General features: G+C 44.7%; 3 protein-coding genes across 6 annotated transcripts in view; all 3 read right to left on the reverse strand.

Annotated features, from left to right (window-relative positions):
• Positions 1 to 2,499, reverse strand: part of ccdc3b (coiled-coil domain containing 3b) — an 11,854-nt gene extending 9,355 nt beyond the window's left edge. For all 3 annotated transcript variants that reach the window (XR_011992507.1, XR_011992506.1, XM_023791043.2), the window contains exon 1: positions 1,742 to 2,499. Coding sequence is in view for 1 of the 3 variants with exons in the window: in XM_023791043.2 (XP_023646811.1) it covers positions 1,742 to 2,097 (356 nt within the window). In the remaining 2 variants the exon portion in view is untranslated. The remainder of the gene's footprint in view (positions 1 to 1,741) is intronic.
• A 25,712-nt stretch (positions 2,500 to 28,211) lies between these two features.
• On the reverse strand, positions 28,212 to 53,499 carry si:ch211-236d3.4 (protein FAM107B). Of its 2 annotated transcripts, XM_023794054.2 has the most exons (5): positions 53,322 to 53,499; positions 42,351 to 42,408; positions 36,670 to 36,880; positions 30,775 to 30,931; positions 28,212 to 30,619 (listed from the first exon to the last, which is right to left on the reverse strand). In XM_023794054.2, the coding sequence occupies exons 1-5, from the start codon at positions 53,343 to 53,345 to the stop codon at positions 30,503 to 30,505; spliced, it is 567 nt and encodes a 188-aa protein (XP_023649822.1). In that variant the 5' UTR covers positions 53,346 to 53,499; the 3' UTR covers positions 28,212 to 30,502. The 2 variants fall into 2 exon arrangements, with proteins under 2 accessions (XP_023649822.1, XP_023649824.1); XM_023794056.2 differs by lacking the exons at positions 42,351 to 42,408; positions 53,322 to 53,499 and adding an exon at positions 41,094 to 41,303.
• A 2,666-nt stretch (positions 53,500 to 56,165) lies between these two features.
• LOC111834533 (FAM3 metabolism regulating signaling molecule D) lies at positions 56,166 to 65,090 on the reverse strand. Its single transcript, XM_023793935.1, has 9 exons — positions 64,940 to 65,090; positions 63,929 to 63,961; positions 63,719 to 63,832; positions 62,605 to 62,725; positions 61,712 to 61,770; positions 61,348 to 61,398; positions 60,835 to 60,919; positions 57,329 to 57,455; positions 56,166 to 56,508 (listed from the first exon to the last, which is right to left on the reverse strand). The coding sequence occupies exons 2-9, from the start codon at positions 63,939 to 63,941 to the stop codon at positions 56,419 to 56,421; spliced, it is 660 nt and encodes a 219-aa protein (XP_023649703.1). The 5' UTR covers positions 63,942 to 63,961; positions 64,940 to 65,090; the 3' UTR covers positions 56,166 to 56,418.
• Positions 65,091 to 72,089: the final 6,999 nt, after the last annotated feature.

Genomic DNA, 72,089 nt, shown 5'->3' on the forward strand with positions numbered 1-72,089 from the left:
CTCTGCATGCAGGAGCTCATTAGTGATTCAATCACAGATGCTGCCTGTTACGACCATCCAAGCTCAATGGACTGGACTTTCTTACTGATGGAGCGATTGGCACACTGATCTAACAGCGAACTCCTACCCTGAAGTTTTCCCTTTGTCAAGCTAAATTGCTTTTTGTTGTATGTTTGTGTTTGCAAATCATGCATGATTATAAAGACCTAGAGGTGTAAACCTGTCTTTTGAAGCATTCATCAATGCAAGCAGCATCTGCTGCAGAAGAAGATTCTTCATGTTCTACTAACATGTCACACCACTGCATATTAGCCCCCTAGAGGCTGCTGCACAAACTCTTAGTAGCAGTTAGTCTGTCCAGATGTTACTTTAATATTAGCAGTACAAAGGGAATCTAATCTTCTCAAGCCTTTGCTTTAAGAGCTGCTCCAATTTTGTAATAAGCTCAGTAACAGCATATGGTTCAACGGACTGCATAACTTTCCAAAATTACATCTACTTTAAAACTGAGGCAGGATATCACTGTTTATCACCTAAGTACTCCATTTGAAAGCAAGCTTGTTTTAAATTACATTGTAGAAGCATATGCATGTACTTACTACATGTAACATGTAAAATATGGTATTACAGTTTTGGAGCTTCAATGGCGAATTAAGAGTGTGGGGTGTAGAGTAGCTACTGTAAGAGGGACAGGTCGTCGTGTATTCGAAACCTTTTTCACAATGGTGAACTACTGATGCAGATAATTAAGCTACTGCATAAACTCCAAAGCTGAACTAAACGGAACAGGGGCAAGAACAAAGGAAGCCCTTAATATCTGCTAAATAATGTAAACTGACGCCTCTTAAGGTGACTAAAATAAGATTCTACATCTTCAAGACAAAACCGTTTTGGTTACATCTGACCTTTTCTGTACACTTCTGGTTCCAGAAAAAAAGACGGACTTTCTATTTGATTAAATAAGTCCAGCTGACCATACAGGTGAAATAAAAATGATATTTGACACAGACATGCAATCTGTCATCCTCAATCGCCCAGTAACAAACTGCTATTCTGCGCCTCGGATAATTGCTGAGTCTGCAGAAATACACTTTCGCGAGGCAGTGGGGGAAGGAACAGCTGAAACATTACATTCTGGCGCAGTTGCCATGGAACACAAAACCTGAGCACCCTGGAAACATGAGCCATTTACCCCCCGATCCCTTCCACACAGCCCCACTTTGCGCACACATACACACACACACACACACACACACGCACGTACTGTACGTCCCACCTGATGCAGGATGCACATCCATTCACAGCTGGGCTAAACTTGGTCTTATGAACAGCTTAAGAAATCTAATAAATACATATATAAATGAGTGAATGGATTAGTGAATACATAAATAAACATAGAAGAAATTACTAACTGCAAGGAATCACTCAAGTATTTGTCCCTGTCCATAGGGATCGGACTAACAGTATTGTACCAACAACAGAAATCAATATCAATGTTGATGAATGGCCGATGACGTTCATGCCTGGGCTCAAATACTTCAACCACATACAACCACATAATATCTACTGAATGTTGAAGCGTCCTTCAGTGACACCATTAAAAAGTTTAACTTTTAAAAGAGATTCTTTGAAGGAAAGATAAATCAATGCGACAGAATATTAAGAAACCAGACTGGAATATAACGGCAAATTCTATCAATATTAATAAATCTACTGCGCCGTACAGAAAGTTCAGCCACACCTTAAGAAGAAATAGTAGGCATTGTTTTCCGTGACGCTGTATGAATAGCAGGGAAAGTATCCGAGTCCGGTGACATTGAACCTGGATCCAGCGGGGACTTCCAGCATGCTGCCCCATGCTTGGTCGCACAGAAGCTCGATCTCGGCGGAGAAGAATAGCTCCGTGTCGTACTGCCAGGGCAAGTAGTTATAAACGCTGTATGAGTCCCTGTGCATTGCGAGTACCCTGGCGTAGACAATGATCTCCGCGAGTTCTGCGCGGCATGCTTCAGTCTGGGGTCTCCAGTCATGGGGAAGCTGGCACCCTAAAATTCCCCCCGCACAGGTAATCAAAAGTAATGCAAAGGTGCCGCGCATCGCAAGCAAAAAAATAATAATTAAAATAAAAAAGGAAAAAATGTGGGTCTTGAGTGGGACTTAGTGATACCTTCCTGATACTGGGTCAATTGAACAAAATTTTCAAAATCTTAAAGCATTTTAACATCGAAGAATGCGCAAACTTAAGTTTTATAACTAGTCGACACGGTACTCAAAAGTCGCTGTGAGTTCCCTTTGTTCAGTCTGCAGATCAAGTAATGATGGGTTACTGGTCCCACAGTCGTCGACTACAGTATGTGCGTATTTAGTTTGCTGTGTCTGGGTGAGTTTCCACCCGACCCTCATCCCCCTCCTTGCTCCGTTCGGCTTCTCTGCGACGCGAAATGTCAATCGGAGGGTACTGTGATCTTTCTTGTACAGAAAGCGGTCATAACTTTTCACAACTACAGGACTGAAGTTGCGCCGCATTTTATTCTCCGAATTTTGCGTCCTCCTGCTTGCTTTGCATCCATCCATAAAAAGATTAGTCTTGAGTATGAAGTAATAAAATAAATTAATTTTGAAGAGTGTTTTACTTATCGATCAAGCTTGTCCATCTCATACAGAAGGCAAATGTCTGATTGCCATATTGCAGTGTTCAGCATATAGCCGTTAGATTAGAAATCTTGTTTATCGATATATCTAAAAGCTTTAGTTCCTGAAGTAATAAAAGTACTTGCTTGAACTATTTTTACTTCACAGCTACAATCATGGGAAAAAAGAAAGTATACCCTCCTCAGAATGCATGTTTTCATTTAATAACAATTGTGTGGTCTTCATCTGTCTATCCGTCTATTTTCTGTAACCACTTGTCCTATTCAGGGTTGCAGGGAGTCTGGAGTCTATGGGTATAAGGCATTGAACACAGGATGGGGCGTCAACCCATCGCAGGGCACGCTCACACACCATTTACTCACACATATATCAGAAATTTGGTAACTCCAATCAACCACAGCATATTTTAGACTGTAGGGGGAAACCAGAGTACCCAGAGGAAACCCCATGACAACACGTGGAGAACATGCAAACTCCACACACATGGAGGTATGATGGAGACTCAAACACCGGACCCAGGGGTGTGAAGCAACAGTGCTAACCGCTGTGCCATTGTGCTACCATGTGTGGTCTTCACCAACTTAATAAACAAATCAGATTGGTTCGTTCCTGCTCTTGTGTTACTCCCTCCATCTGATCGCTTGTTAGCCTTCTATAAATGTGCTTCTCAGTCCTGTGTTCCCCAGTCCTGTCCTTAATGTTGCCACTCCTGGGTGCCCTTGTGCTCTTCCTTCCCTTTGATCCCTTGTGATCCAGTTGTTTTCCAATCTGTTCCCTTTTTTGTAACAAAACCCGTTTTGTTTGCCCTGACTCCTGCGTCCTTCATCCCGCGTAGTGTAACAGAATGACAAGACTCCCAAACATTCTCTGCAGTTTGCACCTCCACTCTGGTTTCCATGCATCCCTGCACCCAGCTGAGTGAATATGTGGGGTGCCTTGGACCCTGGGACCAAGAGAGTTGCCTGTATTGCGGAGACCAGCCTGCCTTTGGGCGGAAGACTTTTCCCTCCTGTACTCCTATCAGGAGTGGAGGAACAATCGATGGTTTGGAATATTCCCGAGGCTATAGTGCCCAGGCAGTCTGCAGGTGAAGTATTGGCAAAGCTCACCCTGGATTCGGGTCCCCTGGAAGTGTAGAAGGTTCAACACCTGCTGACGGAGGTGAGGTAACTTACTGAGCCCGAAGCTGAAGATCCACCTACTAGCTCCCCACAGCTAGCCGCCGATCCACCCTCTAACTCCTCGAAGCTATCCGCCAGTTCTCGCCGCAGGAGGCAGATACTGAAGCGGTGGACTGAACCTACGCTTGATACCATTCTTGCTGCTGCTGCATCCAGCCCCAGAGAGGCTGCTGCCATGCCCAGCGCAGGAGAGGCTGCTTTTCCTGCGTTCCAGGCTCCCAGCAAAGAGAGGCCCACTTTGACAGTCCTTCAGGTGTCCAAGTTCAGCCATATCTGCCTTCAGGTATCCTGGCTCAGTCCCGTTTGCCTCCAGGCGTCACGGTTTGTCCCACCCACCACCACCTGTCCCGGCATTGCCCTGCCTGCCTCCAGGTGTCCCGGCTTTGCCCTGCCTGCCTCCAGGTGTCCCGGCTTTGCCCTGCCTGCCTCCAGGTGTCCCGGCTTTGCCCTGCCTGCCTCCAGGTGTCCCGGCTTTGCCCTGCCTGCCTCCAGGTGTCCCGGCTTTGCCCTGCTTGCCTCCAGGTATTCCTTCAGATCCAGCCTCCTTCCCTGATGTCTAGTCGGATCCAGCCCCATTGTTCCTTGAAGCCCAGCCGGTGCCCACCTTGCTGATTCCCAAACTTCAGCCAACGCCCACCTTGCTGTTCCCCAACGTTCAGCCAGCTCCAGCCTCGTTGTTCCCTGAATACCAGCTAGTCCCCTGATGTTTAGTCAGCACACACCTCATCTTCTCTTGATGTCCCATCCCTGCCCCCTTCACTGTCCATGAGTCGCCCAACTTCTTGGCTGACGCCTGCCTGGGTTGGGTTGACCCTAATGATGTCTGGTTGGAGAATTTGGAGTGGGACCCTCTGGGCTTTGTCCTATGTCCTGCTCCGTAGGTCCCCACCTCAGTCACACTTGCACATGAGGGTATTACACTTACCCTCTACTGGGAGATTCCAGACTCTCCATCCCTTCTGCTGGCTCTCGTGGACAGTGGATTTTCCAAACTTATGGTCATAATCTTCCCCAAGTCTTTCCTCCTAGGATAGAGTCAACTCCACCAGGGCCAACTGCTTTGTTGCTCTTGACCACAGAACTAGATCAGGCTGGGAGCTTGTGCTGGTGATCTCTTATGGGATTTTTAGTTGCTTAACAAGGTCATCCCTCATTTCCCAGTTGTTTACTGTAGCCAGGATCCCTGTAGCCCCAGCTTTCTTGCCTGCCTTCTCCCCTTCCCTGAGGAAGTGGATGAACTGGGGGCCACTGGCCTGGGGCTTGGTGGGAATTTGCCTTTTCTTCTTCTCCAGACTCTCAGTCAGCTGGGCCAGTACCAGGTCATGGCACCATCTAAACTTGCCATCCACCAAACTTACTCTGCATGATGACAAGATGGACTCCAGGTTAGCTGGTCTTTCAGGCCACACACAGCAGCAGTTCTCTGCCAGTCTTTTACCTGTCATTCAGCTCAGCAGTATACCACCTCCCCACACACAGGACAGCTTTCTGTCTGACAGCTGGAATCGTCTCATCTTCTATTTTAAATTGGCACCAGTCCTGGATTTGGGCTCATGTCAGTAAAAGGCTTCTGGATTTAGCTGGATTTAGCTAGTAGAGATCACAAAACAGCAATAAATTCCTTCATTGCTGTTTTGTGATCTGTACTAGATCTTCTGAAATCTATCTGCCTTCAGGAATTAACCTTGCTGTCAGATCATCCAAAACTGACTTGCCTAGAAGGTTTATTGCTGTTGCATTGGATCACAATGATGGTAAAACTGGTAACAATACCAATAACAATATCTCCAGTCATTGCCAGTTGGTGAAGATGCCAGATGTTAAGTACATCTTGACATGACTGGAGCAGCTGTCTTAATTTCCCAGGGACATGTTATACCTTCAACATGGTTTCACCTAACCTGTGTGGGACTTATGTAGGCATTTGTTAATTCCAGTGACAGGACTGTCTCCCTGTTTCCATTTTGTGTCCTCGGTGATCTTTGAGATAACACCATTGTGTTCGATGCAGTTGACCACTCCAGGGACTCAACATTTATGTACTGAGGTGTCTATATTTTTATCCATGGGCTCCCTGTCTCCAGGAAAACAAGTCTGGGCCCCCTGCACAGGTTATGATATTATTTCTCTTGCATTCTGCAATGATGACAGAGGTCGTCAGTGTTTATTAATATGAACATAATTTGGTTACACTGCCAAAGAATGTAATTTCTTTTAAATATCTCAAACAAGGTTTCACTCCACTATGTCCACCAGCACTCTTTGTTTCTCAGTTTGTGACTCTGCTCTCAAAAGAGGAGGTGAATGTTTATGAGCAAAAAATGATCTAAGTGTAACATCAAAAGCCTGACAACCATTAAACATGCTTAACAACTGAAAAGACCCTCATTTTAAGGTATTAGCCTGCAACAGAATAAAACTATTGCAAATGATGATATTTTTAACAATGTATTAAATGAACCTGATTCCCTGCCTTTCCCCTCCATCAATTACCCTGTGAGACGCCGCTATCAGAATGGTTTCATTTTAGCTGTAGATTCTGGGAGTCTGTGCAAAGTCGCGACCGAAACTCTCACACTGTTTACAACCAAGAAGGAATACTATTGGTTTCTATTAAAAATCTTTTATAAAGTCCTAATTTTAAAACACAATAAAAGTATATTGATATAAATGGTATTGTGTTATCTTGTTTTGAAAATATATCGATATACAATAAAAAAAAATGGATTCAGGCTTCCATGCAGAACTAGCTTTAGCAACGCTGTAATATTTTCCACGCTTCTCAAATAAATTGCGTGGCCTCCCTCAGTCCTCGCTGATGCCCCCTAGTGGGATGCAGCCCCGCAGTTGAGGACCACTACAGTACAGAATGTGCTCAGACGGATGTAACGTGCCAAGGGCAGTGTGCTGGGTGACCATGTGGCCATGTCTGAGGTGGGAGAGGGTGGTAGCTGTTGTTCCTGCTGGTGGCCTGGGGGTATAGACTGTTCCGGAGCCTGGATGCTCTGGTATTAACACTCCTGTACCTCCTGAAAGACGTCATGAGAGTGAAGATTTGGTGGGCAGGGTGGGTGCGAGAGATCACTGATGACACTGCTGGCCCATCTGCGGATTCTCCTGTTACAGATGTCCTGTAGTGAACAGAGATCTGTCCCTGCGATTTTCTGGCTAACCTGATCACACCATATGACCTGGTCTGACACTTCTCTCCTTTAGCCTGTCTCATTGTTGCTGGTGATCAGGCCAATGACTGCTATGTCATCTGTGAACTTGATGATGTTATCTGGTTTGACAGAGACATAGTCATGGGAGTAGGGTGTACAGACTCAGGCTGAGTGCACATCTTGAGGAGTGCATGTGTTCATTAAGAGGGTGCTGGAAGAGTACTTGCTGAAGCAAACAGACTAGGGTCTACCAGTAATGAAGGCTAGTACCCACTTGCACAGTACAGGAGTCCTGCAAAGACTATGCAGCTTGGCGGTGAGTCTAGAGAGGATGACTGTATTGAAGGCAGAACTATGGTCAATGAAAAGCAGTCTGGCATAACTGTCTTTTCTCAAGATGGTTGAGGATCATGTGCACAGCTAGTGACATAGTGTCCACTGTGTATCTATTAGTTCTGTCCACGAATTGCAGTGGCGTCAGAGTTGCTGGGATGATACTCAGGATATGACTTTTGACCAGGCTGCCAGAGCACTTCATGAACACTGGAGTGAGAACCACTGGTCTGTAGGTAAGAAGAGTTCCTGTTCTTCCTCACCAAGTGCCACTTCGATTTTTTCTATGACTCTTTGTTCAGGGCTTCAAAACATGCATGAAGGACATTCAGCTCATCCCATAAAGATGTGGAGCAGCTCCGTTCTTCAGTTCCCCTGGCTTTTGTATTCTGTGATTTATGCAAGACTTGCCACATTTTTCTGGAGTTGTGTGTGGTGTAGTGATCTCATTTTCTCATGACTGTACTTTTAACCAAAAGGGGCTGCACATGATACACATCTATAAATTTTACTTACAAACTCCCCACACAGAATTGAGGGGGGTATAAACAAAGCCCAGTGTTACACAGCACGAGAATCCTAGGAATGTAGCCTTTATTAGCTTGGCAAAAAGCCAGCTTCACTGCTGCCGAGACATATTATTAGATTGCTATGCTAAAACTGTCACGAAATCAATAGCTGCCATCTCCTGAGTTGTCCTCTCAGGTTGCATGCCTACTTAAATAGTCCTGCAACATGGACTACTGCCTCCGCAGCTGATTGCAAATAACTGGTAAAAACAAGACATGTAAGCACAGTGTGCTGGCCCTCCCCAAGAAGCTCTGAATTTCTTCAGGATGTGCCTTGTTCATAGTTTGACTGAGCTTCTTATAGTCATCCTCTGCTTTGTTTAGATTGCAGTGACCCCCCCCGCTGCTAAGCTATCAATTATGAGACTAATGTTACGAAACATTTCTCACAATTACTACTACGACACTATATGAATCCCAAAGATATTGCTCTATTTAAAGTTAAGACAAGTTTTAAATTATGTAAATTTTACATATCACATTGGTTTTGTTGTCTTCCACCTTGGTGTGTCATGTGAATATCTTGGTCCAATCATGATGGAGTGGTCATGTCTGCAGTACCAGGCACCTCCAAGTCAGCAGGGTAGCAACATTTTGATTTGCCAGTACAGTTTAGTATTTCATTTTAAAATTTATTTTAAATAACTATTGTATAGGGGCAGCATGGTGGTGCAGTGGTCAGCATTGTTGCCTCACGCCTCTGGGACCAGGGTTCGAGTCTTCACCGTGTGTGTGTGTGTTTGTGTCTGTGTGTGTGTAGTTTGCATGTTCTCTCTGTGTTGTCATGGGGTCTCCTCCAGGTACTCTGGTTTCCCCCAACAGTCCAAAAACAGGCTGAGGTGAATTAAAGTTACTAAGTTGTTCATAGTGAGTGTGCCCTGTGATGGGTTGGCACCCCATACTGGGTTGTTCCCGGCCTTGTGCCCTGCGATGGGTTGGCGCCCCATCCTGGGTTGTTCCCTGCCTTGTGCCCTGCGATGGCTTGGCGCCCCATCCTGGGTTGTTCCCTGCCTTGTGCCCTGTGATGGCTTGGCGCCCCATCCTGGGTTGTTCCCTGCCTTGTGCCCTGCAATGGCTTGGTGCCCCATCCTGGGTTGTTCCCTGCCTTGTGCTGATAGGCAGTTAGAGAAGATGGATGGATGATTATTTTATGTAAAGATGTTAATCTAACATGTTCTTCTGTTTATTGTTTGAAATTGTTGGTGATTAAAAAAACCCAGAAATGTTTCCCCATTTTTTTTTTAACCCCCCCCGCCGACCCTAAAAAAAAAAAAAAAACAAGATATGAACTGAACTATGGATATGGAGAATCATTGCACCCATAGTATTTTACAGATCTGCAATCCAAGATAACGGTATATGCCACTGCCCACAAGATGATGACTCAGCAATACAGGGAATCGTTTTTAGACAGTGTAGCACTGAGTGGACGGAGGCACGGCTTAAGCATAAATTTCGTAAATTCCTCAGGGTCCAGCACCCTTTGGATGCCTGAATGCCGCTGACATGCTTGTTCATGTCCGCCCAGCTAAACTGCAACATTACCAAAGGGTTGGCCTTTGACTCAAAACACTCCCTGGAGCTGTAGTCAGATATGCCCTGTCCTGCTCTTGACAGCAGATTGACTGCATGCAGTTTTACTGCTGACACACCTGAGGTCCCCAGTCTACATGTTTTAAAAAGCTTTTACGCAAATAAATACAAATTATTATATTTACTGATTAGGCATACTAAACCGAAGCAGTTCATGTTAAGTAACTTTCTGTGCATTTTAAATCATACAAAAACAGAATCTCTTCAAAAGCTTAAGGTAATTCTGGATTACAGACACTGCTCCATAACCACAATGCCACCTCATGTCCACAGGATGAGTATATTTTGGAGCTGTGGTTCTCTGATGAATCTCTAAGAGTATTACATCTCACCCAGGCAGTGTTTCCTGGAATTTGGGGTACACTACATTCCAAAGTGATAAATACAAATCCCCTTTGCAGATTCCAAAATCAACGGATGCTCAAAGCCCCTTATATAAATTGGCATAGTGTTTACACATATCCTGCAGACATCCTTCTGTGTACTTCAAATCATCTCTAGATTAATTATAATATAGAGGACAGACTGTATGCTCAATTCAAATAATGAGAAACTAGAATAAGAAAGGGGATACCTTACTGGGCAGGGGTTAATTATCTAGCTATTTGTGTTGACTTCCATTCAGAGCTTTCTTCCCCATCCGAAAGGCCTGTGTGTTCTTTATCCAGACACCACCACCCTAAGGAACCTGGGACTCCGGTCGTCTCTTCCCTTCAGTGCCTCAGAGACTCTGAGCAGCCTACAGACCCAGGGAAGCTATACACACTTTGATCACCCAAGCAGTTCATTTGGCTTAATCACCAGTTAGACAGCAGTGCGTGTCTAAGACCGTTGGGCAGAGGGATTTTAATTTCAGGAAACATCCAGTTCAGGAACATTCTCTGAAGCTTGGTACTCCCATAGCACAGAGTTAGTGATTTACCCTTTTATGGACATAATGAGTGGGTGGAAATCATGCACATCAATGTGCTTTCAATTATCTGCAGTCCAGTGCGTCAGCATAACTGGAGTGTCTGTTTCATAACATGGAATTTAACTGTACCATCAAGAAGAAATCACCCTTACCATTCATAACATATACAAAATAGGGTCAGCTCTAAGGAGATCCCTGTTAATTTGTAGGTTTTCACAAACTTAATTTTAAATTCTAGGAAAAAAAATGGTACAGTAATGTTGCCCCCTGGTGGAAGATATAAGTAATAAGAGTAGATCCTCCTCAGCTAGTAATAAACAACCCATCTCAATCTTCAGATAATTTCACCAATGATTGCATTTGAAAAATATCCCAGCAGAGAGTCTGGGGACCTAAAGAAAAGCACTGGAGCTAAATTGTCTTTGAGAAAGTGATCCCGCCACCTGCTGGAGCAGAGGTCCGGATAAGAAAGCGATCCCACCACCTGCTGGAGCAGAGGTCCGGATAAGAAAGCGATCCCACCACCTGCTGGAGCAGAGGTCCGGATAAGAAAGCGATCCCACCACCTGCTGGTACAGAGGTCCGGATAAGAAAGCGATCCCACCACCTGCTGGTACAGAGGTCCGGATAAGAAAGCGATCCCACCACCAGCTGGAGCAGAGGTCCGGATAAGAAAGCGATCCCACCACCTGCTGGTACAGAGGTCCGGATAAGAAAGCGATCCCACCACCTGCTGGTACAGAGGTCCGGATAAGAAAGCGATCCCACCACCTGCTGGTACAGAGGTCCGGATAAGAAAGCTATCCCACCACCTGCTGGTACAGAGGTCCGGATAAGAAAGCGATCCCACCACCTGCTGGTACAGAGGTCCGGATAAGAAAGCGATCCCACCACCTGCTGGTACAGAGGTCCGGATAAGAAAGCGATCCCACCATCTGCTGGAGGAGAGGTCCGCGTAAGAAAGTGATCCCACCACCTGCTGGAGCAGAGGTCCGGATAAGACAGCGATCCCACCACCTGCTGGAGCAGAGGTCCGGATAAGAAAGTGATCCCACCACCTGCTGGAGCAGAGGTCCGGATAAGAAAGCGATCCCGCCACCTGCTGGTACAGAGGTCCGGATAAGAAAGTGATCCCGCCACCTGCTGGAGCAGAGATCCACGTAAGAAAGTGATCCCGCCATATGCTGGTGAAGAGGTCCGGATAAGAAAGTGATCCCGCCACCTGCTGGAGCAGAGGTCCGGATAAGAAAGTGATCCCAGCACCTGCTGGTACAGAGGTCCGGATAAGAAAGCGATCCCGCCACCTGCTGGTGCAGAGGTCCGCATAAAAAAGTGATCCCGCGATCTGCTGGTACAGAGGTTTGGAAAAGAAAGTGATCCCACCACCTGCTGGAGCAGAGGTCCGGATAAGAAAGCGATCCCGCCACCTGCTGGAGCACAGGTCCCCGTAAGAAAGCGATCCCACCATCTGCTGGAGCAGAGGTCCGCGTAAGAAAGTGATCCCACCACCTGCTGGTACAGAGGTCCGGATAAGAAAGCGATCCCGCCACCTGCTGGAGCAGAGGTCCGGATAAGAAAGTGATCCCACCACCTGCTGGAGCACAGGTCCGGAGAAGAAAGCGATCCCGCCATATGCTGGTGCAGAGGTCCGCGTAAGAAAGCGATCCCACCACCTGCTGGTACAGAGGTCCGGATAAGAAAGCGATCCCGCCACCTGCTGGAGCACAGGTCCGGATAAGAAAGCGATCCCACCACCTGCTGGTACAGAGGTCCGGATAAGAAAGCGATCCCACCACCTGCTGGTACAGAGGTCCGGATAAGAAAGCGATCCCGCCATATGCTGGTGCAGAGGTCCGCGTAAGAAAGCGATCCCACCACCTGCTGGTGCAGAGGTCCGCATGAAAAAGTGATCCCGCGATCTGCTGGTACAGAGGTTTGGAAAAGAAAGTGATCCCACCACCTGCTGGAGCAGAGGTCCGGATAAGAAAGCGATCCCACCACCTGCTGGTACAGAGGTCCAGAAAAGAAAGCGATCCCACCATTTGCTGGAGCAGAGGTCCGGAGAAGAAAGAGATCCCACCACCTGCTGGAGCAGAGGTCCGGATAAGAAAGCGATCCCGCCACCTGCTGGAGCAGAGGTCCACGTAAGAAAGTGATCCCACCACCTGCTGGAGCAGAGGTCCGGATAAGAAAGCGATCCCGCCACCTGCTGGAGCAGAGGTCCGGATAAGAAAGTGATCCCACCACCTGCTGGAGCACAGGTCCGGAGAAGAAAGCGATCCCGCCATATGGTGGTGCAGAGGTCCGCGTAAGAAAGCGATCCCACCACCTGCTGGTACAGAGGTCCGGATAAGAAAGCGATCCCGCCACCTGCTGGAGCACAGGTCCGGATAAGAAAGCGATCCCACCACCTGCTGGTACAGAGGTCCGGATAAGAAAGCGATCCCACCATCTGCTGGTACAGAGGTTCGGATAAGAAAGCGATCCCGCCATATGCTGGTGCAGAGGTCCGCGTAAGAAAGCGATCCCACCACCTGCTGGTACAGAGGTCCGGATAAGAAAGCGATCCCGCCACCTGCTGGAGCACAGGTCCGGAGAAGAAAGCGATCCTACCACCTGCTGGAGCAGAGGTCCGGAGAAGAAAGTGATCCCACCACCTGCTGGAGCAGAGGTCCACGTAAGAAAGTGATCCCACCACCTGCTGGTACAGAGGTCCGGATAAGAAAGCGATCCCGCCATCTGCTGGAGCAGAGGTCCGGATAAGAAAGTGATCCCACCACCTGCTGGAGCAGAGGTCCGCGTAAGAAAGTGATCCCACCACCTGCTGGTACAGAGGTCCGCGTAAGAAAGCGATCCCACCATCTGCTGGTACAGAGGTCCGGATAAGAAAGCGATCCCGCCACCTGCTGGTACAGAGGTCCGGATAAGAAAGTGATCCCACCACCTGCTGGAGCAGAGGTCCGCGTAAGAAAGCGATCCCACCATCTGCTGGTACAGAGGTCCGGATAAGAAAGCGATCCCACCACCTGCTGGAGCAGAGATCCACGTAAAAAAGTGATCCCGCGATCTGCTGGTACAAAGGTTTGGAAAAGAAAGTGATCCTGCCATCTGCTGGTACAGAGGTCTGGATAAGAAAGCGATCCCACCACCTGCTGGTACAGAGGTCCACGTAAGAAAGTGATCCCACCACCTGCTGGAGCAGAGGTCCGGATAAGAAAGTGATCCCACCATCTGCTGGTGCAGAAGTCCGGATAAGAAAGTGATCCCACCACCTGCTGGTACAGAGGTCCGGATAAGAAAGCGATAGAGTATATATGGGGAGTGTGAATGTGTGTACGGCGTTCATTTCTGTGTCTTCATGTTGGGCGAATGGGTGAATATTTGTTTATGTTTGCATGAGGGTGGGAACGTATGCTTGTGTATGTGTATGCCTGTTTGTCTATACGTATGTGTCAGGTTGGGTCTTAGACTCCACCTGAAATAGCATCTCAGGCTCTATTCCCCCCCGCCACACTCCCTGCTGGTGGATGAGGCCCCCGGTCGCAGATGCGTTGGTGGTTCTCGGTGTCCGGGGCCGGATGCTCTGGTGTGTGCTGGCTCACACTCGGCGGTTGCCTGCTGGGGCCTGGGCCGTCCGGCTCTGTCGGGGCCCTGGTTGGGGGGTGGGGGGGCCCTTGGATCTCTGGGCCCGGGGTCCGGTCTGCCCTGGTGTGGCCGGCCGCTGGCGGGGCCTGCGTGCTCGCTGCCACGGCCCCCTGGGGCTCCTGCGATGTGGCTGCCGGATGGCCCCCCTCCGGAGCGCTCCTCTGCCCTTTTCTCGGTGGGGGCTGCAATTGTCCCTGCGGTGGTTCTCCTGGGGTTCCCGTGCCCTGGGGGGCCTCTGGATATCTGGGGCCCGGGTCTCCTCTGTGTCGACTTCATGTCCTGGGTGGGCGGGGCTGTGGCTCCCCACACACACTACTAGACAGTTACATGAAGAAACCTTAGGAACACCAGTGCGCTGACACACAGGTGTGCACACAGGTGCTCACGGACACGTGCTCACGGACACACACTGTCTTGATCGGCTGTTGTTTCTGGGCATGGGTTGTAAGGCTGGTTGTGTGTGCTGTTCAACAACATTTAACGTTTGATGGTCGTTGTGATTAGTACAGGTGTTGTATGTTGTTTTTCTCTCTTCAGCAGACATGGAAGCAGATTATCTGTTTTGTTTTTTTCTTGTTTTTTTTTTTTTTCTCTTTTGTTTTTTTTTTTCTGTTTTCTTTCCATTCCTCTCTCTCCCTCTCTCTCTCTTCCCTCCTTCTCCTTTGTCCCCCCCCTCCCTCTCCTTCTCTTGAGGAAGTAAATAAAAATATAAAATAAAATAAAAAATAAATTAATAAATAATAATAAAAATAAAATAAATTAATTAATAAATAAATAGATACAGATAAAGTAGTCCCCCGCAGAGGGGGGTGGAGGAGGGAATATAAAAAAAAATATATAAAAAAAAAAATAAAAAAAGAAAGCGATCCCGCCACCTGCTGGAGCAGAGGTCCACTTAAGAAAGCGATCCCACCACCTGCTGGAGCACAGGTCCGGATAAGAAAGCGATCCCACCACCTGCTGGAGCAGAGGTCCACTTAAGAAAGCGATCCCACCACCTGCTGGAGCAGAGGTCCACTTAAGAAAGCGATCCCGCCACCTGCTGGAGCAGAGGTCCACTTAAGAAAGCGATCCCACCACCTGCTGGAGCACAGGTCCGGATAAGAAAGCGATCCCGCCACCTGCTGGAGCAGAGGTCCGGATAAGAAAGCGATCCCACCACCTGCTGGTACAGAGGTCCGGATAAGAAAGCGATCCCACCACCTGCTGGAGCAGAGGTCCACGTAAGAAAACGATCCCACCACCTGCTGGAGCAGAGGTCCGGAAAAGAAAGTGATCCCACCACCTGCTGGTACAGAGGTCCGGATAAGAAAGCGATCCCAACACCTGCTGGAGCAGAGGTCCGCGTAAGATAGTGATCCCACCACCTGCTGGTACAGAGGTCCGGATAAGAAAGCGATCCCACCACCTGCTGGAGCAGAGGTCCGCATAAGAAAGTGATCCCACCACCTGCTGGTACAGAGGTCCGGATAAGAAAGCGATCCCACCACCTGCTGGAGCACAGGTCCACTTAAGAAAGCGATCCCACCACCTGCTGGAGCAGAGGTCCACTTAAGAAAGCGATCCCGCCACCTGCTGGAGCAGAGGTCCGGATAAGAAAGCGATCCCGCCACCTGCTGGAGCAGAGGTCCGGATAAGAAAGCGATCCCGCGATCTGCTGGTACAGAGGTCCGGATAAGAAAGTGATCCCACCACCTGCTGGTACAGAGGTCCGGATAAGAAAGTGATCCCGCCACCTGCTGGAGCAGAGGTCCACTTAAGAAAGCGATCCCACCACCTGCTGGTACAGAGGTCCAGATAAGAAAGCGATCCCACCACCTGCTGGAGCACAGGTCCGGATAAGAAAGTGATCCCGCCACCTGCTGGAGCAGAGGTCCACTTAAGAAAGCGATCCCACCACCTGCTGGTACAGAGGTCCAGATAAGAAAGCGATCCCACCACCTGCTGGAGCAGAGGTCCGGATAAGAAAGTGATCCCGCCACCTGCTGGAGCAGAGGTCCACTTAAGAAAGCGATCCCACCACCTGCTGGTACAGAGGTCCAGATAAGAAAGCGATCCCACCACCTGCTGGAGCAGAGGTCCGGAGAAGAAAGCGATCCCGCCACCTGCTGGAGCAGAGGTCCACTTAAGAAAGCGATCCCACCACCTGCTGGTACAGAGGTCCAGATAAGAAAGCGATCCCACCACCTGCTGGAGCAGAGGTCCGGAGAAGAAAGCGATCCCACCACCTGCTGGAGCAGAGGTCCGGATAAGAAAGCGATCCCACCACCTGCTGGAGCAGAGGTCCACTTAAGAAAGCGATCCCGCCACCTGCTGGAGCACAGGTCCGGATAAGAAAGCGATCCCGCGATCTGCTGGTACAGACGTCCGGATAAGAAAGTGATCCTGCCATCTGCCGTAGCAAAGTTCCACATACCGTATTTGCCGGCGTATAAGATGACTTTTTCCCCCTGACAAACATGCCTCCAAGTGGGGGGGTCGTCTTATACGCCGGGTGCACTTCAGTTGGGATAGACATAGCTGCCCATAGTGGTCTCCCGATGCTCGCCCGGTGCCCATAGTGGCCTCCCGATGCCCGCTAGAGCTTAGATCGGGCCCAAAAAATTAAACCCGACCCTACCCGAGCCCGTGCACCTTGTGTCCGAGCCCGACCCGGTCCGACACATTAACTGTAATTATGAGCCCGAGCCCGATTTAAACCCGACTATTTTTTAATACGTGAGCCGTTGTAACAGACGTTCTCAACTACAATTCTAAGTTGTTTGAACTACAGAAATTAGTTTAGATTTATCTTAATGAAAAATGCAACAAGGACGAAGCATGTAAACTGCATTGTTTGTTTATTCAGAATGGATTTTTGAGACACGTTTAGAAGAAAAGCACGTTTTCACTTATCCAGTTCGCTTGCTGCTGGAACCAGTTTGTGTGCTTGGCATCGAACTTTAAGTAAAGGGTTAAGAAAAAGGTTAAATCCTTCCGTAAGCAGCCAACGAGGTATGTGTTAATTAAGTTTTAGTTAAGTTTGTTGTATTTAGCCATGTAAATGTAAATGCTAACTGAGGTTCGTGTTAACTGTATATGAATTCTCTAAGCTGTCTTTATTGTTATTTATGTTTATATTTCATTTGAATTTCAATGTTTGTTAGCTAATATTGTAAGTAAATGTGCTTGATTTTGTGTTTCCGTATCTGTATTTAGTTCTCACGTCTGCCATGATGGTGATAATAACGAAGCCACTGTCTTTCGAATAAACCGTCGGCTCAGTTAAATGCAAAGGACTCTTGTGCTCGTGTCTTACGGGAGGGAGCTACATTTATAATTATGGCATAGCTCTCCACCCAATTAGGCTAATTAAGTAATGATTTAAAAAAAAAAAAACACACACACAAATGCTTGATCATGGCCCGGCCCGGCCCGGCCCGGCCCGGCCCGGCCCGAAGATAGTGGCAGGAAATATCGGCCCGACCCGGCCCACGGGTCGGGTCGGGTCGGGTCTGGGCTCGGGCTCGGGCAGAGAATCTAAACTCTAATGCCCGCCCACCTCATTCTACATACCATCCAGTATCGCGCGGTATCCAGCGCGGCCACGGTGGCTCATCAGTGTGGCCGTGGCGGGTCATCAGCGTGGCTGCGGCCAGCATCAGCAGCGAGACAGGGGTGCCAGCCTTTTCGGCGTGACCGGCCAGTTCTGCTCGGCGGGAAGCAGTGGCGCTCCGGCCCGCCTCTTGTCTACGCAGAGCTCACACATGCGCACTTCCGCACTAGTGCCGGTCACAAGGAGATGCAGGGGCGGGCCAGAGGCGCTGCGGTCGCGCTGCGGCCGTACAATGGTGACAATGACAGGTACTGTAATGGCACTAATACTAATACTAATGGCACTCATATAATACCGGTATAATACCGGTAACAATAATAGCACACAGGGGTGTGCGGAAGAGGGGGTAGTCTTATACGGCGAGTATATAACAAACTCTATATTTTGAGTGGAAGTGTTGGGGGGTCGTCTTATATGCCCAGTCGTCTTATACATCAGCAAATACCGTAAATGCCTATCAGTTCCTCATAAGGCAGATACTCCTTTCAGGACAACTTTGATAGCGATGTTGGAGGAAGACGCACAGCATCATCTACTCCACAGTCATTCTGCTTTCAAGCAGGTGCTACAGTAACAAAATTAATTTAATTAGTTTCAAGTATCTGGCAATAAACTCCCTACAAAAATGTGTGTAACAACCCTGTGCACCTGCTTGTTTATCCCACATGTATCCCAACTCCCCTTGCTCTTTAAGGGGGTAGCCCCACATCCATTAAAGTCATCACAGGGTCATCACACTGCCTCCTGCCAAAGTTCCTCACCCCCTGGGAAACATGTCTCTGATTCACCTTGGGGGCTGCCTTTGCCTACAAAGTGCTATATGTGGCTGCCCTGGGGAACCAGGAAGGTTGACAACCGGGTGTGGTATAGGTGGGGGGTGGGGTGCAGTGACACAGGGTTCACAGATTCAGCCTGGCAGGAAGTACCACCTTCCTTCCTCTGTGCACCAGCTGCACCTGGTAAACCACCTCCTGCACCCCCTCCTGTACATTGCAGAACCCACACAGGGGCATTCCAGCTTGGGTGGTGGCCATTTTTCCTCCTGGGGCTGTGTATCAAACTCTTTGGACGTAAAGTGCCCCCTTCTGCTTCTCGGGTCGTAATTTTTTTTTTGTCTCATGCTAGCTTTCTCCAACTGGGCCCTAGCAAAAGAATGGGCTGGCTCAATGTGGCCTTGTAACTTCCTGGCATGCTCCTGGTCAGGTAAGATAGCAGGGGAGTCCTACGGTGTGCCAAACGCCAACTCAGCAGAAGTATGGAGATCTCACCCCAGCAGGAACAGGGCGGGCGTGTACTGTGATATGTCCTTCACCACTGACCTGTAGAGCATGCTGGTGGTGTGTTGTCAGTATGGCTAACTGCTGCGCTAGCGTCCTATTGAAACATTCCATCAGCCCATTGCTTGGCAAGTGTAATAACGTCATACTTGTTCATCTTGTCCTCCTACGTTGTGTCTTCCCCCATCCTATAGCCTAAAAACTCAACCTCCCTTTTCCCAGTGGCACTTCTCAGGGCACAGTGGCCATCCTCCCTAGTACATGCCACAGAGCACTCAATGTGACCTCGTAGGATGCCCCATAAAGAAGGAGATTGTCCAGATACAGTATATAAGGTACTCCTGATAGAGAATTCCAGCAAGTACCGTGTCCATTAACTGCTCAAATATAGTGGGTGCAGACCAAAGCAGAGAACCTTCAACTGCTACAGTCCCCTGGTAGTGCAGAAAGCTGTCCTATGCCTGGCCTCTGGCAACAGTAGCACCTGTAAATACCAACTCCTGAGATCTAATGAGGTAAATCATGAAGATCCAGCCACCAGCTAAAGTGAATCATCAAGTCGCATAAGAGAGTAGGAGTCCTTTTTAGGAACTTTGTTCAAGCACCTGAATTTGGCATAATATTTTCACCTAGAACTATCTGTCTTTGGGACAATCATGACTGCTAAGGCCCAGGGCATATCTGAAGGATCTTTGATGTTTGCCCTCAACATTTTATCCAGCTTGTGGTACGCAGCCTCCTGACAAGAGAGGGGGAGGCGTTGCAGTCGTGCTTTAATGGGCTGTGCATCACCTGTGTCTATACTGTACTGTATTAGATATGTCAGACCTACCTCACTCTCACTGAGTGGGAAGATGGCAAACCTACTGCCTATGCATCTAAATCACTCAGCAATACAGAAGTAAATTATGCTAAGACTGAAAAGGAACAGTATGCGGTACTTTTTGGCTCCAGGCACTGTCACATGTACAGTCGCACAGTGATTGTAGAATCAGTCCACAAACCCATGAAAGCGATACTTTGAAAGCCACTGGCAGCAGCATCACTATGACTCCAAAGGATGATGTTACAGCTCGAAAGGTACAACATCCACATCTTCCACTGCCAAGATAAAGACATACCAGTGGCCATCACTTTGTCCTGAAAACCAATGGAGACCTGTTACGATGGCCTGATGGAAGGCATGGAAGCCCAAGTAGACACCCTCATTAGTTCCAGTAAGTGACAATTGGCTACAAGGTGCTCAGTTCACCATACTGGAAAGAGGCCAGACACATGACTTTGGAGAAGAGTAAACACAGAGCGCAAAATCTGTTATTTTGGCCAGGCATGGGAAGGCATGCATACCGGACACATGGCTTTGGAGAAGAGTAAATACAGAGCGCAAAATCTGTTATTTTGGCCAGGCATGGGAAGGCATGCATACCGGACACATGGCTTTGGAGAAGAGTAAACACAGAGCGCAAAATCTGTTATTTTGGCCATGCATGGTAATGCAGATTGAGGCAACAGTGGAGAAATGGTAGCCATGCCAGGAGCAAAGTAGTACAAACCCCAAAGTCCCCCTACTATGATATGCTATACCTGATAGGCCATAGGTACAAGCAGGTACAGATTTGTTCATATGGAATGCACAATATTACATCTTCTTGTTAAACTATTGCAGCAGGTCTTCATCAGTAGTCATCACCAAACTCAAATCAGCATATGCCCGTCACAGAATCCCAGGATCCATCATCAGTGACAATAGCCCATGCTAGAGTTCACAGGAATTCTGGCATTTTGCACAGATATGGGATTTCAGGTACATCAGTACAAGTCCCTGTTGTACCCAAAGCAATGCACATGCTGAAAAGACAGTACAGACAGCAGATAGTATCCTAGGCAAGGCTAAAGCTGAAAAAAAAACCCTTACCTTGATTTGCGGAGAGTACCAGAACACCTGTGGACACCTTTGTCATCTGTCCAGTTACTGTTGAACCAAAGACTATCCTCAATATTTACCACAACAGCCAAGCAACTCCAACTGCAAGTGACATCCCAGAAAGTTGTATGCAAGAGATGAACAGCACGCCAAAACCACTGGCAGTGATACTACTGTACAACTGGTCTGCCAAACCTCTTCTGTACCTGCATGCTGGTACACCCATCCATCGCCAACATGAGGATGTATTCTGTCAATAAAATTTTTTACATTTATTAAATGTCAGAATAAAGACAGAAATATTTTTTTTGTTTTTATTACTTTCATCAAAGTCAGACGTTTACATATACTAAGTTTATTATGTATTTAAATAACAATCCAGATGATTCCATTCTGAACTTTAGAAGCTTCTGATAGGTTAATTGACACCTTTTGAGTTAAATAGTGGCACACCTGTGGATGTATTTTAAGGCACACCTCAAACATGGAGCCTCGTTCTGTGACATCATGGGAAAATCAAGAGTCTGGTACAATTTCCGGAAGGCTGAAGGTCCCACGTTCATCAGTTCAAACTATAATGCACAAGCATAAACACCATGGGAGTATACAGCCATTGCATCGCTCAGGAAGGAGACGGATTCTGAGTCCCAGAGTTTTTGGGGCAAAATGTGCAAATCAACCCCAGGTCAACAGCAAAAGTCCTTGTGAAGATGCTGGCTGAAACTGGTAAGATACTGTAGTATCATTATCCACAGTAAAACGAGTCCTGTACCGACATGAGCAGAAAGGCCACTCAGCGAGGAGAAAGCCATCGCTTCGAAACCACCATAAAAAAGCCAGACTACAGTTTGCAACTGCACATGAAGACAAAGATCTTAATTTTTGCAGACATGTCCTGTGGTCTGATGAAACTAAAATTGAACTGTTTGGCCATAAAGATCAATTAAATTTTTGGAGGAAAATGTGGGAAAATTGCAAGCCTCAGATCATCATCCCAACTGTGAGGTATGGAGGTGGCAGCATCATGTTGGGGGGGGGGGGAGGGGGAGGTGGTGCACTTCACAAAATAGATGGCATCATGAGAAAAGAAAATTAGGTGGATATATAAAAGCAACATCTGAAGACATCAGCCAGGAAGTTAAAGCTTGGGTGCAAATGGGTCTAACAAATGGACAATGACCACAAGCATACCTCCAAAATATTAGTGACAAAGTGGCTAAAGAACAACAAATTCAAGGAAATCATCACAAAGCCCTGACCTCAGTCCTATAGAAGATGTACGGGCAGCACTGAAAGGTGGGTGCGAGCATGAAGGCTTACAAACCTGACTCAGTTACACCAGTTCTGTCACCAGGAATGGGCCGAAGTTCCAGCAAACTATTGTGAGAAGCTTGTGGGAGGAAACCCAAAACGTTTGGTTTCAATGCAGTTCTACTAAATACTAAGGAAGTGTATGTAAATGTGTGACTGATGAAAGTAATTAAAAAATACTCTGTAAAATGATTTCTCTCTTTATTCTGATTTTTAACAAATACAAAAAAATTGGTGATCCTAACTAACTTAAGACAGAAAAAGTTTGATTTAATGTTCGACAGTAAGAAAAAATAAAGTCTTTTTCTGAAGTGTATGTAAACTTCTGTTTCAACTGTACATCTATTCCTGTATTTCAGGCCTGCAACACATTACAAAAAAGTGGGACAGGGGCAATTTAGGGTTGATAATGAGTTTAAAAAATAATGATGTGATTTCAAACAGGTGATGTCAACAGGTGATTGTAATCCTGATTTGGTACAAAAGCAGTACCCACGAAAGGCTGAGCAAAGATGGTGAATGAATCTCCAGTTTGTTAAATAATGCATGAGAAAATGTGTGTGATAGTTACTGAATTTGTCGAAAAACAATGGTCATCAAAGAAAAATTGGAAGGGATTTGCATATTTATCCCTCTATAGAGCATAATATCATTAAACGATTCAAGAAATCTGGAGGAATTTCCGTAGGTAAAAGGCAAGGTCGGAAGCCTAAGCTGAACACTTGTGATCCCTGATCCCTCAGACAGCACTGGTTAAGAACCGTCATTCATCAAAAGCTGATATAACCACATGGGCAAGGGATTCCTTTGACAGACCTTAGTCAAGCACTACATTATGGAGTTACGTTCACAAATGTGACTTATAGTTTAACTGCGCAATAAAGAAGCCTTATATTAACCATGTCCCAAAGCGACATTGACTACTCTGGGCTCGGAAGGATGGATCATCACACAGTGGAAACGTGTATCGTGGTCAGACTAATCAGGATTCCAGATCTTAACTGGAAGAAATGGAGGCCATGTGCTCCAGACCAAAGATGAGCAGGACCATCGAGTCCAAAAGCCAGGGTCCGTCATGGTCTGGGGTTGTATCAGTGCCCTTGGCAAAGGTCATTTATACTTCTGTGATTAATGAGGAAAACTACACTGGCATTTTAAAGCAACGTTTGCTGGCATCAAGACCAAATCTTTCCCAGAGATGCGTTTTTCAACAAGACAATGCAAAACCACATTCTGGAGGTATTACAAAGACATGGCTGCAGAAGAAGGGGGTGTGGATGCTGGACTTGCCTGCAGTCCTGACCTCTGCCCAGGGGAGAATGTGAGGAGAATTTTGAAACAGAAAATGTGACAACTTGCACAACAGCACAACTTATGTTGTGTTTGCAGGAAAAATGGGACAAAATAACACCTGAATTCTTCATTGCTTGCTATCCTCAGTGTTGTGAGAAGGAATGGCAGCATTAAAAAGTGCTGATTGCTTTACCATCCTAACTTTTTTTTGGAATGTGTTGCAGGCCTGAAATGCAGGAATGGATGTATATTAACACGTGAAATGAAGTTGACCAGACAAAAGATGAAATATCTTGGGTTCATACTGTCTGCAATGAATAAGTCAAAGTAAATTTTAGAATCACGTTTTTTTTTTTATTTTTATTTGCATTTTCCATAGCATCCCAACTGTTTCTGATTTCAGGTTGTAGGTGTTGCTGAACACTTACAGTGCATTGGCAAATATGCCTATTTCAAAATAAAACAACATCAGTTTTTAAATTCTGCTTATTTGAATTGTATGCCATACAGTAGGACCTCTTAGGGAGATGAAAATATTAATATACATGAAAATAATTATCATTGCAGGGGGTGTCACCTTCGGTGGATTTTGCCAAGCGGACTACTAAATATTTTTTGCCTGTACATTTTTTACCCCTATTAAAAACCTGTAAAGTAACTTCCTTGCAGATTCATCTTAAACTGCAGAAGGTAAAAAGCAAAATTTGGCCAGGAGGTGGCAGCAAATCGCTTTTAAACTTAATTAGTATATATTTTACGCTCAAGGATACCGTTCTGTTTTACTTTTGTTCACATTCAGTTCAGAGCTCACAAGTTGAACTGTGATCTTGTTGTTTGAGTCCCAAAAACACAACGTACAGACATCTCCCAAAGGATGATAGCACAACACACCGCCTAGCGATTTTTGGTCTACAATAAATAAGAATATATCACTCTCTAAAAAATATGATATTTGAAAAATTCATATTCAATGTTTTGCTGAGTAAATGGAGAGCCTATTAACAAATTTATGAACAATATAAAATGTTTTGTGTTAAATTATTTTATTGCAAACTAAACAGTTGTCACACAGTAATGACTGTGTTCTGGGACCTATGTAGGAAAAGAGAGTAGCTACGCTAGGCTGGGTTAGGCTCATGACCGTTTAGTAAGGTCAGGTGAAACTGTAGCTACTCCCTTGAATGTACTGGAAAAAATAAGTAAAAAAAAAAATAAGCAAGTTTCAGAAAAATGAAACAAATTTGAATCCCCTATAATTTAAAATGAAGGCTTTCGTTTTTTCATGTATGCGCATGTGTTCACATAGCATATAACAGACTGTGCCTGCAAGCATCCTTGGATTTTATTTCTTTATTTTCACAGGGTATAATGACTAAAGTTTTTCACTGTTTTTGTTATTTAGCACCAAAATTGTGAAGCAGGGATGTGTTACGTCCAACATACAGTGCATCTATTCAGCACCATTATTATAAAAAGCACCAAGACACGCATGAGCAGTTATGCATGTGGATCTTGTGTAGTAGCTAAAATGTGAATAAAAAGACAATGCTTTCTAAAAACACTGAAAGAAAAAGTGTTATACTTCAATCAACACGGACTGAAGGAGCTTTCTGGTCAGTGATGCACTATGAAGGCTGTTTAAGGTGCGTTTTTCAGATCTTGTATGATAAACATTTACAGCAGCAGGGGACATTACAGGAATTGTATTCAGCTTCTTTCCTGTGGGCTGGAGGAGTCTAAGCTGTCACGCTTTCCTTGGTTCCGTTCCTATGTCGGATGAAGTACCGACGCAAGCGAAGTACCTGTCCTCTGTGCACCATCATAGCTACAAACTACCGAGGCTGAGAGCCTGAGCCTCTCTCCTGACCTCAGCAGCGCCACCTGGCTGTGCCCTACATGCCTGAACCTTCCTCCGACGCAGCCACACTGACCCGGCCCTGAGAAAAAAGAACCCCAGTCAATATCGGTCTTTTTGAAAGAGATTAACATAGAAACAAAAAATAAAAATCAGTCTACAGAAAAAAAACTATTTTTAATATTTAGCTGTAGTGGTCCAGCTTTGGGTTTCCTATACACAAACATTCATGTGTATATGAAGCTGCTTACTGAACACTGGCTGTCCTGTACACAAATGGTCAGACACACGAAGCTCTTACCGAATTTTGTATCAATTTAGACCCATCATTCAGTCGGGCCGTCAAACTCTCCTCCTGTGGATGAAAAGCAGCTCAGGACATCATAGGATGTGTTTTTCTTATGAACATGACACTTATGCCAGATTGTAAATAAACACTGAATGCATACAGATTGCTTGTTCAGGGTGTAACCTGGATTTGCATTCTAATTTCCACTGAATCACCACAACTATGAATGACTGAATGAACGAATGAATGAACAAACAAATGAATGAATGAAAATGGTTGTAGGAAATGGTTGGGCTAGCATATTACAAACAAACTCTGCTGATAACTGATAGGAATATAGCTACTATCTCAGCAAATATGATTTCATGAGGAAACATCACTTTTTATTCATGTATGTAGGAGCACATTGTTGTAATTAGTTGGACAGTAATACAATTTTAAAGAACGAGTGTAATTAATAATATTTAAATACTACTTCATTTATAAATATTTTTACACTAAGGTGTTAGTACTACTTGTAAGATAATGTAATAATGACAGCAGTGTAACTTGTGCTCCTGGGATGCCCTCTGTCTGTGCCCTGGTAAGCATTATCAGGAGTGACATCTTCCTCACGTAATCCGAGTTGGCTTCCAGCGACTCCTCCGCCTCGCTGCTCTCCATGTTGCAGCCCCTCAAGCAGCGCAAGGGCAGCTTCTCCCGGCCGCGGCTCAGGAAGTTTGCTGCTGATGACTTCCTCTTCAGCGCTGGAAGAGCCCCTTCCCATGTCAGATGGTGCACATTCGGTCATGCTTTACATTAACCGCACCTTCATAATGCATTCATAGAACATTCGTTGCACCTTCATAATGCATTCATAGAACATTCGCTGCACCTTCATAATGCATTCATAGAACATTCGCTGCACCTTTATAATGCATTCATAGAACAATCATGTGCATCATGTAAGTATATCTAAACATCCTAACATTCCTTAACAGCTTTAATATACATTAAAAATCATTAGATGATAATAAGAAACATTATAATTGCATAATCATATAGTGTTTGTAATTAAGTTATATTAAAGCTGATATCATATGTATTAATAAGGTATCTTAGGTATTAATAAGGTATTTTAGGTAGATTGCTTATGAATGTTCTATGAATGCATTATGAAGGTGCAGCGAATGGTCTATGAATGCATTATGAAGGTGCGGTTAATGTAAAGCATCACCAGAATTTTTTACTGCCAAAGTCGCAGCAGCTGCACGTCAGCGAGAGTGCGGACGAGGGTGCAGGTCCCTGGGAATCCTTCCTTGCTGCTGCCCTTGAGGTGACAAAGACTTGAACGTGAACCCAGAGTGGCAGGATGGTGCCCAAGCGCTCGGATTTCACTTACCGGCCTCGATGCAGACGTAGCTGAGCAGCAGCAGCACCAGCAGAGGCGTCAGCGTGTCAGTGCGCGGCCCCATCTCCCTGCTCCGGCCTTCAATGGTGCTCCGAGCTGCAGCCCGGCCCTTTGTACACTGTCGGAAGCGAGGCCACGCCCCCCAGCAGACCCCCGGGGGGGGGGGGTCCCCCAGCACTGCCCACACTCAGGAAACAGCGAACCTTTTAAAGTCCATGCATGCCTGATTATTCATTCAAAACAGCAGGATTTTATCTACTATTTTAATTATTGTTTGTAGTAAGAAAGGCAAAATTGTCTGCAGTCTAAGGAAATTAATTGATTTCACTCTTAATAACGGCTGATGTAGTATTTTTATTGTTGTTTTTAAAAGCTGTGCCGGACCTCAGATGTCAATGTTACCCAGTATTTTATAAATATAAATGTTTTGCCTTTAATAATGCATGAGCTAGTCCTTGATATCACCTGCACTGACCTCCCTCTGCAAAACTTCTACCATTTCAATCTCTCACCCCTCTGTGTTTCTCTGAGTCTCCGCTAAAACAATTTGGTTTTTGTTAATCAGTGCTCAGCAAATCAGATACTGATGATTCGCGTGGATTATACAGATTGGGAAATGAAAGAGTGCGCGCTAAAACAAAGGACCTTGTGATGTTGCAGATTCTGTTTCTGGTCGAAGCCTGTTAAACAATCAAGACCTCAGAAAGAAGTTAAACCTCTACTGAAGACTAGACAAAATGGTTTAGAATGATTGGAAATACTACAGCGGCAGTCCTTGAAAATAGGGAGCTGTTTTTAACATTTCTGTTATAGATCTTGTTTCTTATCATCATATCAGCCAAGGAGGAGGTCAGGGCCTTGCAGTGAGGGAAGGGCGACCGACATCTTTGCTTCTCAGACCGACATCTTTGCTTCTTTTTGTTTAATTCTACCTGTGACTCCCTGATACTCTACATTTCACTTTGGGGTTTGTAACATTCCACAGGAAATGGCCCTGGGCCCTTTGAGTTTTCGGCATTGGGTTCTAGGTGAGAGTAGCTCTGGCACACACTGAATGGTCAGGGTAGAAGTTCTTAACTTGATCTCCTGTTGTAACCCCACTGGTGCATGCAGACAGAACGTAATTTTGAAGAGTGAACTGATTTCTGGGAAAGTGACAAGTAATGTTCTAGAATATTCCGAATGTCCTCAGCTCAACTGAAGCACAAAATGGACTCATTCTTAGACTTTTCTTTTGAATGTGCCATTAATTCTTTATTTTGAAATACAAAGTAACGCATCCTTGTTTTACTTCCATTGACCATCTTTTAAATACTGCTGCTTACAATAATCTGTTATTCATAACATTTGTTGTGCCATGTGCAAAAACAGGGAAAAAATCATTGTATCTGCTCATGAAATCAATAAGTTAACATAAAAGGACATCAGAAATAATTATAATAATTAAACTATGCAAACCATTCCTACAGTTAAAGATCATTTGCATTTTATTTAAACAAAATTTGAAATTATGGATAATGAATTACTACAGAAAAGTCGACATAAAAGGTAAAAGGACTATAAATTAATAGTATTTGCAATAGATTTTTAATTCTAAAAAATGTACACATATGTACTAAAAGATTAATCTTTAAAGAATTTCTGTCAGCTACATTTAGCTTCTAAAGTGCTGTCGTAAATTGGAGAAGCAGCTTTAATAAATGTCTTCATTATTTTTGTAGGAGAAGATTACGTTGCTATTTCTATGTCTGTATATATTTGCATAACAGCAATTTGAAGAGGAGTAAGTATGTTCTGAAATATATTAGAAAGTTACAGAATTCCTCTCTCCAAACAGTGTACAAAGTCTCTCTCTCTAAACTCTGTTGCTTGCTCTCTCTCACACACACAAACACATACATGCTGTACTTTGCAATAAATCAATACAGACCATTGATCATGTCTACATCTGACACCAGCATATATGATTACAGGGGAACATTCATTCAAGCTTACATTTCAAAAATTCGATTTTTGGTGCCCGAACACGAAATCTCAGAGGGAATAATGAATGGGCATCAGATCGCATGCACCCCTGTAGAAGGCACTAAAAAAAGATTGAGCCCATAATCCAGGGATTGTTTCCTGAACAAACCCTGCAAACCTCCAATGCCTTCTTGTTGCACATTCTGCTTTGTATAAAGATTACCTGCAATTTTCTGTTAAGATATGCATCTTATTAATGAATTATGCTATGCAACGCATGATCCAAGTCATTTTAAAATGTACAAAATTTTAATTAACGTCCAAAATTGTGCTGTAATGCATGCAAGCTAAAGTGCAAAATGAGTATTGTAGAACTTTTTTCTAAATATTCCCACTTTCATTAGTTCAGCTTTTGGCTATATATATATATATATACAGTAATATAGGTTCTTTGACGAGAGAAGCGCTTATTTCTGTTTCGTGTAATACTGTCTGTTTTGTGTTGCTGTTCACAGTGGCCACTGTGGAGGACATGCGGGGACAGTTTGAAGTCCCTGTGAAATGAAGCTTAGCAGTGTGAGGACATCTACACTCGTCATGGGTCCACAGCTGTGTGGCGTCACATCAGTGCAACTTCGGCCCCGTCTTTCATCATAAAGACAAGGCCAGTGTGGTCTGCTTCAAATAGCCTTTTGAAGATTAGAGAGACTTTATGAAACTTGTCTGATCTAAGGTCCGAGAAGGACACCAAAAACAGACAGATATCATGGGCTTCAGGCCTACTCACATACAGATACGCCTCTTGGCCTACTTTTGAGGACCACCCCCCCCCCCTCCACAGATATCACGGGCTTTAGGCCTACTCACATCCAGATACGCCTCTCGACCTGTTTTTGAGGTACACCACCTCCCCCCCCCCCCACAGATATCACGGGCTTTAGGCCTACTCACATCCAGATACGCCTCTCGACCTGTTTTTGAGGTACACCCCCCCTCCCCCCCACAGATATCACGGGCTTTAGGCCTACTCACATCAACACACGCCTCTCGACCTGTTTTTGAGGTACACCCCCCCCTCCCCCCCACAGATATCACGGGCTTTAGGCCTACTCACATCCAGATACGCCTCTCGACCTGTTTTTGAGGTACACCCCCCCACTCCACAGATATCACGGGCTTTAGGCCTACTCACATCCAGATACGCCTCTCGACCTGTTTTTGAGGTACACCCCCCCCCTCCCCCCCACAGATATCACGGGCTTTAGGCCTACTCACATCCACACACGCCTCCTGGCCTGCTTTTCAGATCATACAGATCAAATGGGCACATGGCAGATTCACTTGGTGTCATTAGAGATGCTCACTGTGTGTCCAACTGGTGTGTCTCCTTTGCAGTCCAATTGCTCGTATCCATTTTTTGTAAAGGAGAGACAAGGGCTTTTCATGGCTTCAGAACATCTGCTGCATGATAAGAAGGGGCTTGTGTCCTGTCAGACAGGCCCATCGGGGAGGCTGCCCCACCTCCAATCCCCGAAGACTCCAAGGGTACCTTCTCACACCTCCTTTTCACCTGTGTTCATTATGCTCGTCCTTCTCAGGTTCTCCTTCACCTTTATGAACTCTGGTGCTTTCTCCGCGCCTTCCTCCTGCTTCTCCTGTTCCCTCTCCAGCTGGAACAAAGGAAGAATCATCATAATGGCTGTTGTTACACTGACATGGATCCCTCCTTCATTGTTGGCTCAGGCCTTCTGAGGTATGATCAGCCCATCTGTGGGCTGCACTCAGCCTGTCCTCAGCTCCATGCTCTCTGTGTACATCTACGTACCTCTTCCAGCTTCTTGTGCCTCTTGAGGAGCTCCTGTTCCAGTGGGGATATCTTCCTCCTGGCCTCCTCTTCCACCTTCCTCTGCTTGATCAGCTGCTCCCTCTTCCTCTGTTCCAGCACACGCTGGAGCTCTGGCTTGCTCTCCGCTCCCACGCCCCTGGTGCCGCAGAGATACAGGTAGAGGAAGAGGCTCAGCCATGCAGCGCCGGTCTCAAAGAAGGAGCCCCCCCCCAGGGGCCCAAGCCCAGGGAGTTCAACTGAGTACTTAAGTGCTCAGACAGAACAAAGACACCCACAGAATTCAGCCCTCAGGGGCCGTGAATGGGGACTTCTGCTGCAGCCCTGCAAAACAAGTGCGCCTCGCTGAACACAGTGCACGGATAAGCATGAATGTTATTTCCATATTAGACATCAGAAAACTGTAGTTTTGAAACATGCAAAACAGGTAAATTCATGTGCCCAGTAGAGGGCACTCTTGCCATGCTTATAACTCAACAGATTTTACCAACTACAGACAAAAATATGTCTAAAACACAGCTGTGAATAATTCAGTATTTGACAGCCTATAATATTATGTAAGAAATATACTGGAATATATTAATTATAAAATATAAATACTAATTATAAGATATAAGTACTATATTAACAGAAAAATAATGACAATTCAAAACCTGGACCTGCTAAAAATTAGTTTTATCAGCTTGAATACATTTTGTGTCTTTGTATAGCTATTCATGGCATAATTAAAATATGTACTGATTTAAAAGCCATTTTATGTTTAACTACATCTGCATATAGACGTACTGTATGACTATGATAAATCGGTGAATAATTAATTTTTAGTTTGAATCTGTGGTCACTGTCCTTTTTAAGAACTGTCGCAGAATCTTGGATCAAAGTATAATTTTGCAACATTTTACTTCCTACTGATGCCTTAGATAGTGATGGATTTTTCATTAGCCTGATTTCGCTAAGACACTGTTTTTCTCCTCTCAGTTGTCCTGTGAACAGTGCTGATAGCAAACTGTGACTAAGAGACCAGAGCAGAATGCACTTCAGAGGCGCGGAGCAGCATTACTGAGGCTGACGCGAATCTCCGGCAGATTATTAAATTAGCATGGTGCCCATTTCTCCTGGGGGTACTGAAGTCACAAGTCTGTAAGGTGTGAAACAAAAACAGCACTCAGGGAACATTAGCTTGGCAGGAGTATCTGTGTTCATATTGCCCATGTTGATAAGGAGGAAAACAGAAACACAGTGATAATTAAACCGCACAGGCAATCATGAGGGAAACAGGCCAGCACCCATACACCCATACAGTTGTCGATGGGGGAGTGGGGCGCACTGGAATCACATTAATAGATACAGCTGACAGCAAGTCTTGGCTTGGAGATTTCCCCTGACCGCAGTTTCTCCTGAGAATCCATGACAGGCCTGTGTTTCCCGTCTATTTAGGGGATGAGAACAGCAGTCAAATGAAGGACATTTGAACCCAGGGTGTGTTTCTGTCTTATTTTCTCCGTCTTTAAAAATCCAGCCTAATCCAGAATAGGGCAGCAAATGGAAAGAAACTGGGTCCTGGGCTGTGACCTCTGTTTCTGTGCCGGTGACTCGCTGGTCACTCCCTCTGCAAGCTGCTCCCAAAGTGCCCCCCCGAAGGTGGGCCGTGGTCGACTCTCACAGCCCCCTGCGCCCTGACGCTTTGTCGCCCGCTGCCCGGCTGGATGCCCTCTTAATTGTCGGTGTGGCGCTGTGCCAGCTGACTTCTGCACATCCTCTTGCTCTTCTGCTACACAGGACACTCAGTATCTCCAGGCGCTAACTTTCCTGATTATTAGCAGACAAGGCAGCCGGCCTAGGAGAGCTGCGTTGGCAGAATGAACGATATGACTGATAAACATAAGAGAAGGATTTTTTTTCCCTCTTTCAAATCAACACCTGAATGTAAGGGAATGCCGGTATTAGTCAAACGAAAGGGGCGTGTTTTCTTTTGAGCTCGACTTAGAGATCAGTGGATGAAGTCATTTCCGAGAGGTCTGATAAGGTCATTTTTTCATGTGTATATTCAGGCACAGACCACAAACTGCGCTCAAAGGCACTGCCCATCCCCCAACCCACCCCCCCAGTCCGAGAAAATCTCCCAGCCAAGACTGACCCAAGGGCTGCTTGATATACGTGGAATTATGGCTTAAGACATGGGAAAGTGACCTGCTTCTTTACACATGCTTTATGTGCTGAAGATGTTTTAGACTGATCGCTTCGGGCTGTTGTACACATGGAAACCGCCTCCTGATATCAATGGTGCATTAGGGATTGTAGGACATCAGGTATTTTGCATTGCTTTGGGCTTTGGGAAGAAGCACATCCTAACTTACGATTGGAGGATTCATGTGGCAGGAGTCTTTGGCATTACTTCTGCAAAGACAGGGCTTCTAGCTCAGCATCCATGTTGAGTATATTGATTACTGATCCTTTTTAATTATAAGCTTTGGCTCACTGGCTAGGAGAGCGGCCCCACCGAGCTCTGGGGTTAGGGGTCTGAGTCCTGCCTCACTTTGTCTGTATGCGTCAGTCTGTGGAGGCGCCCTAGGAGAGCGGCCCCACCGAGCTCTGGGGTTAGGGGTCTGAGTCCTGCCTCACTTTGTCTGTATGCGTCAGTCTGTGGAGGCGCCCTAGGAGAGCGGCCCCACCGAGCTCTGGGGTTAGGGGTCTGAGTCCTGCCTCACTTTGTCTGTATGCGTCAGTCTGTGGAGGCGCCCTAGGAGAGCGGCCCCACCGAGCTCTGGGGTTAGGGGTCTGAGTCCTGCCTCACTTTGTCTGTATGCGTCAGTCTGTGGAGGCGCCCTAGGAGAGCGGCCCCACCGAGCTCTGGGGTTAGGGGTCTGAGTCCTGCCTCACTTTGTCTGTATGTATCAGTCTGTGGAGGCGCCCTAGGAGAGCGGCCCCACCGAGCTCTGGGGTTAGGGGTCTGAGTCCTGCCTCACTTTGTCTGTATGCGTCAGTCTGTGGAGGCGCCCTAGGAGAGCGGCCCCACCGAGCTCTGGGGTTAGGGGTCTGAGTCCTGCCTCACTTTGTCTGTATGCGTCAGTCTGTGGAGGCGCCCTAGGAGAGCGGCCCCACCGAGCTCTGGGGTTAGGGGTCTGAGTCCTGCCTCACTTTGTCTGTATGCGTCAGTCTGTGGAGGCGCCCTAGGAGAGCGGCCCCACCGAGCTCTGGGGTTAGGGGTCTGAGTCCTGCCTCACTTTGTCTGTATGCGTCAGTCTGTGGAGGCGCCCTAGGAGAGCGGCCCCACCGAGCTCTGGGGTTAGGGGTCTGAGTCCTGCCTCACTTTGTCTGTATGCGTCAGTCTGTGGAGGCGCCCTAGGAGAGCGGCCCCACCGAGCTCTGGGGTTAGGGGTCTGAGTCCTGCCTCACTTTGTCTGTATGTATCAGTCTGTGGAGGCGCCCTAGGAGAGCGGCCCCACCGAGCTCTGGGGTTAGGGGTCTGAGTCCTGCCTCACTTTGTCTGTATGCGTCAGTCTGTGGAGGCGCCCTAGGAGAGCGGCCCCACCGAGCTCTGGGGTTAGGGGTCTGAGTCCTGCCTCACTTTGTCTGTATGCGTCAGTCTGTGGAGGCGCCCTAGGAGAGCGGCCCCACCGAGCTCTGGGGTTAGGGGTCTGAGTCCTGCCTCACTTTGTCTGTATGCGTCAGTCTGTGGAGGCGCCCTAGGAGAGCGGCCCCACCGAGCTCTGGGGTTAGGGGTCTGAGTCCTGCCTCACTTTGTCTGTATGCGTCAGTCTGTGGAGGCGCCCTAGGAGAGCGGCCCCACCGAGCTCTGGGGTTAGGGGTCTGAGTCCTGCCTCACTTTGTCTGTATGCGTCAGTCTGTGGAGGCGCCCTAGGAGAGCGGCCCCACCGAGCTCTGGGGTTAGGGGTCTGAGTCCTGCCTCACTTTGTCTGTATGTATCAGTCTGTGGAGGCGCCCTAGGAGAGCGGCCCCACCGAGCTCTGGGGTTAGGGGTCTGAGTCCTGCCTCACTTTGTCTGTATGCGTCAGTCTGTGGAGGCGCCCTAGGAGAGCGGCCCCACCGAGCTCTGGGGTTAGGGGTCTGAGTCCTGCCTCACTTTGTCTGTATGCGTCAGTCTGTGGAGGCGCCCTAGGAGAGCAGCCCCACCGAGCTCTGGGGTTAGGGGTCTGAGTCCTGCCTCACTTTGTCTGTATGCGTCAGTCTGTGGAGGCGCCCTAGGAGAGCGGCCCCACCGAGCTCTGGGGTTAGGGGTCTGAGTCCTGCCTCACTTTGTCTGTATGCGTCAGTCTGTGGAGGCGCCCTAGGAGAGCAGCCCCACCGAGCTCTGGGGTTAGGGGTCTGAGTCCTGCCTCACTTTGTCTGTATGCGTCAGTCTGTGGAGGCGCCCTAGGAGAGCAGCCCCACCGAGCTCTGGGGTTAGGGGTCTGAGTCCTGCCTCACTTTGTCTGTATGTATCAGTCTGTGGAGGCGCCCCTGCACTGTTTGGTTTCTCCTGCAATCCAAAGACATGTCATTACGTTAATTGTTACCTAAATTGCCCAAGGCGTGTAGACACTGTAATGTACCTGCATCACACTCAGTGTCTCCCTAAACTGCCTGGGATAGGATCCAGTCCACGTGTGACTTGTAGATTAATTCTAGAAGTTTCTTCATGCAGAAGTCATCTGAAATAATTGTGCTATGTAGATGTAATGTATACTATAGTGTTCTAGGACAAGGATTTTCAACCTTTTTTTTTAAAATATATACATAAACATACAGAACAGCGAACTTGGAGAGGAGCTGGCCAGCTTTAACACTCCTCATTTAGCAGTTACCTCAGTTAGCTACCATTCAGAAATAGAGCAGTAATAAAAAAAACTCATTTTCCTACCAATGTGTGCATTGGTGATGAAAAGTCATTCACCCTACAGTGATGCACACAGGAGTGAGAGAGATAAAAAGTACTAAATGTTACAAATGTCCACTTCATGAAGGATAAAATAAATTGTGCATGAAAGACTGGAGTCAAGTACTAAGCACAGTTGTGGTTTCGCCTTTTGATTTTCACTTAGTGAACATTTCACTTAATCTGGTTGTTAGACTGGAACTCTGCTGCTGAATGAGGCCTGGGTGTATTTTTATAGCCCCCCACACCGGGCCCACCTCCGATTTTTCAGGTACTCCTGTGCTTAGAAGAGTTTGTAAAAAGAACAGCGGCTTTTTAAATCGTATTTTCGGGATCTAACGGAGGCCACAGGCACCAAGCTCCAGAGAAAGGCGCTTTGTGAGTGTGGGTTTGAGCCTCATCCCCATCAGCCAGCTCCCTCATTCTAGGCTTCAGCTAATCAGTATCATTACAATTCAGATCGTTTACATCCACCCCGAAATGCTGAAGGTTTTTCCTTTTGGTGCCTATTTTGCATGCACCTTTGCTGCATCTGCCTCGCGGGGATGTGCTGCACCGCAGTATGTGCAGTTATTGTGATTTTTCTTGGTATTTTACCTATATTATTTATATCTTGTATGCAATATTTATATGTTATACAACCCTTTCCAAAATCATCTATGGCCCTCTTGAAATAGGAGACTATTTTAAAGTTAATCACAGAACATTATCTGGATATTGATGTATTTATTGACTATCTGTCATCTGAAGGCCTACATCAGCATCATTAGAAGAGCAAATATGCATTTTATCTTAGGATGGCTTACTTGCATATTACCCTTTCAGGAACTGGCTCTGTTTTACATCAGCTACTGGAGTATCTAACTGTGAGATTAATTCAAACAGAATAAGAATTGCATCTTTCAGTTACTGGGTGTTCAGATGTGCCATTCAACCCCTGCACCCCCAACCATAGAAACTTAGGGTCTGTTAGATGAGCACTTTGGGGTGGGAGCCCATACCTTTTGTGATTCATCAGAAGCTCCCTGTGCAGATCTTGGTGGCTTTTAGAGGCTTTCACTGGATTAGGCAGCTTTTTAGGCTTGATCAGATCATTGTCCTCCTCCATGTAATCTGGATGGGGCACGTAGCCGGCAGCTGTGAGCATGTCTCGGTGCTGACATTGTCGTGGCTCCTCTTGCTCCTCCTGTTGCAGGTCAGCGTAGGCCGAGGCTGGGGGAGGAGGGGGGAGCACCAGGGGCAGAATGGTGATCCACAGGGTCGGTCAGATCCCACAAAGATGTATAGAAGGTATCGGGAGTATTGGTTCTCAGGTGTTGTGCTTCTATTAGCATTAGAATGCTCTAAAGTGCATCTTGTATGATCTAGTAGTATGGAGACTGTGTCACAGAGATGCACCTTAATGTTCTTTTCAAGGTTTTTCTCAAGGGTGTAGCAGAGAGAGAGAGAGAGAGAGAGAGAGAGATGGAGTGGTGGGTACAGACTCCTTACAGACTGCTGACACTTAATCCGCAGGAGGGGCAAAATCAATGGAAAGTTCGCAGAGCTTTTAGGAGAATCTCACTGAGCGCAGAGAGTATCAACCCTTATTTAACTGACTGAGCTTCTGGACAAAGAATAACTGAATGACAGAGAGTCTCCCAATATGGGGTACAGCTTTGCTTTAAACTATGAATACAGGTTTTAGCTAATATTCAACGGCGTTTCACACTCTTCTTTAAATATTAAATGTAAATACTTAGTTATTTCTAGGGGGGTTATGGTGGCATGCAGTTGGCCTTTCCATGATTAAGAGATCAAAAGGCTGCCTGGAAGTAGAAACTGTGAGAAAGTGATAAACGCAGAGACTGCATCATTAGCGAGTTGGGTGAGCAGACCATGGGGAGATCTGAGATTCTTTCTGAGCTGAATGTGGGAACCTTGAGACTTATAGCATCTGCTTTACTTGAGGCAGCTCTGCCCCTGGTCTCCTGTAGGGGAAACACTTTTCATGTGTTAACAATCCTTTTGCTAACAAGTGATTTGATGTCCTTACAAAGGTGATTCCTTGCCCAACTTGTTCAACTTAACTGCCATGGTTACTTGACCTCCTTTTTCATGTCACTCTCTTAAACAATTCCCACTGTAGGCTCTGATACACCCCTACCTTGGGCAACAACAGGTGCTATAAAGGTTGGACTGGTGACCCAGAGGTGATGGGTTGTTGAATTTCTGGGCCAGATAATTAACTCTGGTAAATGTCCAGCTGTGCAAACCAGTGAAGTGTGTAATGTGAAGTAGGTGGATGTCTCTATGAAGGTGGTACATCTGGCAACTCCCAGAGCTCCAGAGCTCCATCTCTCCGAACAGGCCAATCAGATGGGACCTGATGAATCAGCCATTCCAGGATGGGGGGGTGGGGGGTCAGGTTTCATACTCGGCAAGGCGAAGCATCATTTCTCAAGTGGAACCGGACCCACCTATGCTATTTAATATTTCAGAATTGTCCTTTGGCCTCAGCCCTTCCTCATATCGGGCTGGGTAAGAAGACTCTGATGGATCTGGGCTGGGATGGAAGAGATGGCTATCGACCATAAAATGACTGCCAAAGTTTAAAGGACTACAACTCAATCCTCTGTTCACTGCTGCAGTCAAGTTGGATGCCATTTCTGATCATCCGTAGATTGTCAGGAGCCCAATGCAAGCTATGCTTCTTTGTTTTCTCTATTTGTCTATGAATTTCAGACCCCCAGTCTCCTCCACTCGCTTGTTCTCCTGCCACACAGATGCTGTTTCTATTATGGCCTAGAATTGCTTCCTTCTTTTCCTGGGCCGTGAGGATCCACCCGATGGATCCTTTGCAGTCTTGATTTTGTGACAAAAATATGGCCTGGTGAAGTGGGTATTGCTTAACGTAAGTAAAACAGAAATGTGAATGAAATATGTGTTAATGGCGATTATGAAATCAAATGCACTATTTGCCTGACAATTAAAAATAAAAACCAGATGAACTGCATCATTCTCTTATACAAATGCATTATTATTATTATTATTATTAATAATAATAATTATTATTTTTTTATATTTACAGTTTTGACAGAATGATCACAATGATCATTTTCATCATGTTTCTTTAAACTAAAATAATGACTACAATATGACTAAAATGTGCTTTAGTCATTTGACTAAGTCTAACACTAAATAAAACATGGATGTCAAAATGAACACCTGCTCTGCAGCCCAACTTGTTCCAAGATTTATTGCGTGGGTTTTTAGAAAAATGCGATCTACAAAAGATCAGCCCCTGAATTGGGATAGAGATTTCTCATGGTGGTCCTGATCTAAGAGCCAAGGCTTATTGTATTTAATGCATAATTCTGGAAAATGTAATTACAGTGTTCAGTTCAAATGGACACATGGGGTGATGTTCTCAAGTAGCTTCTAGCTCTCTTTACCCTGAAATATGTTCCTGCACCATCCTTCACACTATTACACAAATGCATATGTATGCAAATTGTATTTATGTGAGTGTGTGTAAAGTGTATTATTTGTTTTACATATGTTTGTGTTCTGCATGTTTCTATGTTTTTCATATGTATGTTTGTTTGTGTGCAGTGTGGCTGCATGTTTAGGGACAGCTGAGTAGTGTTTCAGTAGCACCTAACACATGGAGTTCAGTCTTTTAGGACAGCTATGAGGTAACGTCCTGCTGTTCAGACACCATATATCTTCACACATTCACATTCAGCTGAAAATAATAAAAGAAAACAAAGCAAATCTGTACAGAAAACATTATATTATAATTATAGCCTTATGTAAGGATGCCCTGGCTCCACTCGTTTAGTTCAGCCCTCACGATTAGTGAGTATAAGACCCGCCCCGGCTGAGCTCTTCACTGTCCGTGGTGCCCTTTCAGTCCTGAATGACATTAGCAAGGAAAGCTGCCCATTTCCATGCTGTCTTGTGGGCCTGCATTTCTCAGGTCTTCGGGGGGTGAGAGAATCTGTTCTCAGCCCAGATTGTATACAAACAGAACAGTGCCGGTCTCCATGGGAACGCCGGCTTAAGCAGAGGATGCCCAGAAATGCCAGTCTCCCATGGAGTGGGGGGGGGATGGTCCGTTCTCACAGCCAGAACATCAATGTCTCCACTCCTACTCACCATGAAACTAATAGTGAAACTTCAGCAAACAACCATCATACAAAAAAGCAGCCAGCTAACCTCAGAAGGAACAACATGCAAATATGCGAATGAGTAATGAGTCAAGCCAAATGAAGCCATTTAAAGTCAGACGTTTAATCTGTGCAAAGAAAACACTACTGCTTCAAAAACAACGTATGATTAATAAAATATTATTTAAGAGCTTCTGAGTATTTCTGAAAGTTTATAAGGATTATTTGAGCATTAGAAAACATTGTTCTTTTTTCTGAACGCATATCATAAAGAACAGCAGTATGGTTAAAAAATTAACTGATGAAGTAAACTCAAGTGCCCCGGTAGTTAAACATTCAGGTAATACTGTGATGAAAGGACATTAAGAGGCTTGAGGAATCGAATCCAAAGAGTGGCAAAGTACAAGAACGTACATAAACCAGTTTAAGTAGGAAATACTCCTGAAGTGGTTTTCTATTGCATTATAAAAGCCTGAAATTTCCTCTTCTTTAAAATAGCATTTACAGGTGCTGCATGAGAAACTACTAACTTTGTGTCTGATGCCTTCAGATGTGATTTTCACCCTGTTTTGAAGGTAAACAGATGTTGCCGTGGGGGTGGCAGGAGTAAATTTGGAGAAAAAGAAGTGAGCTTCAGATCCTGGTACCTCCTGAGATGTCTGACAGCATGTCGGAAAATAATTCCCCAGGCTGTGTGACACCGGGCTTGGTATTCCAGATACAGACTGCCGGCCACATCCTGTGGGGGGGTGCGGCTTGGGGGCTAGGGCACAGCGGCCAGGATGTTCCCATATGCGCCACACTTACCCAAAAGCATCTGATACAGCCATACACCCCCCCAAGCTCCTGTTGGCACGCAATACTGCCCCTTATTCCCACTTCAGCGGCCCATCCCAGTCCCAGAAACTGAAACTCTCTGGCTTTACTCTTGAAAAATTGCTGCCGGGCTTTGACACAGTATCAGTGTGCAGGTGTTCTGCCTCTATTAGCATGCTCTAAAATGCGACCGCAGTATGACCACGAAGCATGGGCACCAGCAGCTGTCACAGAAAGGCATCTCAGTGTTCATGTCAAGCTTTTTTTTTTTTCTCAAATTGCAGGAAAATTTTCAGCTTGACAACAATTGGCAACAAATTCTTGTTCAATTTTTGACAATATTACATTGTGTTGCAGTGCAAGAAGCATGGAGGTAAACAAGGCTACCGGAATGTGTCTGTCAGTGTCTGGGGGGCACTGGGGAGCCCCATGGCGCGACGAGGAAGCCTGCCTCCTACCTGACTTGACCATGCCGTCCCTGCGCCTCTCTGACTCCCTGGCCGGGAAGAAGCCGTGTGTGACTCTCTGTGTCATAGTGAGCCTGCCCAGCTGTGCATCCGTTGTGTCCCCAGGCTGCAAGGGGGGACCATTGGCCACTGAGCCGCCGGGCTGCACTGAGCCACCGAATCCTTTAAAGCATGCTCGTCTGGCTGAGCTCGAGTAAACAGTCACATGACCTGGACTTTCCACAGCCCCGCCCCCTCCTGCTTCGGGCTGCCTTGGTGATCTGCAGGAGACCTGCCTCTTTCAGCATTAGTGGCGTTTTTAAGCTCTATGGCTCATTTTAACTGTAAGTCTCCCAAACAATTTCACAGTCAGCTATGTGTGCATCTGACGGCTTTTAAGACCTCTGTGAAACAAGGGACAATCGTGTTTGTATCCTAGTTATCATACTTGGGTGGTTGGTGATTATCTACTTTATTTCATTTTCCTGATTGAAACATTGCTGCTGAATATTAACTGTAGCAGAAATACAAAATATTATTTCTTCTTACCAGACTAATGCCACCTTTACTTATGGTTTAACTCTAAGCATTTCTGACTTCATTCAGGTTAGAGCTGACAGTTTCTCCAAAATCAGATGCATGGTTTGCATTTACTGAGCTGCAGTCGGTGGTCACTGAAATTGAGACTTTTGGTCAGTAACTGTTCTTGCATCTCTCTGGGCCTGGATTAGGAACCTCCAAGTCGCTGCTTGGAAACATGTTTCTAACAATAGCTTTTTTTTATTATTTCTGTTATGAATGACAGTATGGTTTTGTTTTAGAAAGCAAATGGTTTTAGGTTGCTGATTCTGGAAAAACACAAACAATCACCACTTTTGAATTAATGCTAACACCTAATTTTATTAAAATTTTGAAAATATACAGTCTGAAAACACATAGGCCAGTTATAACCCCACTCTGAACACTCTCCTGCTACTGAAAAGATTCACTAAGCCTGTGTGAACAAGGCAGTTGCGGACTTTCCACACTGGTCAATCAGCACTTAAATTCCAGCTCTCATCTGAATCTTTTTCTGGTCTCATGCCTTGAGTCCATGTTTGCGCCTCTATTTACTTCCTGTGTGAATTATGCAAGTGTGAACATTATGTAATTGATGATGCATTTACAGCAGAGCCACACAGTGTATGCTGATAGAGGTGGCAGGTATGCAGGGTGATAATGCAGTAGATACACTGTCCCTCCATACAGGTGCGGGGGGGGGGGACTCACCCCTGCCGTTGAGCTGTTTCCCGTTTCTTGTGCATGGCTGTTTAAAGTCACGCGCCTTCTGTAGGGACCGAAAAGAAGAACGTCAACACCTGAAACAGCAGCAAACAATACACTGCCACCTACCAGCCATTGCCCCCCCCCCCCCCCCCCCCCACCGAGGGGATCTCAATGTTGGCTGCAGTTAGGTTAGACTGGGGGGGTTCCTCTGCAGCCCCTTGTTCTGCATTCTGAGTCTTTCTGTTCCAACTTCACATTGCAGTACAGTAGCCCCTCACAAGATGTTCTTCAAGAAAGCACTGGGCTTGTTTGGGAGTCTTCAAGGGACTGTGAAAGAATATTGTGTTACCGTGAGCCGTTGCTAGGAGAAGCCCACTCAGCCTCTGAGTCTTTACTGCCCACAGGGTCTTCAGGAGATCACTGAAGCACTGAATAGGGGAGGGCTAGTGGCGGTGGGGGCTGATGTGGGTGGGGAAGCCCCTTTGTATACTGAGGAGTCGTGAGGGGAATGTGGCACAGGTTTGCTGTGGAGTTGGAGGCTGATAAACACAATGAACTGTCCCGATTCATGCGTTTGGTGGCATTACATACATATTTATTTTACATCATGAATATTCACAGGTATTACAGCTGAATTACAGTGACATCTAAGACTAAATGTTCTAGTTATTCCAAACTATGAGTCATAATTAATAAAAAATGTTCATTTTCTTCAGCAGAAAGCTGAAATATTTCCAGTTCTCGTTCATCATCTTGGAATATATAAAATACATATATAAAATATGTAAAAATATTTTTTTTTCTGGAATGTAACCTATATAGACAAGCCTCTGTCTGTTGTAATTGAATATTTTAAGCTTCTGGGATTTATGTGCTTGGAGAGTGTGAAACGGTACCCAGATCAGCGGTAAAATCAGTCCGAGCAGCGTTACAATCAACAAAGGCTTTACAAAGAGGGCAGAGGAGGGAAGCCTGCTGTAACAATGCAGGAGCAAGCGTCTGAACGGGGTTCAGTGCAATAAGAGTCCATCTGCTTTTATATGCACACAGAACACAAGGGCTATCATTCGCTAATCCCTTCACAGGCCACCATACCAGCTATAACCTGAGATTTTCATAGATTTTTTAAATATTCAATATGATTGAAAACAGGACACCAGCACAGAACATGCCTATTGATCGTACTCCAAGCTTAGTATTGTTTCGAGGTAGTGAAGCCGAATTTTAAATAACTATGGACTCAGCTGTAATTTTACACATATAAACATTTGGGTCAATTCAGATTGGATTTCTGGGTTAATTTTAGAAATGGAGCCACATATTTGATGACTGTTCAAGCAACAGTTCCAGAAAGTGCTGGAAACATCAATCTGCTGGCACCAAGTAGATGGGGGGGGGGGGGGATATGGGGGTCAGGGGTGACTTTATGATCTGGTGCCAATGGGGGGGGGGTTAGGGGTGACTTTATGACCTGGTGCCAATGGGGGGAGGGGGGGGAGGTTAGGGGTGACTTTATGACCTGGTGCCAATGGGGGGGGATATGGGGGTTAGGGGTGACTTTATGACCTGGTGCCAATGGGGGGGGGGGTTAGGGGTGACTTTATGACCTGGTGCCAATGGGGGGGGGGGGGTTAGGGGTGACTTTATGACCTGGTGCCAATGGGGGGGGATATGGGGGTTAGGGGTGACTTTATGACCTGGTGCCAATGAGGGGGTTAGGGGGGGGGGGTTAGGGGTGACTTTATGACCTGGTGCCAATGAGGGGGTTAGGGGGGGGGGGGGTTAGGGGTGACTTAATGACCTGGTGCCAATGAGGGGGTTAGGGGGGGGGTTAGGGGTGACTTAATGACTTGGTGCCAATGGGGGGGGGGGGGTTAGGGGTGACTTTATGACCTGGTGCCAATGGGGGGGGGGGGTTAGGGGTGACTTTATGACCTGGTGCCAATGGAGGGGTTGGGGGGGGGATAGGGGTGACTTTATGACCTGGTGCCAATGAGGGGGTTAGGGGGGGGTTAGGGGTGACTTTATGACCTGGTGCCAATGGGGGGGGGGTTAGGGGTGACTTTATGACCTGGTGCCAATGGAGGGGTTAGGGGGGGGGATAGGGGTGACTTTATGACCTGGTGCCAATGGGGGGGGGGGTCGGGTTAGGGGTGACTTTATGACCTGGTGCCAATGGGGGGGGATATGGGGGTTAGGGGTGACTTTATGACCTGGTGCCAATGGGGGGGGGGGGGGGTTAGGGGTGACTTTATGACCTGGTGCCAATGGAGGGGTTGGGGGGGGGATAGGGGTGACTTTATGACCTGGTGCCAATGGAGGGGTTGGGGGGGGGATAGGGGTGACTTTATGACCTGGTGCCAATGAGGGGGTTAGGGGGGGGTTAGGGGTGACTTTATGACCTGGTGCCAATGGGGGGGGGGTTAGGGGTGACTTTATGACCTGGTGCCAATGGAGGGGTTAGGGGGGGGGATAGGGGTGACTTTATGACCTGGTGCCAATGGGGGGGGGGGTCGGGTTAGGGGTGACTTTATGACCTGGTGCCAATGGGGGGGGATATGGGGGTTAGGGGTGACTTTATGACCTGGTGCCAATGAGGGGGTTAGGGGGGGGTTAGGGGTGACTTTATGACCTGGTGCCAATGAGGGGGTTAGGGGGGGGGGGTTAGGGGTGACTTTATGACCTGGTGCCAATGGGGGGGGGGGGGGGGGTTAGGGGTGACTTTATGAACTGGTGCCAATGGGGGGGGGGGTTAGGGGTGACTTTATGACGGGCCACCACATATCATATTATTTGTCAAGGTGAACCAGAAGCCTTGGCTCCCCTTGGGTCCAGTTACTGCCGGTGGTCACCTGACCTTTCCAGGCTGAACCAGACGATTTCCCTCATATTTTATTAACCCCACTGCAGCAGTTATTTCTGCGCGTCCAGTGCAGTGACGATGATGTTACACCCCTCATATGTTGTGAACACAAAGGTTTTTTATAGATTTCAGCTGTGGTCCTGCGCTCTCGTTACACGCAGGGGTTTCAGGTTTCTCAGATGACAAACACGACCAGCAAAGGCCACGGAGCAGCGCCCAGCTCTGCTAATTACCCACACACCTTGCGTAGACATATTTCATTCTTCCTTTGTGTTACATCGTAAACAGGAAAATATGGAGAAAGGCACGTTCCCAGGCAGTGTGCAGACTGTTTGCCATTCTGGGGGGGGGAGTACGCTTACACTCCCTTTTTATGGGCTGCTTTTCACTGCCTTTTACATTTTATAACCTCTAAAGCCATATTCTTCTTCTCGTACTGGTCGTCTTTAAGGCTCTCCCCCCCCCAGAGTTTGGTGTTCTTTCTTGTGTTGCCTGCTTGTTGTCGTTTTGGGGATGAAGGAGACGGATAAATCCGGGACTCCCACTGGAGCAAAAAGGGTGGGAGGTCCAGGAGGGATTGCAGGCGCCCCCCGTGTCCGAAGCTCCGGGCTGCGGGTTACTGTGCTCAGGTAGCAGGGTGGAGCCAAAAGCCCAGGTTAGGGTTAGGGTGCCTCTTTGGGGATGTGGGGCGTCACCGTCTGGAGAGGCAGCTATATGCGTGTCATACTGCTGCATGTCATACTTTACAAATATCTGTGGATGCATCTGTTAATTACACACGCCTCGCTCTAACTACAGAGGGCGCTCTTTCCGGAACCAGCACGGCAGCCTGGGTGACCAGTCTGGCTCTATTCTGAAGTCCCTAAACTGCCACAAAACACAGCTTTCTGTGTCTGCCGGCTTGTTACTGGGCAGCTGACACTCTGCCATGGTGCTGGGTATTAGTACATTACAAGTATATACTTTTAATGTAGCACAGCAGTGATTTATGATTGACAGTATGAATTGCATTAGATTACTGATTTTGGACAAACACAGTCAATTTTAAGTAATGCTAAGATCTAATGATGGTTAAATGTACAATGTCTGCTTAGTGATACAGTTACGATTATTATAATATATTTAGTTTGATTAAATTTAGTGAACAAATGACTGTAAATAGTGAAGCAATTTCTAAATACATGTAAGAAGACACACAAAGCATTTGGGTTTGAAATAGCTTAGTTGCTAGAATAACAGCGCCACCCAGTGGAACATTAGTGGTATCACATTCAACAAGGCAGTGTACACTGGCTACATTTTGAAAATGTTTGCTTCCTTGATTAACTGGTTTCTGTATATAGAGAACAAAAAAAATACCCCAAATAATATTTCTCTTTGAAGAGTTTGTGTACAGGCGTGCTCAATCCTTTGTTTACAGACTATTTTAAATGGAAAATCACTTATAAAATCATTTACCATATTGATAAAATAAGATTAAAAATGTTTATATATCCCAGAGTAACCCCAGAGTTGAATTACTTCTCTGTGAAACAGATGGCATTCCAAACATCTTTTGCATATTAAATTTACTGAAGAAATTCAGTTATTGCTCAATGAGGTAAAACGATGATCGATGATCAAGGGAGGGGGAAGGGGGGGTGTTTGGGGGTTACAACCATCTTTTGAAGACATTATGGACATTATGTATTATAGTTAATTACTCATAACTGTAATAAATATCAGAATTATATGTGGTCAACTCGTCGAAAATTGATTATGGCTGTGCATTCCGCATTTATTTAATCTTAGTTATCTATATCACAGCTGTTGCTTAATGGCACCATATGGAATAGTCGGTGTTTCACTAAATGACGCTGAAATGATGGGCATCTCTGTCACGTGGCAACATGCGTCATCATGCCTGGAAGATGAAGGGACTGAGATACGTGTCTCGCGTGACAGTCCCCGCTATCTCCGCTTCCTGGTGCCGGTGTGACGGAGTTTCAGGAGTTATAACAAGGATGTCTCCGCGAATGCAAAGTAAACAGCATCTGCTTGCATGTGCTGCACACCATCTGCGGCAGGGCGTTCTCCTCCGATGTCAGGTGTTCTCGGCACCCCCCACATTGCTCTCACAAGCGGGGACGCATCAGGGCACATCAGCTGAACTCACGGCTGTCTCATCTTGTTACCTTCGCAGAGTGGAATACACTGGCTGTCTGGGAAATATGCCAGTCCCTCCTCAACGCCTTCTCAAAAATCCCCCATAAACAAATTAATGGGAAAGGCTAAAGGAGTCCATTTAAAGCACATCAATGTGCCGGTTCCCAGTCATTTAGAAAAAATGTCATTCTGCCTTCTTTTTGGAAAGGTGAATAATGATTATTTTGGCAAATCCTTTCCCCACAAAGCAGCTTAGGGTTCTGGGTCTGACTCTTGCTTGTCTGTATTTGCAGAGTATGCATGTCCACCTGGTACTTCTGTAGGTCTCCTCTGGGTTCTCCTGTTTCATCCTGCTGACCCAGAGCATGCAGCTGGGCAAATGGAGGTCTCCAAATTATGTGTGTGTGTCCGGCAGCCTTGGATCCTGTCACCCAAGAAGGCACCTTGTGCTCGTGATCCCAGTAATAAGCTCCAAGCTACTTTAAATAAACAGCTGTGGAAAATGGGTAGGTGAAAGGCTTTAGTGGCACTGCCTCTCCTGGAATTTGATCTAGCAATTGTCATGTTCATTTCACTAGCAAACTGCCTGCTAACCAGGAAAAAGACCCACTAAGTACTTGTACTGAAACTCAGCTTTTGTGACTTTTAATGCATTTATTGTGGGTCTTTGGGGTAGGACATTTCATAAGAAGCTCACCAGCCATGACTTGTTGCACACCTAACTCTCTATACTGTACAAAAGAGTATTGTGTGTTCGGCAGACACCGAATTCCTATTACGGTGCTTTCCATGAATACAGAGGCCTCAGTGTCCAAAACTGCTGAGTTAATACTGACTGGGTAAATATAATTAAGCTAATTTAGTTTTGGTTTTGTAATCTTCAGAGTACAGGCAAATTTATATTAATGATTATTAAACCACTATGCATAAGATTACTGTACATCTGCCTGAATAATATAGTCATCATCATTTATCATTTATTATTATTATTATTATTAGTAGTAGTAGTAATAGTAGTAGTTGTTGTAGTATATCCTCAGCCTAACCCTAACCCCTAGCCTATGCCTAAGCCTAAGCCTAAGCCTAAGCCTAACCCTAACCTATTAACTGTACCAAAATGCCACGGAGTATCCAGCTAAAAAGTGTTTGTCAATAATCTTGGGGCTGCCCAGTGCCACATTAGGAGAATTTTGTAGTTATTAAACATTTTTGCATTGATGAAGTCTTTGCAATCCCTCTAAAAAGCAATTCTGAATATTTGGCTGTGTCGGGGAACAAAATTACACGAGACCATTACTTCAGGGAAAGGTCTGTGTTAGTGTTAAAAGGCCTTTTGCTTTCAAAAAGCACCTTAATGTCATTGTGTTTGTAAAAACTCAGAGTTGGTATTTCTGCTATTCTTATATAACTGCATCTCCTGGCAGGAAACACAGCTTATTGCTTTGCTTGTTTGATAGTGTAGGTATTACCCATGTGCTCTTCCCCATGTCCAGCTAACAGCAGAAAGATCTCACTCCTGCCCCCTGGGGATCTCCACAGGAAATGCAGTCAATGGTCAAATAAACAGCTGGTTTGCAGGCCAAGGCTGAACAGGTTTTTGACAGTTTGCTGCAGACATTCTTGGCACTAACCTGTTTCTTATTCCCAGCGATTACATAAGACTGGCTTTCATTTTCTGCAACCCCTGTAAAGACCCTATATACCATCCTGTTGCGCTCATTTCAGTGGCTTCCCATGTTCTCGCCAAGCTACACTAATTTGTTTAGACCCATCTTCACTCTCGCCCCTAAACAAAGACCCCTTTCTTTTTCCTCCACCTCTACCTCATGTGCTTCTGTTTCCTGTCCTTCCTGGTGCCCTTCCTGTAATGCTTGGCAGTTTGCTAATGACTGTTTACTTCTGCATGAATGCATTGTCTTATCTCATTTTGTTTTGTACGAAGGAACGTGCCCCTACATATTTATTTATTTACCAGACAGGAAGTGAGCTACATGCTGTGGTGCTGTATCGAAGCATGTGGACGTCGCATTTCCCATAATGCTGCATGTGCCATTAGAGACCCATGGCCATGGGCCGCATTGACACTGGAGAACTGAGACTTTGAGATGTCTCATAAAAAAGACGTAGAAAACACTAGGTTTGTTTTTCAGCCGACCAGGATGGGACAGACATGCTTGTTTGGTCCTGGCTGTGAATTAAAGTAGAGGACCCCCCCTCCCCCAAAAGTAGCCATGAAAAGAAGCATTGTGCTGTGGCTTTTATTTGCTTGTTATGTAATACCCACCCCCTCACCCACCCTTTTGCTTGTCTGTTCTCCACGCATGGTCTGTTGAGAATGATGGCAATAATGTGTTTTATTGCTCAATCAACTGGGAAGAAGGCTAAGGGTAAGACAGGGGTTGGGTCAACATTTTGCACCTCCGTCTATCATTGAAACAGCTCCCCCCCACCTACTGATAATTAAATAGGAGAGAGTGAACCAGTAAGTGGCAGCATCCTAATTACTGATACCTGTCATCTTGGTTTCACAGACACTAAACCAATGGGTGAGGCTTCTTTGCTGTCACAGCCAATCAGATTAGCCTAAAGGGTTTCGAGGCAGCCGCCCTCCAGACACACACACACACACACACACACACACACAGGTTTTTAATTTTATTTTTGTTGGGACTCTCCATTCATTTCTATGGGGAAAACTCTAATCCCAACATGACAATCTTAACCCCTACCCAGCCCTGACCTTAATCATGAGTAACCAAACAAAATATTTAGTTTTTTGATTGCTTTCACAGATCTTTGTGGGGACCAGAATAACAGTTCACACAAGGTCAATATAACAGGTTTTTATTACATTGATCCCCACAATGTAATAAAAACATAATCCACACACACACATACACACACACACACACACACACAGACACACACAGACATATCTGTTCAGGTATTCAGGCAGAACATTTCCCAACTGGATGTCCCCGTTCGCCCTTTTTTAAACATGCATTTGACAAATATACTCAGGGTAAGTTTAATGTGTGAATTTCTACAACTGATAGATGAAAGTCAACCACAATTCCCCTTGTGACTATCTTCTCTTTTGTATTTCTTGGGAAAGCTAAACATTTTCTTCTTACATTAGAAAATCTAAAAGTCATACCATAGAAAAATAAGAATAAATGCAGAGTATTTACTTTTACATCCCCCTAAAGAAGCCTTTCTCATCACAAGCCATTAGCTATACACTAGGGGTATAATCACTGCTGAAATGCTCTAAAAAGGTTGTTTATGAACCTATTATGCCTGTTTCTTGGGCAGTCTTGCTTTGTTGGGGGAGGGGAGGGATTAGCATTTAAGGAAAACTACCAAGTAAAAATATTGTTTGATAGAAATGCTGTATTTTGTTTGCCTCATTTTATTTTGTGAAACAGCCATCCTTATCTACGCCACTATGCAATATACTGTTAAAACTCTTAGACCAGAGAATAATTTCCTTTACATTTATTTATTTACTGGCTTCTTTCCTCCAAAGTGACCTGCAACTGAGAAAACGCGGACATTTAGAGCTGCAACAGCACTGCTGTCTTTTCTCAAAGGTGACTTAAATTCCCAGGGAAGTAAACTGCTATAGTCCTGCGCAAGTGGGCATTAAGAGCCTTGCTCAGCGACAGGGGCCCAACCTTGAAATCACTGTAATGGTTACTGGATTGGACCTTTGGATCAGGGGCAGAGTCCTATGTTGGAGAGCCACACAGTGTTCTAACCAGAGGCAGGACTATAGCAGTTTACTTCCCTGGGAATTTAAGTCACCTTTGAGAAAAGACAGCAGTGCTGTTGCAGCTCTAAATGTCCACTAACACCTAGGATCACTCTGTGGCTCCTCACTCCCACGCTCCACCACTTTCACACCAAGGATCACTCTGTGGCTCCTCACTCCCACGCTCCACCACTTTCACACCTAGGATCACTCTGTGGCTCCTCACTCCCACGCTCCACCACTTTCACACCAAGGATCACTCTGTGGCTCCTCACTCCCACGCTCCACCACTTTCACACCAAGGATCACTCTGTCGCTCATCACTCTCGGATCACCCTGTCACTCCTCACTCCCACGCTCCACCACTTTCACACCAAGGATCACTCTGTCACTCCTCACTCCCACGCTCCACCACTTTCACACCAAGGATCACTCTGTCGCTCCTCACTCTCGGATCACTCTGTCACTCCTCAGTCCCATGCTCCACTACTTTCACACCAAGGATCACTCTGTCACTCCTCACTCCCACGCTCCACCACTTTCACACCAAGGATCACTCAATCACTCCTCACTCCCACGCTGCACTACTTTCACACAAAGGATCACTCTGCCACTCCTCACTCCCACGCTCCACCACTTTCACACCAAGGATCACTCTGTCGCTTCTCACTCTCAGATCACTCTGTGGCTCCTCACTCCCTTGCTCCACCACTTTCATGTGCCAGCATGATAACTCACAAGCAAATGATTTATTTAGTCTCTAAAGACTGTTGATTGTAAATTAAAAAATTGATTTATCTGGAATCATAGTAAACATGTAATAAAAAAATATTCAAATATATTTCATTACTTATTATTAACACTGTCGCCAGAAATAACTATTTAGCTTAGTTGATTCTTTTAACAAGTATTTGCAGTATATTTATTATTTCAAGAGCGTAAGCATACTAGCGTGCCTGGAATTTCACTAAATTATTTTCATTAAACTGATATGCATGGCATTTTATCAGAACACCAACTTATTATATAAAAGCATATGAAAGTTAAAGACTTTTCTAGATGGTTCCCCAGCAGCTCACCTGGGAATGAAAGGCAGCGCTGGGCTTTGAGGCCTGCTACCAGTACAGTCAGGCCCAGGTCAGGCATTCGCCTGCTGCCTAATGGGCCCACAAGCTGGCAAGGGGAAGTCAAATGGCGGCCTTTATGCACGGTGACATTCCCAGCACAGAGCAGAACATAGCGCTGGGATCCTGCCCTGCAGCTGTGTGGGTTATGTTGAGGGAAAGGCCCATTCCCACCTTTATTTACTTTTGTTTTCTAAACCCACAGATATTAAGGTGTGAGGTTTTGCTCAGAAGCAAGACCAGGCTGAGGAGCATCTACCACATACTGTCCTACTGGAAACTCCAGGTAGTGAATCTGCTCACTGTGACCTGTGATCTTGACTATGCGTTTCCTGGTTCTGGTGTCCCTGTAACTGTCCTTGGAACTGCAGAGGGCCCTCCTGCCAGCCTACGTATTCTAGCATTTGTAGCTCTGCTGAACTCTGAGCCCTGTGGACAACACCCTTACCACCACCCGGCAAGCAGTAAGTCTGGTCCTGCTTCTCAAATATTTGTAAGTTCAGCCACCTCCTCTATTTGATTAACATGGCCTGAATGCTTCATTTGATATCAGCCTTCATATGTTTGACCTACTGTAGCAGCAGATTTTTTGGCTAATAGGGATCTCTCAAATATTTACAAGGAAGCTTTCTTAGAATGTTTTAACCAAGACAGAAATATAAATTGTCATTAAATTGCAATGCAGTGAAACAATGTACAGCCTGGGTTTCTTTATCCTTTATCATACAAAGATACAAATGAAACAATATAATGTTTCATTTCAGAAATCATTCATTATGGATATAGTCAGAATATATTTTAATACATATTTCAGTGAAGGTATAATGTCTAAGGTTAAAATTTATGACACGTATTTGCCACAATATTCACACTGGAATATTTACTTTCTTCAAACAATTTTTTTCATAATTAAAATAGTGAATCTTAATAACTGTACATATTTGTTACTTGTTATCTGTTTCTTTAATAATCACAGTAATTTCCTGGAAAGTTAATCCAATCAGAGCCACTATTCATATATGATAAATAGTTCACCTCAACACACAAAATCCAGTCAATAATACCAAGATCAAAAGAACAATGCTGACCTTTTTTGCATATGTTGCTCCCATAGCTTCTGGTGATCAGCCTCTTACTTTGTGGGCTGTTCTGCAGGTACCAGGGACCACAGGTTTCCTTCCTGCTCCAGTGGTTTTCAGGCAGGGGCTTTGCCATCCACCCTGTGGCACCAGAACCACAGGATTTCACTCCACCAGCACTAGACTGATGAGGAAACTGAGGAAATGTTTAGGAAGGCAGCAAAAGTGCTGGTAGGAGTAGAGAAAATCCATGTTGACGAGATGGACTCTGCAGCAAGTCAGGGGACCGTACGTCCAGTGCAGTCTGAGTGCCAGAGGGAGAGATTACCTATCCAAATAGTCCTGCAGGACAAAAACCTCCTCAGGACAGAAGGAGCCACCTGTTCATAGCCGACTGCACACTCTTAAAGGATTAAAGACTCCAGGGAAGATTAGAGTAATTGCAGCTGACAGATGAGGAAGCGCGAGAGAGCGCATGGCCCGGGAGCAGAGGCTGCCTCTAGCTATCCTCAAAAATTGACATTTTTTGAGCGGCGTGCAGGGTGTGTTGTTGCCCTGTAACCTCCCCCAAATGTCCCTGTCCTTGTCTGGGAGTTTGGCAGTGAGAGGCAGCCCCTACTGGCTGGGCAGGAGGCCCGAGGCCGTGACTCAGGAATGCCAGAGGTCCATCGACAGTGGGCAGCCCACAGAGTAACTGCATGCAGTGCCATTGTTCCCTTTACTCATTATGCTTTTACTATTCGTGCAAGAATGCTGTCAAAAGTAAATGATGCTTTGAATTAACATGTATGTTTAATAAACTATTGGGAAGATACTGGTCTCAAAACGAGGACGGTGGGGCTGAAAAAGAACTGATTTTCCTGGCAGAGCGACTGATAAACAGTCTGGCCCATCCCAGCAAGACTGGATCTCCCACAGGGACTGACTTCTCAATAGACTGGAATCATAGCACTGAAACCAACATCTACTCATTACACATTCAGTGCCTATTGCCCACTTGAAAAACTGTATTTTTAACTCTGTTTTTCTGTCCAGCGTGTCATGTTTCAATGTAATGCATATTTATATTGCATTTATTGCTGCTTTTTAACACCTTGACTAATAAGACAAAAATTGAATATAGCGTATGACTCATAAGAAAATAAGAACATAAGAAAGTTACAAACGAGAGGAGGCCATTCGGCTTATTGAGCATGGAGGGAATTAAACGAATAATCTAAAGCAGTTTCAATGTACATTTAGAAGACAGAATATCCTTTTGCATGCATGTCACATATAGCTGTCAAGAGTGTTTGCTGGCAACAGGGGCACAATAGGGGCACAATAGAGGCATGGATATGTGGACAGCAGGGGCTCAGTAGGGGCATGGATACGCTGTCAGTGGGGTACAGTAAGGGCATGGATGCACTGGCAGCGGGGGCGCAGTAGGGGCACGGACACGCTGTCAGTGGGGTACAGTAAGGGCATGGATGCACTGGCAGCGGGGGCGCAGTAGGGACATGGATACGCTGTCAGTGGGGTACAGTAAGGGCATGGATACGTGGACAGCAGGGGCTCAGTAGGTACACGGATACGTTGTCAGTGGGGTACAGTAAGGGCATGGATGCACTGGCAGCGGGGGCGCAGTAGGGGCATGGATACGCTGTCAGTGGGGTACAGTAAGGGCATGGATACGTGGACAGCAGGGGCTCAGTAGGTACACGGATACGCTGTCAGTGGGGTACAGTAAGGGCATGGATGCACTGGCAGCGGGGGCGCGGTAGGGGCACGGATACGCTGTCAGTGGGGTACAGTAAGGGCATGGATGCACTGGCAGCGGGGGCGCGGTAGGGGCACGGATACGCTGTCAGTGGGGTACAGTAAGGGCATGGATGCACTGGCAGCGGGGGCGCGGTAGGGGCACGGATACGCTGTCAGTGGGGTACAGTAAGGGCATGGATGCACTGGCAGCGGGGGCGCGGTAGGGGCACGGATACGCTGTCAGTGGGGTACAGTAAGGGCATGGATGCACTGGCAGCGGGGGCGCGGTAGGGGCACGGATACGCTGTCAGTGGGGTACAGTAAGGGCATGGATGCACTGGCAGCGGGGGAGCGGTAGGGGCACGGATACGCTGTCAGTGGGGTACAGTAAGGGCATGGATGCACTGGCAGCGGGGGAGCGGTAGGGGCACGGATACGCTGTCAGTGGGGTACAGTAAGGGCATGGATGCACTGGCAGCGGGTGTGCGGTACGGGCAGGGATACGCTGTCAGTGGGGTACAGTAAGGGCATGGATGCACTGGCAGCGGGGGCGCGGTAGGGGCACGGATACGCTGTCAGTGGGGTACAGTAAGGGCATGGATGCACTGGCAGCGGGGGCGCGGTAGGGGCACGGATACGCTGTCAGTGGGGTACAGTAAGGGCATGGATGCACTGGCAGCGGGGGAGCGGTAGGGGCACGGATACGCTGTCAGTGGGGTACAGTAAGGGCATGGATGCACTGGCAGCGGGGGAGCGGTAGGGGCACGGATACGCTGTCAGTGGGGTACAGTAAGGGCATGGATGCACTGGCAGCGGGGGAGCGGTAGGGGCACGGATACGCTGTCAGTGGGGTACAGTAAGGGCATGGATGCACTGGCAGCGGGTGTGCGGTACAGACAGGGATATGCTGGCTTCAGAGGCGCAGAAGGGACATGGATATACCTGCGATGTGGGCACAGCTGGGGCATTTTATAAAGTAAGGGGGGGATGGGATAACTAGCTATACCCCTGGATACTCATTATGAGGGAATAATATCAATTTTTCACAAAATAACATCAAATAACAAATCTCATAATAAGAAGAATAACTAACAAAGGAAGATGAGGCACATATGAAACAGGACATAATTATATTTTTGCACTCCTTTACATAACAAAACAGCTAACGGAATACTTAATGTAAACATAATATTGTATTTTTAAAAAAACAAACATTGTAACATTGAACAATATGAAAACATTATAATGCTTATTTTCATGAATCTGAGATTGTACAGCGATTACCAGTGTTGCCCAAATGCCATATCAGTAATATTGCAAAAATGCCAGTGATGGAGGCAAGATTTTGTGCTGAAAACTCAAACGACTAATAAAGTTTTCTTGGAAAACACCCTCCCAAATCTGCTATTTCAGGCCAGCCATCATAAGTGTTAGTTGCTTTGTCATTTTTCACCATCTGTAAAAATAAAATGTTGAACAACATCAGCAGAGCAAATTCAGTAATAGTACTGGTAATAAAACAAGAATTGCCTTTTTAACTGTTAGAATACACAAGCTGCAATTTCAGCAGAAAGGTGAGCTCTAGTATTTAATATGTATCAATTGTGTAAACACTGAGGTATTCTGTTTTTGCTATGCTATTACATGATATGTTTGTCAGTCATCAAGTATCACTGACAGGGCTATAAAAGTTTTATATTTTATCTCAATAACAATTAACCATTACACAGCAATTTCATATTTAGCTACTGTAGCTCTAGCCTTAATCCAACTTATTGCTATTTAATGAAAAAAATGTGATGCCAATAGTCTATACATTTAGCAGCAAATGTGAAAAGCTTCATGGTGTTTGCTGCGGGTACCTTCAATATCTACTTTTTAAGATGATACAAATACTTGCTCACTACTAGCTTTCATGCTATCCATCTTCCATGACACATCAATATTTAATCATTCATCAAAAAAACATTCATAGGTGCTATGTGCTAATTTAAATATGCAAATGTACCTAATGCCTATAACATGTGCTGATTGAAGAACATGTGGGGCACTTCAGCCCCCACTCTCCCCCAGATGTTTCTATGACGAAAATAGCTATTGAGTAGTCAGAGGGGCTGTAACTAGCTGCCTCATTATCAGAACATGTTATTTTAGCATCACCTATATCGGGATTGTGTTTCTATGATATTTAGTGTAGAGACTGTTTGAGTGGCATGATTAGAGTGCCAATAAGCTCTGCAGCTGCTTACTCATTCCTGAAGCTCTCTCAGGCTTACCTTCTCAAATGTGCTTGTGTGCTCTATTCCAGTGGCTCCTGCAAAAACCCAAGTATCCCTGAAAGACAGGGATTTGATGAGCGTGCTGCCCATCTTGGCAAAAATCTCCCGGATATTGTCTGTCATTCTGAAAAGCCAATGAAAAAAGAAAAGATTTGGGGGAAACGTCAGTGAAGTAGAGAAGGTAAAGATATCAATAAAACATGAATTACACCCCAAATCAGAAAAAGTTGGGACAGTGTGGAAAATGTGAATAAAAAAATAAAGCAGTAATTTACAAATTACTTTTATTTCATTGCAGACAGTATGAACACAAGATAATTCATGTTTTTTTTTTGTCAACATCATTTGATTTGTAAAAAAATAAATATCCATTCTTGCCATTCAGGCTTGCAACACATTCCAAAAAAAGTTGGGACAGTACAGAATTTACCACTTTGTACAGTTCCCCTGTCTTTTAACAACACTTAAAAGACGTTTAGGCATTGAAGAAAGAGTTAAGGGAAATTTGTAAATCACTGCTTTATTTTTTTATTCACATTTTACACACTGTCCCAACTTTTTCTGATTTGGGGTTGTACAACAAAAGTAAAATTTTTGTGAAAAACACACACACACACAGTCATATAATCATATCTTTTTGGGGACCACTCATTCATTTCTATGGGGAAAATGCTAATGCTAACTATGGCAACCTTAACCCCTAGCCAGCCGTAACCATAACCATAAGTAACCAAACAAAATAAAAGAGTTTTTGCATTTTTAGTTTTTTCATTGCAGTCACGGATTTTTATAAAATAGAGTTTTCCCATATGGGTACCATGAAACTGGTCCCCATAAGGTAAAAAAAGAAAACGGGCATTCATCACGATGTGGGGATATTTGGTCCCCACAAGGTAAGGTATACCTGGACCACACACACACACCCCCCCCCCCCCCAAACACAGCCTTTATGCCAGGCTATGGTGGTGAGCCTACTGCAACTAATTAAAATCTTCTAATTATAAACTTCAAAGCTACGCATTAATGTGATTCTGGGTAATGCCAAAATACTTAATTTATATACCTAACTATTGAGTTGCACCCATAAAAAATGCATGTTCTTTAAATCAATGATGTACTTTACTCCAAAAACGTTTTAGCATATAATTTTATTTTTAGCATAATATTGCCTCAGATATCAGATCTATTGCTTCAGAACTTCGACAACATTGTAAAAATCAGCCACATTCTTGTTCAATAGGATGCGGTGAAAAAATCAAAATTTCCAATAGCAATTTCCAATAGTGTGGAAAAGTTGTCACTGGACCTCGTTATTAAACGTGCAAAATATCTTTAAAATAGGTTAATATTATCAGGCCACATTTCTGAATGAGTCGTTTCCCACTTACTCATTGTCACTGACCGATTGTTAGGTTCTTGTATTAAATTGGAACAATTTTACATTGCGTCATGATATGGATGATACGTAGTGTGGATCTGCGCATTGATGTGACAGGTGAAAACTTCGATCACGTTGCGGAACCTGAAAATATTAACCTATTTCAAATTTTGGATTTTGATCTATTCTCGAGCTAGCGATGTGCTGTTCCATACTTCATACTGATGCCGGTTGATGGCAGTGTCTATACAGTCACGCTTCTAGTCTCTGCTGCGACCGAAAGTGTAAAAATCTTATACAGTGTTTAACAACATATTGTATAGTTATTTATCTATCACAGCATTTTCATATTCGGCTTATGATATTTTCAGCTTACAGTTGGTTCATTAGAACATAACCCCATCGTAAATTGAGGAACATCTGTACTTATATTCATGAAAGTGTACAAAATGCTCTCGTATGTCTATATCTTTTCTTTTTTCTCTCCTGTTCCATGAATTTAAATGTGCTGCATTCACTTATTCAATAAACTGAAAGTTAAACCTGGAATGTGTTCATAGTTCTCATTCACTTGAAGCTGAACTTTACCATCCTAGCCTGTTTCCTTAACTGGTTTGTCCTGTCTATCTATTCAAGCATTATCACAGGCTTTGGGTATGTGTCCAGACCAGAAGTGCAAGTCGTTTCTGGTTTAAGACTTGACATCATCATCAAGTTAAAATCCTGCTTTATGGAAATGATGTTGTCCTATTGCAAGAATGCGATTGACAGGTCAATCTTTACGACATTCCTAGCCAACTGCAACACCTTCCGGAACCCCCACCTTCACCCAGTGTCAGCAGAATGTATTGTGGGGGTCCAAACCAGAATTGGCAAAATATAAAGTTGTGACTTGCTAGCTTCACAGATTTTTTTTTAAAGTATCTCTCCCTGTTAAAAACATCAGACATTATGCCATTGATTTATACCACTTGATAAAGTCGGAAAACAAGAAGAAAATGATAAATCCTTCAATGAAAAAGATTATGTCATTCGCTTTTTATCGCTAATTTACGTAAGTCCAGGGAGAACACACAACATCTTTTTTTTCTTTCCGTTATCTCAAGTTCACAAGCTAATTTTCTCAACTTTTGTTTTCTTGAGATCTTATCTTGAGATCACGACTTATTTCCCTGCTTGATCTCGTGATGGGATTAGTAATTTAATTGGTGATACAACATCATGGACCAACACATAATATTTCACTTTGATCATGAATGTCACAAGCAGAAACATGAAATATGAAACGTTTATAATCGAACTGTAAAGTTTATAGTAGAATTACGTATAATTAAGGTTTAACTGAAAATTTCACAGTTTTACTGTGAACTTTCACAGTGGATTTTTTCCCTGGGATTCTAACTTTTGATTCATAAATGAGAGGACATAACTAACTATAGACTGCTAAGTAATGATCACTACTCGTTAGAGAGTTTATAAAAGTAATGGACAGAAACAATACATTTTGACATTTTGAATAAGATTGATTGTTAACCTCCGTTATAGAGTTAGGGACTTTATTTGATGGGGAGTTTATTCGACACCATTGTCTTGTATGCTGATGCTGAGACTTTCACATGGAGCAGACAACACCTTTTGCTATGTCAAGATCACAAGAAGAATATTTTGCGATCTTAGGAAAACAACTTGTTATCTCAAGACAAATAAGTTGTGACTCCACCATCGGGAAAAGCATGTACATGAACTTGCATTGCAGTCTTCAAAAACCCCCCAAAAACTTACAGTACATACATGCAAACATAGATACATTAATCATTGACACATTGTTGTCTCTTCTGCCATTTCTTTAATTCATCTTTTAAAATGTAAATTACACAGAAATTTTGGTCTAAAATCCAGCTATAGATTAGGAAGTCTAATGAACAGTTTCTCTGGCCGTGTGTTTCATCCACAAATAGATTTATAAAGAATGTAATTATTGAATGTAATGCTGCCTGACTGCATTTTGTAACTATAATCATTGTTCACCTTGTGATGTGTAAGTACTGTAGGAATGCGGAAGCGACACTCTGTCACTGTCAAGGTAAACAAGTTTATTTGTCGATTTTTCATGGTAATCACTTACTTTGTTGCTGAGTCATCAAAAGAGGCAACCAGGACAATCATCCCAGGTTTTATTTCTACAAGAAACTGCAATAGATCCTCTGATTCTAAAATAAGCAAAACATAGACACAGTCAATTGGATTTATAATGGTTACTGAAGGTTTCTTAATACTCATAATATCACAAATATAGCTAATTTCAGCTGAAATAAATGAACTTGCTGAGATTTACTCGGTTTTCAGAAGAAAATTAACAAGAAATAAAAAAAATAAACTAGAGCTATATTTTGTGAAATAATCCTGAAGGCAGTGTACTCTATTTCATCGGGAGTGCACTCCATTGCACAGAGTGTACTCCATTGTACAGAGAGTGTACCCCATTGCACAGAGAGTGTACTCCATTGCACAGAGAGTGCACTCCATTGTACAGAGAGTGTACTCCATTGCACAGAGAGTGTACTCCATTGCACAGAGAGTGTACTCTATCTCACAGGGAGCATTACTCAGAAGTTGCTTCATATACAAGGTAGCTTACGTCCAGAGTACATGTTGAAAAAATTGGTCTTCTCAATCTTCCCACTTTCAGCTGGCAACCAAAACAAAATGCATTTGATGATCATATAGTGAAACAAGAAATGAATGAAACAGATGCTATTTAATGTGATGTGCTTGTTTCTGATTGGTACCACACTATATTCAGAATGTAACCAATTTTGAATTTTGACAGACTTTACTTGACTTTATGTCCTGATTTCCGATCCATAGAGATAAGATAATTCTTTGTTATTAACATCGGTATAAAGTACCTTCTAGAATCATACTTTATCACATCGATAAAAACTTAAAGGTTTATTGTCTTTATAATAATGTAATAAGATTAAGAAAGTAAAGTAACTAACCATCTATAACTGCAATGTTCAGTCCATGTCCAATATTGTTGTGAACACCACTCATGACCCTGGAGGAGAAAATCGGTGATATATACACATATAATACACACACACACACACACACACACACATACAACCAGTCCGTCTCTAAAGCCAAGAAGCCCTTAGAGTGGAAAAACGACAGTCGTCAGTGACTATTACAGTATAATTAATTAACAATAACAGTTTACATTATTCTGCTGTTTAATTCCTGCTTGTGATAAGGCGTTTTATACTGTATCACAAATAAAAATGCTTATTCACTTTAGAATTTATATAGATTTAAAACAATAATTGTATGATATTTGGTTTTGGTTCAGTCTCACTGAGCAGGTCAAAGGGACCATCAGTAAGCCCAACTGTATTTGGACTTCCACCTACTGGGCTCACTGCAATATGCACATGCCCTTGGACTCCACCAATCTGCAGTCTGTTAGTGTGATTTCCTCTGTACGAGAAGTTTAGATGACAAAAGTACTGACATTATATGCAAATGTTGAAAGCACAAGATCTTATCCTTGTTATCCATGTTTACCTGACACCCCATCCTTGGGTGACAGTGGGTTTCACAGCTGTTCCTAACCTCCAGGATTGTGTGTGTGTGTGTGTCTGTGTGTGTGTGTGTGTGTAGTTATCATGTTCTCATGGAACACATGGAATGAAGCAGTAGTCACCGATGCCAATCCAAAACAAGGAACACACACACTGTAATACACACATGAGAAGAGAGCACCCCAACATCAGCGTGGGACTCAAACTCAGCTGTGAGGTGACAGTGCCCTCGGTTGCAATTGTACAAATATATTTACTAAAAACACCCAGTGTCTGAAACTGCTGAACTACTATTACCAGATGGAACTTACACCTTTCCATCAAAACAGATTTTGGGCCCAATGGCGTTGGCGGCTCCGGTCTTGAGGTAAAACGCGAACTGGTTGGCGCTGCATGTGTCTTGTGGCGGACACTTAGGGTTGTGAGATGAAGCTGGTGGCACACAGAAACATACGTGTCACAGCGTTCCTCTGACAGGAAGGCTTTCTGTCATCAGCCTACATGGAAGCTTTAAAGAACTGTCAACAAGCAACTATGAACCAGCAGAAAATAAAGGAACCAATCAGAATATGCAAGATAACGCCTCTATTGTTTACAAATTTGGGCAAAATTGAATTGAATATTGAATCAATTTGCCATTAGAACTCGAACTAATTAAATTCTTTATACTTTACTCATAATATGATGATAAATAAAAGATGGGCCTTCATTAATTATTGCTAGTGATGAAACAGTACTGCACTTTGCTTTTAAATTAGCATAATATAATTAACCTAGTCATTATTCTTTTTGATATATTTCACAAGTAAAGATAAACACTGCTTGACCAAATGCAACAGACTATGAAGAATCTCTTTAATCAAATAAAATTAATCAGTAATGCACTTTTCCAACATATTCTGGTATGACAGGTTATTTAATTATACGAAAATATACCAATTTCACATTTGGAGCTCCATTAGCCTCTTTTGTTATACTGTGAAAGGGCATGCAGATATTTCTCAGTCATATTTTCAGTTTTTCCAAGTTCTCGAGTCTTAGTCTGTGTTAGTCTCCCTCAGGCACTGAGATGCACATCGCATGCATTGACCCTGTACTTTCTACTGCTTTTTTCAAAAGCACTAAAGAAAGCAAATTCAAAAAACACCAAAGAAGAACATTTGATGATTAGGAAGCCAAATTGTTCAACCTCAGATATAAGTTCAAGACCGCAACACACATTTAACCAAGCGAATCATAGTCATGGCTGGGTGAACACCTACTTGCATCTTTTGGTAGCCACAGAAAACAAAAACAAAACACAAACATTATAGAAAGAACGAGTATTTTCCATTAGAAATGTGATCCCTAGAATCCCCATTTCAAGCAAAGGACGGAACTGAAGTCAATAGTTTGTATAATCTGGTACAAATCTACCTAACCTACCTTGTGAGGTCACTTTATCTTGCGATGTGACTTCAGGTTTTATAAGTAAGTTGTTGGACACAGCATACCACATGAGGAGTACAACGATCAGACAAAGTCCACAACGGAGAGGATCTGCAAAAGTTAAGCAAAGACACAGCGGAGAATGCACACCAAAACACAAAAGTGAAGCAACAAAGGGACGTTGTTTTAAGTGATTCAGTGTCTTACATCTGCACCTCATCCTCGATAGCTCTCTATGACCTGTGATGGAGAGAAATCATGATTAGAACAGTACAGGATGGCAGGGAACCTGCTGGGTGGAAGATATAAGGATGGATGGATGCATTATACATTAATGATGGAGTTTATAAGTAACACAAGTCATTTTTCAAAATTAATTATTTTTTTCGACTTGTACCCTGATCGAAATCTCGGAACCCGACCTTTCCTGCTAAAAGTTATACGGGTTGAGACGCGTTCAACTCTACCAATTCGCCTTTGAACGAGTGAGTCAAGACACATCTAACTGCAACTCAACCACAAGCTCGGAACACAGCAAAACAAAACACACCTGCTAAAACTCGTATGGAACAAGACACGTCTCCCCTTCCAAGCAATAACCCTCAAAATATTACTAATAACTGCCAGTATGGCAACAGCTGACTTCAATACAGGTGAAGTGCTCATAAATGGTCATTTATTTTATGTTCATTGCTTGTGTGCTTTTTCATGTGTGTATTAGTTTTATATTTATTTTTATGCTTTTTATCATTAGATTTAAATAGGCAATCATTTGGGGGTCTGAAACAGATTGAATTACATAATTTCTTATGAGGAAATTCGACTTAGACCTCAACGAAATTGCAACTTGACCAGCCTTCTGTAACGAATTAAGTTACTGTTCCAAGGTACCATTGTAATTTAAAAATATTAGAGCTGAATTGTATGGGCTTAGTTATACTGTTCAAGTAATTTTTTTGAAAATCATATAAAATATACAAAATAATATTTTACATCAATGATTTTTATGATATATCAATCCATCTATCTATTTTCCATACTGTATATCCACTACAGGCTTGAGGAATTTTATGTAAAATAATTTTAAGAATTTCTTTTGTATTGTACAATTTGTATTGTATTTTGTACAATTATAATACAATATAATACAATTTTACATCACATCACACAATGACCACTGTATATGAAATTCGATAAAAGTTTCTTATAATGATTTACCTGATTCTGTCAGTCTTCCAGGGAAAGGTGTGTCTGGCTATCTGCATAGACTGAAGGTATAGTCTGTGACTAACTCACAGAGAAATATGCATGTCACACTGTAAGGGCCCACATGCATCCTGGCTTCTGAAGAAAAACGCGTTTGACCTGTCTGACGTTACAGACCCAGGATTTACAGACATTCCACACCCAGAGAACTTGTGGGACGGCCTTTATTTGCACTATTTTGTAATAGTGAAACAGATATTGGCTTGATCCGCCCACGCTTGTGCTCGTGCTCGTGCTCATAAATCCTACAGTACTTTTAGATTTTAGATCCCAAACTGCTGGACTGACTGCTCTCAGTTTTTAAAGAGCAGTCTATAGGAATGACCTCCAAACCATGAAGTGATGTGATAGATGATAAAAAAAACACTTACTGTATGATCTGTTAAATTTATAAATTATAGCAAGTTACAACATCACGTACATCTTCTCATTATAGGTGTAACACTGCTAGAAAAACTACAATAAGACAAAAAAACATCTTTAATGACTCCACCATTTTTAATATTATCACCCCAATTACAATGGGGAATCACTCTGGAATTTTAAGAGCTTAAATGAAAAGCCATGCAAATGACATCATTAAAAGGCTGTGTAACTAAAGGAGCTCAGTTCATGAATGTGTCCGGAGTTTAGACACCTAAGGGAGCAGAGGAGCAGCAGAGGCAGGGGGTCAGGCAGTGGCAGGTGAGCTGGGCTCCGCTGAGGATGGTCTCATTGCGGCAGGTGAGCTGGGCTCCGCTGAGGATGGTCTCATTGCGGCAGGTGAGCTGGGCTCCGCTGAGGATGGTCTCATTGCGGCAGGTGAGCTGGGCTCCGCTGAGGATGGTCTCATTGCGGCAGGTGAGCTGGGCTCCGCTGAGGATGGTCTCATTGCGGCAGGTGAGCTGGGCTCCGCTGAGGATATGTATATATGCCCCATTGCTCATAATGAAGGCATTAGGACACTTTTGTCATTTTAATTTATTGGTGTACCCAGTGACACTGTCGGCGACCTCAGTGGGAGTGGCGGTCGTCATGTCCACTCTCACCATGACTGGGAGCGACGGTCGTCATATCCGCTCTCACCATGATTAGGAACGGTTGTCGTCATGTCCACTGTCACATAGACGGGGAGTGGCGGTCGTCATGTCCTCTCTCATCATGACTGAGAGCAGCGGTCGACATGTCCTCTCTCATCATGACTGAGAGCAGCGGTCGTCATGTCCGCTCTCACCATGACTGAGAGCAGCGGTCGACATGTCCTCTCTCATCAAGACTGGGAGTGGCGGTCGTCATGTCCGTTTCAAACAGACCAAGGAGGAGGTGTGCAAGAGATGGGTTTCTCTGATGCAAAGGGTGGGGGCCACTTCTCTGCCCCACACAGCCTGCAGAGTGGTTGTTGCTTTAAAAGCTTCAAGAAACACTCTTTGGAGTCCCTTGGCAGTCCTGCTCAGTAAAAGCTGGTTCAGGCAATGTGAGGAAAACGGCTCCCCGAGGGCTTGTGAATAGTAGGAGACAGCAGATGCTAAAAAGGCATATGGTGGCTCTTGTCGTCATTTTTTGTTGTGTACAAGTTTTGCTTTGGGTAAAATTCAATTCAATTCAATTCAATTCAAACCAATTCAAAGCCCCCAGTGAGTAAGCCAGATGTGACAGTGGCAAGGAAAAACTCCCTAGAGAGAAGAAACCTTAGGAGGAACCAGACTCAAAGGGGGAGCCCATCCTCTAGGGCGCAACAGTGGAAGTCAAATGAACAAGATGGCAAAGTCCTAGTTCACATTGTCCCAATTTTAACATTTGAGTTTCAAAACAGGCGACAGGCAGGTGATGACAGACAGGTGCTGATGCTGCTGCTGATGGCACGATGAACAGTGGCACAGCAGTAGAGCATACAGGAGAGACGTCACAGGCAGCAGGGTGAGCAGTTTTGGCCAGTAGGTGTCACTGGCCATCCCGCCTTTTCACCCCCTTTCTGAAAACCCTTATATGCTTCTTTTTCTCTGAACTGCTGCATAGCTCAGTGGGTTGAGTGTGTGGCACAGAGGCTATAACCTTCAGGTCATGGGTTTGAGGCTGTCCAGCCTCCTGAGTTATTTGTATCTGATAGTTTTCTGTTCCCTAGTGTTTGATATTTTCTATCTTGTCTTCTTATTGTACAGTCGTGTTCGCCTGTTTTGGTTTATCCCAGTGTGTGCTGTGTTTATTATTCATGTGTATTCTGATGGTTATAGTCTTTCCTAGTATTGTTATCCTAGTGTTTGCTTTGTTTCTTAGTTTTCAGTTTTGCTTCAGTTTTTTTCTCAATTTCTGTGTGCTTGTTAATGTTAGTAGTTTCATCTGTTGCTCATTGTTCCTGTACCCTCCTTGATTGGTTGATTAGATAATGTTTTACACCTTTGTTTGCCCTGGCTTTTACTATGTATTTAAGTTCCTGCATTTGTTCAGTTCTTTACTTAGTCACTGCATTAGGTGCTGTACTGTGTTCCCAAGTTCTGTTCCCTGTGTTACCCGGTTCCCTTAGAAGTGTTTAACCTTGTTTAGTTCTGACCCCTTGTGGTTCTTTTGTTTTGTAATTTTCCCCAGTGTGTTCGGTTTCTTTAATAAACTCCTTTATGTCTCGAAGGTGCCAGTGGATCGACCTTCATTCCTGCCCACACCATGCCATGCCATGACAGATGCCGGAATGAGAACACGGCATACAAATACACAATCGAAAACAGAGAGACACCAATACACTCAGCCAACATGCCTTTGGTCTTCAGGAGGAAGCCCGAGTGATACTGGCAGAACATGCAACCTCTACACAGACAGAGCAGGACGTTAGAACCACAATTCCTGGAGGTGTGAGGCAATAATGCTGCCCACTGAGCCACTGAGCCAATAAAACATTGAAACGGAAAATATAAAACATGTCGTGCAAGATGCTAGTGTCAAACTGCACATATCAATGCTAAGAGGATCTTACTGGCTGAAATTTTTCTCCTGACTGAATGCATGTTTACAGGCTTCATATCCATAAATTGTCCCGATTCATTCCTGAATGCTCCAGCCTGACAGACGTTGCTGCATGGAAAAAAACTAGGCGGCTTAATGTAATGTGCTTGATGGAAGTTTTGTTGGAAACCACCCACTGTTATCACACCTCAGAAGAGGAAAAAAAGGTGGTGGGGGGGGGGGGGGGTTTGAGAGGCTATTGACTTTCCAGTCATTCAATCAGATTTCCTGTTACAGCAGCCTGGGAATGATTAATGGACTCTGGAGCAGACAAATGTGTTTTGACTAAAGCATGCTTTGGTCGATATACAGTATTTGCTGATGCATCCTGCTGATGGCTTTCAGAGGCTTGCAACAGGCTGAGACCACTGAGATGGGGGCTGTACTTGTGACATGAAAAGGATTTTGGTCCCCCCCCCCCCCCCCCAGTTATTAGGACAACAGCACAGAGAACAGGGGCAGATCCGCAGGATGATGGCAGGGACACAAATGGAGGTTGCGTCCCAGGAAGCACAGACCCCTGCTCCCCATTGCAGAGTTTTGCAGGGTGTTTCCCCATTTCCCAGGTGGCTCCTTCGCTGCAGCCTTGCAGAGTTTTGCAGGGTGTTTCCCCATTTCCCAGGTGGCTCCTTCGCTGCAGCCTTGCAGAGTTTTGCAGGGTGTTTCCCCATTTCCCAGGTGGCTCCTTCGCTGCAGCCTTGCAGAGTTTTGCAGGGTGTTTCCCCATTTCCCAGGTGGCTCCTTCGCTGCAGCCTTGCAGAGTTTTGCAGGGTGTTTCCCCATTTCCCAGGTGGCTCCTTCGCTGCAGCCTTGCAGAGTTTTGCAGGGTGTTTCCCCATTTCCCAGGTGGCTCCTTCGCTGCAGCCTTGCAGAGTTTTGCAGGGTGTTTCCCCATTTCCCAGGTGGCTCCTTCGCTGCAGCCTTGCAGAGTTTTGCAGGGTGTTTCCCCATTTCCCTGGTGGCTCCTTCGCTGCAGCCTTGCAGAGTTTTGCAGGGTGTTTCCCCATTTCCCAGTTGGCTCCTTCGCTGCATTACAGCAGCGTGCCAATTCTCACTGTGACCGATGCAACCCATGGCTGTGGAATCTGTTACTCACTGCAAAAGGTGTTTGTTGAATATAGAATATTTTATAAAACAAAAAAAGCCACAGAAAATTTAAGAGCAAATTTTCAAAACTCAGTCCACAGCATATGTTTTCGAGGACAGTTTTTTTGTTGCTTCACATGAGGACTGAGTGAGTTTTGGTTCACAATTCTGTAACATATGATGAGGAAGCCTGATTTTAGGTCACTGGCAGTTTCATCTCAAAAACAACACAAAACGGACTGAGTTTTGGAAAATTGGTCAATAATTCTGTATCTTCAGGTGAAAATGATCATGTTAGTAGCAGCAGTGAGCATAAAGTATGCTACAACTACGACAACTCAAAATTTTGTCTAAAATTGGGATCGCCCAGAACTAAAGCTACGGCACAGAGTGCAATCAGGCAGCACTGGAATAACAGGAGATCAGTTTACCAATGCAGAGCTGTAGGGTGACTGTGGAACAGGCACAACGCATAGGCTGCAAAAATGGCACAAAGGATACAACTCATAGCTCGAGCATCACAGAGGAGATGACTGCTGAGACAGCAAGCGAGCAGGGAATACAAAGATGTTTAACAAAAGCAAAACTGACGGAAAACCACACGTTTGGGGGCGGCGTTTCAGCCTCTGAGGAGATAACTGTCGTTCTCCCACAAGAAAGGAGGTCTTAAGAGGAGAGACGTCTCATCTCATGGAAGCCCGAGGTGCGAGGGAGAGAGCAAAACACTGTGGCCGTCAGCCGACATTCATAGCCTTGTTAAGGTAACCACAAGGGTATATTCAGCATTTTGACAGCCGCTTGGCATTCAAACAAAAACAGAAAGAGAAACATCTTGGCTAAGTTTGCTCAGGGGAGCCGGTGTGTTTTGTCAATGTTGTCCTAGATCAAATCACAGAGCGCTTCCCTGTACTTCTCATGAATTTTTTTGGGGCCGGTTGTGCTGCTTCTGTCATTTCCTGATGAAAGAGGAAAATGAGATGGCAAACAATGTTATCATAATGCTACCGCAAAGAATGATAAAATGAGTCATCGGTGTCACATGACCGCAGTAGCATTTTCGCTTAATGGTATGATAGTATTTTACAAGCAGCTTTCTTCTGTTTAATTTAAGTAAATGGCACAGCACTAATATGCTTCCTGCACATATGAGTTATATTAGTGTCAAATGCTTTTCCCCAACATCCATTTTTCTCCTATGTGATATTTTAATGAGGTTCTGGTTAAACATAAGCCAGTACGCTCAATAAATTGACGTAGTGGTTATACCTGTTGCATGAGGTCAAAGTCTGTGTATTGAGTAAGTTCCTAGAAGAGCGATGACTACAGGAAACAACACTTTCCTGATCTTAGCTTGATGGAACTGCCCAGTGCTCCTTGAGATCTTCCACTGCTATAATTCAAGCTGGGCAGTGAAGTGTTTGTTATGTAGATGCAGCGCAAGAGCATGAAAATCATTGATAATCATTGAATAACGTTAAATTGCTATACAGACCTAAGATATTGAAATACCATTTCTTTTTTTCTCATATTCTCTCTTGTGCCCTCCCTCATTAAAACTGTTCTCTGTTTCTCTGGGATACGTTGCAAAAACGTACCGTGGTACTTTTATATTAGTAGAAGTGGTTTCTGTCCCTGCCCTAAATATAATTGAAAAGGTATATTGATTCTTCTGGGTCTAATTTGAAATATATAGTGTGAAAGGCTTTATATACTGCTCTCGGGGTTTATATACTGCTCTCGGGGTTTATATACTGCTCTCAGCTCTGGGAAGATGGACAGCGAAACCTGCTCATGCTTTGACATGGCACTGGGCCATTTTACAATGGTCAAGCTTTACCATTTGTTTTCACACAGAAGAGCTCGTTCTTGGCAACGTTGAGCTTGACACCATAAAAGTGTTGCCATAAAATGAATTTTTCCCTCTCAAAGTAGCCGTCTGTCTGGATGCCTGCTGGGGATTCTCAGGGTTTCATCTTGCTGAATACAGATACAGCAGATATCGTGAAAATTTCTCCACTGAACATGCTGCCAGCATACACTTTATCATTTTTACATTTGTCATCTGTTCCAAAGGGTTTATTCTTGCCTATGAGTATGTAGTCTGTATGAGTGAGCTGTAGCAGTTAAATGGATTTCTTATTTATTTGAAATAGCCTTTCATTGTTTTGTGAAGCTGGTAACTAACCAAGTCACTGAAGTCACTGAAAACATGACAGCAATATTACAATATCACAAAAAAAATCACGATTTGGCAACCTGGAGTGTCCCCTGAATGCAAAATTTGGTGTGTGTGTGTGTATATATATAATATATATATATGCGCCCTGCGATGGGCTGACCCCCCGTCTAGGGTTGTTCCCTGCCTCATGCCCATTGCTTCCGGGATAGGCTCCGGACCCCCCGCGACCCAGTAGGATAAGCGGGTTGGAAAATGGATGGATGGATAAATATATATATATACAGTATATACACACACACACCAAATTTTGCATATATATATTTCTCGAAAAAAAAACGGTCTGATATTTCAGAATCAAGCCTGTGTCCTAAAATATTCCAAATGTGCTAAATGCTACAAATATTCTTCAAGTCAACAGACTATTTTTCTTTGGTAATCAATTTATAAATAATCAATTATTTTACATGCAGAATTTAGTCCATATTTGTTGCTCTGTAGTTACTGATGCTGTCCTAGAGGCAATTTGTTTAAAATAAATATAACATTATCCCTTGTGTTTTTAATCAAATTAAGATTTATGATAGGCTGCCAGAAAGTGATGGTCTTTAATATTTATGAATTGGTGATACTCGTTATTACAGCTCATCCCCATTAACCCATGCATGTCTAAGCTGCGTACCTCATATTCACTGAATGCAAATTTTGAAATCAATAAAGGATTGCATGCAGACATTCATTATGTTTTAAACATCATTCAACCAAAAACAGCTCTAATTTAACGGTTTGCAAAAATGATCGGTGTTCAGTTTCACTGTAATCTGTCAATCTGACACCCATTTTATTATTTCTGCATTACATGCTTTT

Source organism: Paramormyrops kingsleyae, chromosome 8 (assembly GCF_048594095.1).
Source record: "Paramormyrops kingsleyae isolate MSU_618 chromosome 8, PKINGS_0.4, whole genome shotgun sequence".
Taxonomy (NCBI): domain Eukaryota; kingdom Metazoa; phylum Chordata; class Actinopteri; order Osteoglossiformes; family Mormyridae; genus Paramormyrops; species Paramormyrops kingsleyae.

Bases quoted from the DNA above. Each gene is read 5' to 3' on its own strand.
- si:ch211-236d3.4 (XM_023794054.2), bottom strand. From the start codon at position 53,345: ATGGGAGCAACATATGCAAAAAAG. The intron at 42,409-53,321 runs GTCAGCATTGTT...CGGTCCCTACAG, and splicing joins GAGCAACATATGCAAAAAAG to AAGGCGCGTGACTTTAAACA. The intron at 36,881-42,350 runs GTGAGTCCCCCC...CTCCTCCCCCAG, and splicing joins GAAACAGCTCAACGGCAGGG to CCTCGGCCTACGCTGACCTG.
- LOC111834533 (XM_023793935.1), bottom strand. The intron at 62,726-63,718 runs GTAGGTTAGGTA...GTGTGCCACCAG, and splicing joins AGATAAAGTGACCTCACAAG to CTTCATCTCACAACCCTAAG. The intron at 61,399-61,711 runs GTTAGTTACTTT...TTTGGTTGCCAG, and splicing joins GAACATTGCAGTTATAGATG to CTGAAAGTGGGAAGATTGAG.